The sequence below is a fragment of the Dromiciops gliroides genome, chromosome 3 (assembly GCF_019393635.1).
Source record: "Dromiciops gliroides isolate mDroGli1 chromosome 3, mDroGli1.pri, whole genome shotgun sequence".
In the NCBI taxonomy this organism is placed as follows: Eukaryota; Metazoa; Chordata; class Mammalia; order Microbiotheria; family Microbiotheriidae; genus Dromiciops; species Dromiciops gliroides.
Genome location: NC_057863.1, coordinates 386,120,400 through 386,192,488, shown reverse-complemented (window position 1 = coordinate 386,192,488; position 72,089 = coordinate 386,120,400). Strand labels below are relative to the sequence as shown.

Here is a 72,089-nt window from a genome sequence, read left to right as displayed (position 1 = left end):
GTACAAAGATCAAATCCATTCTCACAAAGCCAAGATTTCCATCCCCAAGGATACTCAAAAGAATGTTCACATGTCTGAAGAAAATTTCCCAAAATGTTCTAAACAATGGAAATATAGTTAAAATAATTTTGTCGCCTCCTGAGGTGGTTACTCTGAAGGGGAAAACATTCATTTGGATGTAAAATTTTTATGGTGATTGTCAAATAATCATCTCATTAACTTAGGGTTCTACCTTATAGGTAAAAGTACCTTTGGAAACATAAGAAGACATAGTGGCACACACCTGAAATCCCTGCTACTTGAGGGAGGCAGAAAGTGATGAATTGCTTGAGTTTGGGGACTTCTGAGCTGTGTAACACTAAAGCAGAATGGCTATCTGGAGACAGGCATAGAGAAAGAGACAAGAGGGAGAGGGAGGAGAGGAGAGGAGAAAAACAAAAGAAACATAAGGGGTTATATATCCACAAGGCATTGTTATCCTCATTCACTCCACTTCCTCATTTCTACAATTGAAATGATACAGAAATCATCTGTGAAGGAAAAAGCTGGCGCCTCCAAACCTAGGTCAGGAAGATTGGCCCAAACCCCAACATCCTCCCCAGAGGTCATCACTCTCTTCTTTCTATTATACTCTGCAATTGTAATAATAACTTACTGGCACCCCCAAAGCTCTTGGGGAATGATCCTTCCACATACTCATTCTTATTGCTACCAAGGCCTCCCTCTCTGGGTTATCACTCCCTCCCTGAGTATACTCTGAATATAACCCTGAGTCCACCCAAACAAGATGTGGGTCTCAGAAAGCATTTGCTACCTATGAAGGAAATATACAAATACATAACTTAATAAACAATTCAGAGTGTTACAGAAAACACCAAAGCTTAAGAAATATTATTTGAGCATTTTTCCCCATCTGATCCATAAATGTTCTTTACAAATACTACTCTGAGTGAGAGTCAGACACTATCTTTGAGTAGACTTGGATGTCTTGGTCTCACAAGCAGGCATGATCTCCCCAATTTGACTGAGGCCTGACTGCCTATTATTCTTTAGAAACACCTATCCCTGGTTATACTAACTTCCATAAAACAACTTCTGGCTTCCATGTGACAACAACACATAAGTATAATTCCTCCAAATCCTCCAGAGTGAAAAATATATCATCACACATATTACCTTCACCCCTAAGAGTAAAATTATAGACTCATAGGATTTCCAGTTTGAAGGAACCTTAAAGACCAATAGTCCAATCCTGTCCCTTGACAGAGGAAGACTTAGGAATGATACACAATGCCTGTACCATAAGCTATTATTCCCTTCTTATCCACCTATTCCTGTCCAAGGTATCTTTGAAGGGTTATTTCTGTACTATTACAATAGCCTCCTAATTGGTCTCCCTGCCTCTGGCCTCTCCATCCTACACAAAGCTGCAAAATGACTTTCCTAAAGGACAGGTCTGACCCCCACACCCATACTTGATAAACTCCAATGGCTCTAAACTACCTGCAGGAACAAATAGAAACTCTTCTGATTGGCTTTCAGGTCCTTTATAACCTGACCCCAATCTACCTTTCCAACCTTATACATTACTTCCTTTAGCCCTCTGTTGTCTAGCCAAACAACCTTCATGACATTCCTCATACCTGACACTCCCATCTCCTGTCTCTGTAATCTTGGCCTTGGCTGTCCCTCATGCCTGAAATGTACTCCCTCCTCACTTTGCCCCTAAAATCCCTGATTTCCTTCCAGATTCTGCTCATGCACCACCTTCTGCATGAAACCTTTCCTGACTCCCCCTGGTTGCTAGTGCCCTCCCATCCCAAGCCCCTAAAAATCACTCCACATTTGTTTTCTATATAGTTTGTGTTTTTTATTCGTGTGCATCTTGTCTCCCCAACAGAATATAAACTCCTTGAAAGCAAGGACTCTTTCACTCTTGTCTTTGTACCTCTGGGCCCGACACTTAGTGGACACTTCATAAATGGTTATTGACTGATTACTTCCTTTTTACTTTTACTTACTACAATGGTTTCTGCATCATCCATTACATGATATCAAAAGAGGGAAAAGGCAACTAACCTACCAGATAATTTATCTGCTGAGCAACAAACTAACATACTTACTTTTATTTATTAAATCAATTGAGGTAGGAGGGTTAGTTTGGGGGATTTTTTTTGCTTTGGTTTGGTTGGTTTTTTTGCTGGCATGACCAAATTGACCAGCTTGGAGGACATCATAGGATGATAGCCATAAACTAATATTCTTGTTTTTACCAAAACCCCAAATTTTACTAAAATCTGATCCCTCGATGTTATGCAGGGGTTTTAGGGAGCATCACTGAAGCAATGGGACATACTTTCTGGTAAAATGTAAGCAATACAATTGGCAAGAAATATACTGCTCACACTGCCATGTGAATTTATGGGCTGGTCATTAGAAGAGGGAGAAACAGAGGTTACAGTATCCTGGAACATTTTCCAAGGTTTCAAGTGGAAGTTTGGGTTTGGACCTTTAAAAAGAAAGTAGATCTTGCCAAAGGAAACTATCTGGCCTCTCCTTTTTCCTAGGGCCCCTCACTCAGAGCCTCAAGGTGGGAGTGGGGCAGCAGTGGAGGCGGAAACCCAGAAAATGGAATGATTTCCTTATGTGAGTTTCATGTTGAAAGGCAATTTCCAGGCCCCAGTTATCAAGTGAGCAAATTAAGATGGTTATGGCAATGGGATATTCGGGAAAGGCACCTAATTGAAACAGTTTGGCAGGTAGTGTAGCAGCCCCCACTGGGATTGATGTGGTTTAAAGAACCCTTGCTCTGCTGGTGCAGATTTTCCAGGCAATCTGGCCCACACATTGTGGACAGATGGAAGTAATGGTGAATAGACTGGTACATCTCCTCAATAATACAGTATCCTGCCCCAGTTTGGCTTTGGACATAGAAAATATAGTCAAGCACCTTTATAATGTGATTTAAAGGACATGAAAGAGCTCCCACCCCACCCTAAAATATCTGCTTCTAACTACCCCCTACCTAAAAGTCAATTCATTCTTTTGTTAAAAGGTAAATGTCCCTGGAAGGCAAGACACCTGCACCTTGAGCAGTTATTACTCATCAGCTACCTTAGCATGAAAGAGCTTATTAGACCCTTTCCAAAGGCCATCACTTCCAAAACCCCAAAGCCTCCAAATTAGAAGCTCCTTCTGATACACTAGCATCATGGAAATCTGGCCCTTGCCGTACTGCATGGAATCTAAGAGAGGAAAGAATCTCAAGCAAGGAGTCAAGAGATCCAGTTGTGTCTATACTTGAATCTAGCTAGCTTTGAGACCTGGATCAAAGCATTTTGTGCTACAGTTTCTCTGTCTGTGAAATGGTAATAACACTAACTTCCCTATCTTGAAGGAAAGAATAAAATAATAGTATCAGCTTTCACTTATGTGGCATATTTGAGGAACAGGGAACTCTAGTGAATAATATAACATTTCCTTTAATATGATAGTTTCAATACACCCTACCATATGTGTATTAGCCATTTTCAAAGAGCAATAAATATACAAGCCTATACTGAACATGAATCAACTCATTTTCTTTGTTTATTCAGAAAGAACTTCAACCAGCTTAATTGAAAAAAACAAACAAACAAACAAACAAAGAACCCTGATGGAGGTAATACATCTAATCCAACCACCACCACCACATCAACTACCACTTTCTCTGAGACACAAACAAATATAATACAAGACTCTGAATTCAAGAGCCGTAAGAAGAGCAATGCCCTCCAGACCACTGGTCTTCCTTTTAGCCCAAGACCCTCAGCCATCACTGAGAGGAGCAAACATTATGGAGAAGGGGCCCTCCTTCCTCACCACCACACAAACCAGCTGCTGAACAAGTGCTAAGAAGCCCAAGAGCCCTACATGTGGCAGCATCCCAGTTCTATTCCCAACTTCCAGTTCTGCTAACCTACTGCCATCTTTTCAGGACCTTGTCAACTGCCTTTCTGGGAGCTCTGGCCATAACTACTAAAGACCTAGAAGAGAAAATTCTCCCTACCAAAGTCCTTGGCACTGTCAAATGTTCCAGAAACCGATTTGATTTTATCAGTGGAAATGACATTAGAGGTCAAATGTTACCTTTCACTTTGCCAGATCACCATGGTACCATTCTGAAAAAATCTGACTTGATGTCGAAGCTGATGACTAGATGGTGTCTCCCCAATTCAACATGAACTTTTGGAGAGTACATACTGTCTTTTCTCTTTTTATCCCCAGTGCTTAGCACAGTGCTCTATATATAATAAGCACTTAATAAATGCCTTTTTAGGGGGGCAGCTAGGTGGTGCAGTGGATAAAGCACTGGACTTGGATTCAGGAGGACCTGAATTCAGATCCAGCCTCAATATACTTGATATTTACTAGCTGTGTGACTCTGGGCAAGTCACTTAACCCTCATTGCCCTGCAAAAAATAAATAAATAAATAAAATTTAAAAGATAAATGTCTTTTTATATTCATCCATTCATTAATTCATTCAGCAATAAATACAAAGTACTTATCACACTTTTGAACCTTAGTTCATATACCTGCTTTTGCTGCTTACTAAACTATGTTACCTTGGATAAGTCATTTAATTTTCCTAAACCTAGATGTCCTCATCTTTAAAATAAGACTTAGATGGTATCCGGGGTCCTTTCTAGCTCTAAATCTATGATTCTGTGGTCCTAAGGCAGCTATGTGGCATAGTGGATCGTGATAAGGTAAAAGGAAACTCTGAATTCAAATCCTGCCTCAGATATTTAATAGCTATGTGACTCTTTGGCCAAATCACTTTAACCTCTCTTATCCTCAGTTTCCTCATTTCTAAAATGGGGATAATAATAGACCACCCAGGGTTCTTGTGAAAACCAAATAGGACAATATATATATAACGTTTTGTAAACTTATGTATTTAATGTTTTTGTTCAGTTATTTTCAGTCATGTCACACCCTTCATGACACCTTTTGGGGTTTTCTTGGCAAAGATACTGGAGTCATTTGTTATTTCCTTCTCCAGCTCATTTTACAGATGAGAAAACTGAGGCAAACAGGGTTAGGTGACTTGCCCAGGATCACACAGCTAGTAAGTGTCTGAGGCAGGATTTGAACTCACTTCTTCCTGACTCTAGAGCTGGCACTCTATTCTCTGCACCACTTAGCTGCCAATTCAAATTTTAATTTTAATAGTGATTAAAAGGGAGGGCATTCTAGGTGAGGAGAACAATACAAGCAAAGATAAAACATCAGAAGGAAGCTCACCATGATTCCAGTTACACCAACATTCCTAGCCAGCTTGGAAAGAGGAGAGCTGCTAATTGAATTGGAGGTTTCATTTGCCAGGGGCCTAATAGCTGAGGAATTCAGTATAGTTCTCCTGAGTGAAAAGTGAGATAAATGATGTGTACATGTCCAGGAGGTGAAGTGTTTGATCACCTATCTTCTCTGTCAACGTTAATCTTTAATCATGTATTTTGTAGTGTTCCACCCAATACAAATACAATGGGGGGAAAAGCCCCAAACCAATCACCTTGTGGGGTATAGAGCAGGAGCAGGTAATTTGTTGACACTAGGGAGGTGGCTCTTTCTCACATACTTAATTTACAGCACCATCTATCAACTGTGCAAAACACTAAAAAGATCCAAAAGCTGAGCCCAGATTAAAACACATTGGCAGAGCCAATTCACTGAAGGAATGAACCTTCCTTTAACACTTCAAGGAACTCAGATTTGAGCTGTATGAGTACTCCCATGATTGGCTCAGATCCCATTACAATCCATCTCCACAAGTTACTGTGAGGAAGACTAAACAACAGTCAGCACCTGAGGCCCCTTCCTCCCACTGATTAGAGAAGGTGAAAAAGGCCAGCCATCTCATTTCTCATCCAGTCCTCTGGACTTCATCAAGCCCCTGAAAGGCACCCTCCTACCTTCCCCATCCCCTTTTCAGCTTTTTACGTCTTCTCTTCCCTCATTACATTGTGAGCTCCTTGAGGTCAGGGACTGTCTTTTGTCTTTCTCTGTATCCCTGGCATTTAGCATGGTGCCCAGCACACACATGAGTTTAATAGATGTTTACTGGCTGACTGCTCTGTCTTTAGTAAATGAGCCTCTCTGAACTTACCTATGCTGCTTTTCAAACAATTGACCCAGTCCATTAAGGAGTTCTTGCTCCAAAGATCTTTCCAGCTTGGCAGCACCTGCAAGAACTTCTTGTTGTTCAGTCATGTCCAATTCTTCTTGATCCCATGCACCATACTGTCCATGGGGGTTTTTCTTGGCACAGATCCTGGAGTGGTTTGCTATTTCCTTCTCCAGTGGATTAAGGCAAACAGAGACTAAATGATTTACCCAGGGTCACACAACTAGTAAGTGTGTGAGGTCAGATTTGAACTCATCTTTCTGGCTCCAGGCCCAGTGCTCTATCCACTGAGCCACATAACTGCCTTGGAAGAACTTGTACTCCACTAGAATGGGGTCCGAGAACCAGAGTCCCTTCCCTGTCAGGCTGAAGAACTACAACTGGACTTGAGTTAATTCAGAGTATTCAAACCTAAAAACTGTGCACCTGGAGCAAAGAAACCATTTCCCTGGAATTGCTAGACATGGCTGCAAACAGATGCATGTAACTGAGGGAATAGGTGGTATGAGTTACAAAGAAGTTCCTAATGTCTACTGTCACCCTAAGTTTTCCAAGAGCAACTAGGTGGCACACTAGGTGGATAGAGTACCAGGCCTGGAATGAGGAAGACTTGAATTCAAATCTGATCTCAGACACTTACTAGCTGTGTGACCTCAGGCAAATCACTTAACCCTATTTGCCTCAGTTTCTTCATCTATACAATGAGCTGGAGAAGGAAATGGCAAACCACTCAAGCACCTCTACCAAGAAAATCCCAGATAGGGATTACAAGAGTCAGACATGACTAAACAACAACAACAAGGTTTTCCAGGGGCTTGTCTCAGATTGTAGGCCCAAGCTGTAAATTCTCGGCAGGCAGGGACTAAATCTATTCTATTTTTTCAGCCCACTCTCGTCCCCCCATCCTTCAGCTCTAGCATATTGATACATATATTGGAGAGTAGAAGACTCGACATATAGCATGGGGCATCCCTATGTTATAAGGCTCACAGTTTAGGAATGCCGGTAGCCACAGGATTATTGTTAAGAAATAAAGCAACAATGCTTTGAACCCATATCAAGGTTGTTGTCTGCGATCACCATCAATAGCTTAGCACCTGCCAAGTGTGACAGCACATGTTGTAATCCCTGCTACCTGGGAGGCTGAGACTGACCGATTTCTTCAGTGTATCAAGTCTAGGGGCTATCTGCACTTAATCAGGCATCAATACTATGAGTCTCCAGGAGTGGGCGGTCACTGGGTTGCCTAAGAAGGGGCAAACTGGCCGAGGTGAGAAGCCAGTAAGCAGTGAGTGGGACCAGATCTGTGAGTAACCCTTGCACTTCCAGCCTAATAGAGATGCAGACTTTAGGTTGGTTTGCTTTTAATGCTATTACTTTTATATCGCTTTACATGCTTTTTCTCATTTGAGCCTCACAATTCTGAGAGATAGATACCATTATTATTCCATTTTACAGATGAGGAACCTGAGTCTGAGAGAGGTTAAATGACTTGATTGAGTCACACAGCCAGTAAATGCCTGAGGAAGGATTTTAATGTCTGCCTTCTTGACTACAGGGGCAACACTACCACTATGCCACTTAGCTGCCTAGAGGTTTGGCAAATAACTCTTTCATAGATGAGAGGTATCAGCAGCAGGTCAGGGGTGGTATATTGAGTGCTCCTTGCTTTTTACCTTGCAAATTGAAATGGGGAAAGGGGCAAGGGTAGACCACTTCTAAGCCACCACTCTGGATTGTCAAGATCACAGAATCTCAGAACAGAATGGTCTTAAGAAACCATCTGATAGACACAATCTCTGAAACATCAATGTGCCTTCAATATTCCCAACAGTCTGTCCCTCTGTTTAATCACTTCCAGCTACACAACCCATTGAAGGATAGGTCTAATTGTTAACAAAGGCTTATTCATATTAATCAAAATCTTTCTCCCTGAAACTACTATATTTTGACCCTAGTTGTACTCCTTGGAAATCCTTAAAGAAGGACATATCTCCCTCAGTAGAGGAATGTCTGGGGACACTTCAGATAGGGCTTCCAGAAGTGGAAGAAATCAGTTGTAGATGTCCAACTGCAAGGGGATGGGGGGTGGGGTTAGATAGGTTGGGAGGAGGTAGCAAATGTGTTTACCTCTGCCCCTAACTTTGGCTACTCTGTCCCACCTGACATGGGGCTTAGGATAAATCAGAAGAAGATTCTCCTATGAGAAGCAAAACCAAAGATAACCAGATAACAGGACAGACACATTGAGGAATTAATGGACTATTAAAGTTAGACTGGCCAACTAGACATAAGTATAGAAATACCGAAGGAGTAAGGGGAGATAAAATTCTACAGCAGAAAAAGTCAATTAGGTGTGGCTACTTCCTGACCAGAGCTAAGAGACAGAGAGAGAGAGAACCCCAAAGGTCAAGACAATCATTTCCAAAAAATTCCCCTCAACTCTCAGGAATATGACAAGCATCCAAGCTTTCCCCACCCCACCCCCAAAAGGGAACTTTCCAATTTTCAAGTGGAAACCCCATCTAACATCTATACAAGCTTATGAGGGGTGAAGTCTTTGACTTCCCACTCAGTCACTTTCTCTAGCACCAAATAAAAGACCATTTTAATTCTAAATGGACTGTGTATGAGAGTGTAATTCTTTAATAAAGAATATCGGGCAGCTAGGTGGCGCAGTGGATAGAGCACTGGCCCTGGAGTCAGGAGGACCTGAGTTCAAATCCGGCCTCAGACACTTAACACTTACTAGCTGTGTGACCCTGGGCAAGTCACTTAACCCCAATTGCCTCACTAAAAAAGAAGAAGAAGAAGAAGAAGAAGAAGAATATCTAAGAACCACTGCTTCCCCACCCCCACCATGACATTGCCCCTTTCCCAAATCATCTCATTCAGTATTTGGCAAGTGTGCTATATAGGTTGCCAATCCTTGGGTGGTAGAAACTTAGCATGGCTCAACATATTGAAGAACCATATAGACAAAGCAAAGAGAACTGAGACAATAAAGGGAAGATGAACAATTAAAAAAACAATTAAAAAGATTTCTCTTCATCACCCCCTTATAACTAAAGACCTTGATGACCTCCCTCCACTAACTGAGAGATTCAATGACTTTGTTTTTTGTTTTTTTGTTTTGTTTTGTTTTGTTTTTTGTGGGGCAATAGGGGTTAAGTGACTTGCCTAGGGTCATACAGCTAGTAAGTGTCAAGTGTCTGAGGCTGGATTTGAACTCAGGTACTCCTGAATCCAGGGCTGGTGCTTTATCCACTGTGCCACCTAGCTGCCCCTTCAATGACTTTTTAAAAATGATCGGTGTAATGATTTTTGAATACTACTTCTAACTAGAGGGAAATTTATCGAGAGAGAAAAAGCCATCAATTCAAAGTTCCCTGGATACCCTTTTACTAATAGACTTGGGACATTCCCCCCTAAAGCCCTCCTAAATTTTAATAAGGTAAGCAAAATCATTGTTACTGAAATATTTAATTAATACTTATTGAATCTACTATGTTCATTTGAGCTTAGTCAAATATGATACTAGATAATTTTATTTTTAGGTGAACTTTATAGTGCATCAGAGACTTCTGTTTCATCAAGGTGCACAGAAATATACTTATACCCACTTTTTATTAGGGAGTCAATGCACTGTAGTGAAGAAGGCATTAGGCTGGAGGACAGGTGCCCTGCTCTGCCCCTTACATCCTAGGTGATATCAGGCAAGTTACTTCAGGGCTCTAAATCTCATCTGTAAAATAAGGAAGTCTGATGAAAATGGGTTTGTTTGATTGAAGGTAAACAAAGAGAACAGGCTGCCTAGGGTTATTATCAGATATCAACCAGGGCACCAAGACCAAGCCAGTTTAAGTATTTTGGCATCTTTCTTTTGTGGCCCACTTCTCCCCAATAGAAACTGGGATCCTGAGACAGACCTCCAGAGACATTGCCTTTCCTGAGGGGATGAGAAAGGTGGAGGTAGATAAAGGGGCAAATCTACCCAACTTTTAGAGCCATTAAAATGAAAGCTCCTTGAGAGCAAGGACTGGGGTTTTTTGCCTTTCTTTGTATCCCTATTCCTTTACCACTGTGTCAGGTACACAGAAAGTGCTTAATAAATGCTCATTGACTTGACTGACTGGGATTGTTACTGTTGTTTGTCCGTGTCCCATTCTTCATGACCCTATTTGGGGCTTTCTTGGCAAAGTTACTGGAGAGGTTTGCCACTTCTTTCACCAGCTCATTTTACAGATGAGGAAAGTGAGGCGAACAGATTGCTCAGGGTCACACAGTTAGCTGCCACCTAGCTGCCCCCATAATTCTCTTCTTCTAGGTAACAATATCCTCATTCTCCTGGCCTATCCATCCTCCAGCTCCCACGTTTTCAAGTTTTACAACTCTATGATTCTATAACTTAGATTCCATTGTAGAATAACTCCTAGTCAACTGTGGGCTCTAGGAGATTGGGGACCATTTCTTTTAGAAACTTGAGATCTTCTGATTGCTACAGTGTTTTGTACAAATTAGGAACTTAATAAATGCCTGTTGAATTGAATTAGGACAATCTAACTTTAAAGTCTTGCACAGGCTTATGATAATTGGATCTTTTATTTTATAGCACAGTGGTTGTGGATATGATTTCAAAGACTCATGGAATGTTAACATTAGAAAAGACCTTGGGGAAGCGAGGTGGTGCAGTGGATAAAGCACGGGCCCTGGATTCAGGAGGACCTGAGTTCAAATCTGATCTCAGACACTTGACACTTACTAGCTGTGTGACCCTGGGCAAGTCACTTAACCCTCATTGCCCTGCCCCCCCCCCCAAAAAAAAGGACCTCAGAGATCATCTGGCCCAGTTCGTTGTTTTATACATGAATAAGCTGAAGCTCAGAGCAGGAAGTGACTTGCCCACTTATTTGATGCCAAATCCCTGGTCAGGAATGCACCCCTTGTACATTGAAGGTACTCAATAAAGGTTTATCACTAAATATGGAAATTCTTTTTTAAAAAGACAATCCAGGGGGCAGCTAGGTGGCACAGTGGATAGAGCACTGGCCCTGGAGTCAGGAGGACCTGAGTTCAAATCTGGCCTCAGACACTTGCCACTTACTAATTGTGTGGCCTTGGGCAAGTCACTTACCCCTCATTGCCCCACCAAAATAAATAAATAAATAAAAAGGTAATCAGGATCAAGTGACTTTCCAGGATCACTCAGCTAGTAAGTGTCTAAAGTCAGATTTGAACTTAGATCCTCCTGACTCCAGGGCCAGTGCTCTATCTACTGTGTCACCTAGCTGACCCAAATATGGGAATTATTACATTTTTCCCTAGGGAAATTTACAAGATAGGATTTAGAGCTGAAGGCTATCTAAGATATCATCAAGTGCAGCTCCCTCAATTTACAGGTCAAGAAACTGAGACACTGACAATGTGAATTGACTTGCCTACACTCACAGAGTTAAAAAGAGCTAAGATATGACCCCAAACCTTCTGAGTCTATGCTTACTGCTCCTTCTGTTATGATGAAAATCAGAGACTATCTATAATTCTCTTATATGCTCGTTGCCCATTAATGATTTGTTGATGGCACTTTCAGAAAATCTTAACAAATTAAAACAGATTCTCCTTTGTGTATGGAGTTAGGTGCTTTTTTGTTTGTTTGTTTGTTTGTGTTTTTGCAGGGCAATGAGGATTAAGTGACTTGTTCTGGGTCCCACAGCCAGTAAGTGTCAAGTGTCTGAGGTCGAATTTGAACTCAGATCCTCCTGACTCTAGGGCCAGTGCTCTAGCCACTGCACCACCTAGCTGTCCCTGGTGCTATTCTTTAGATAGGTGGGGTTTGGGTAGGTAGTCAACAGTGTGAGGTAGGGAGAAAGGAGTAGTCTAGAAGGCAGGACACTCAAGTTCTCTTCCTGGGCTCAACAGTAACTTGCTGTATGACTCTGGGAAGTTTCACAATTTTCTCTGTGCCTCGGTTTCCTCATCTGTAGAATTAAAAGGCTTTTCTACCTCTAACGTACCTTCCAACTCTGCTAATCTATGACTATTCTGTGATTTCTTAAGACTTTGGGGATGTTTGGAAAATTCAAGGCCACCCTGCAATTCATTCACAGTGGTTGAATTCTCAGAATTTGCCACATGTTCAAAATTATGTGGGTTCCAAGATCCATTGCACAGAGTGGGAAATGACTAACTAATCTTTTCTTTTCAGGAAGAAAAGAGAGTCTATTTCAGAGTCTGCTATATAGGCGATAACATAATGATGGCCTTTAGATTTCTCCTGCTGTAAGAGGAATGCTTTGTTTCCAATTGACTACTGTACTTGTCACCTTATAAAACACATGACCCAGAGCCATCTGGCCAGCAGAAATCACAGCAGCATTAGATCCCCATTACATCATACACAGGGACCCAAATAAAACTGTTCGTACTCTGAAGTAAAACTATGTCTCTATCCACGTACATTTCTGTTAGAGGAAATGAAGTGTTCTATTTCTAAGTTAGGGCTAAAGATGAAAATCAATAATGGCCACAGCAGGGAATAGCAATTAGGAAATTCATTAACTGTGCTTCTGTGTATGCTTCAGTTCTGAAGGATGATTGATGTTTGTCATCTACATTTATCAGCTATCTCACCACCTCAAAATATGTGTTAAGCCAGGCCTCCTCCTGGGCCATAACTATGAAATGTGAGACTTTTGACATTCAAATATACTTGTAAAAAACAAACAGCTTTTATTTACTAAAGACCTCTCAGTCAGGGTTCAACTACTTACTTAAATAATTAGAGTTGATGACAGAAATGCAAAGAAATATATAATTCATCAGTTTGGTCATTATTCTCATCTACTATGGCTATTAGCAATTTTATCATTAGCCATGACACGAGTACATATGCCTAAAAACTATCGTTCCCCCTAGATGAAAAGTAAGCAGTGAGCCAGAAAATAAATTGAATAATGTCTGACCTCCTTTTAAATCCTTTTTTCATTATTTTTATTTTGAGGGAAGGTGAGAGGAGAAAGGTAAGAAGAAGGAAGATAAAAAAATCATACTGTCACTTTTTTTTCTATTTGGGGTGGTTAGGTTCTCACCTAGGATCCAATTGATTCAACAAATATTTATTTAGCACCTACTATATACAATGTAATCAATCAACATGCACTTATTGAGTATCTATATATGAAAAAAACTTTGATAAGCACTGGAGATACAAAGATAAAAGTGAGGGGGCAGCTAGATGGCACAGTGGATAAAGCACTGACCCTGGATTCAGGAGGACCTGAGTTCAAATCTGGTCTCAGACACTTGACACTTACTAGTTGTGTGACCTTGGGCAAGTCACTTAACCCTTATTGCCCCACAAAACAAACAAAAAAACAGAGATAAAAGTTAGACAGACTCTGATCTCAAGAATTTCACATTCTAAGGGGAGAGAAAACATATAAATGTATATACATAGTATATACAAAATGAATAAAAAATAACTTTGTGGGCAGTACACAGTAGGTAAGAGGATCAGGAAAGGGTTAGAAGTGGCATGCTCAGGAGCAGCTATGTGGCACAGTGAATAGAGCATTGGCCCTGGAGTCAGGAGGACCTGAATTCAAATATAACTTCAGACACTTGACACATACTAGCTGTGTGACCCTGGGCAAGTCACTTAATCCCAGTTGCCTCAGAAGAAGAAGTAGAAGAAGAAGAAGAAGAAGAAGAAGAAGAAGAAGAAGAAGAAGAAGAAGAGGCATGTTCAGATTGCACTTTAAAAACATTACTTGGAATCTACCAAAGCACACAAAATATATGTATATATTCAATTACAAAGTGGTCTTTAAAGAAATAAAGACCAATTTAAATAGCTTAAGGAATATTCATTGTTCATGGCTAGGCTGTGCCAATACAATAAAAATAATAATATTATCAAAGATATGCCAAACTATCAAATACTTTACAAACCTTGATAAAATAATAAACTTCATTTGCAGAAACAAAAAATCTAAATGTCAAGGGAAATAAAAAAAACCAATAGGGGTGAAGAGGGCATGGAAGTATTTTTTAAATCTTTTTTGTTTTTCCAGCAATATGTGTGTGTGTGTTTCTCCACACTAAAACCCTTTCCAGTGTGTAATTTAAGATTCTAAATGTGGATTCTAATCTGTTCCCCCAGTTTTGGGGGAAACTGACTAAAATCACTGATAAAACGAGTTTAGGTTTTTAAGGGTTTATTGAAAAATAGAAAGAAAAAGATTGAGAACAGAATTCCAACAGCCTAGCATTCCTATCTTTCCTCAAATTTCCTGTGAAGTCCTCTGCCACCACCACCACCATCAAGTCAGGAACCCAAAAGAGAGAGAGCTCTCTGCGCAGGCTCTCTTTCCTCCTTCCTGTCTCCTCCCAGAAAATAGGAGGCTCCTCAAGTTGATTGGCTGGTAGCCTTGATAGCACCCATGAGCAAACGTCATTTCCTGATGCCAAGGAAAAGACACGTGGCCTTGCCCTCTGAGGCATTTTCCTCATGGCGGAGCTTTCCCACAGCAAGTCTCCAGTAGGTGGCATCATTCCAATCATTACACCAGACTTTTCCCTATAGGAAAGTGGAGAAAAATGAAGGCTAAAGACTTCCTTTGAAACAGCATAAGGGTTATAATAAAATTTAATTTCTGTCTAGAAAAGATCATTGACTCCCAATCTAGAAACAAAAAAGATGCTCATTGATTGGAGAATGGCTAAACAAATTGTAGCACATTAATAGAAAATGTGACATTATAATAAAATATCAACATTACTGTGCTATAAGAAATAATGAATATGATGAATACAGAGAAGCATGGAAAGACTAACATTAAGTGACACAACTAAGAAAGCAACATATATAATAACTGCAACAATGTGAAAAAGAACTACCACAAAACAATTAAAAGTGAATGTTGGAAAATTACAAAGAACAAACATGATCCCAAAGGAGAGATATGAGAAGACCTGCCCCTCTTCACCCCAACTCTGTTGCAGAAGTAGAGGTTCCATGGATGTGGAACATATCTATTTAGCCTTTTTATTGCCTATTGATGTGCTGATTTCTTTCCTCTTCTTCATCTTCTTTTCTAAAAATAATATCATTTGTTATATGTAATGGCTTTCTGGAAGTAGGGTAGGGAGGAGGATAGCAGGAGAAATTCTTGTGATATAAAAAAACAAAACATATCAATAAAATTTTATGTTTCAAAAAAATCACTGTGAAAGCTGTATAAATTGGAGTGGTAAGAAGCTTGAAGAAGAGATCAAATAAAGAGGCTAATGCAATAGTTCAGGAGATAAGTGTTAAGGCCTGGACTAGGATGGTGACTGTATAAGTGATGAGAATGCAATGTGTACCAGAGATGCTGTGAAGATAGGAATGACAAGATTTGGCAAATGATTGCATGTATTTTGTGAATGGGAGTGAGAGTGAGGAGTCAAAGGTGACATCACGTTTGCAAACCAGCATGACTTGAAGCATGACCTTGGTAGTAATAGGGAAGTTATGATGTTGGATTTGAGATACACAAAGGAAAATGAGTTTTTAATGTCCAATATGCATTTCATGATAAGGCACTGAAATTCCAGAAAGAGACTAAAACTTGATATATAGATCAGAGAGGTATCTCCATAGAGATGGTGATTGAATCCATTCAATCTGTTGAGATCACCAAGGTAAAGGATAGAGAGAGAAAAGGAAAGGGGGCCCAGTACAGTGTGTTGGGGGACACCCACTGGGTTCAAACTGGCATAACATAGAATTTGAAAAAGCTAAGGAGAATGAGAAAAACATGGAGGAGGAGTATCAAGAGAAAGCAATGTCATGGAAATCCAGAGGAGACTGAATCCAGGAGGCGAGGGTGGTTAATAGTGTCAAACACTGCAAAAACGTCAAGAAGGATTGACAAAAGTCCATTGGATTTGATTATTTTGGAAAGAGCAGTTTCAGTTGAGTGACAAGGTCAGAAACCAGACTGAAAGTTTACAAGAAAGCAAACAGAAGGGCTGAATTGCAGATAGCTTTTTAAGTAGTTTTGCTAAGAAAAGGAGAAAAATAGCACAGTAGCTATCATGGGTGTTTTTTTCATTTTATTATTGTTTTGTTTTGTCTTTTTTTAGGATGGAGAAAACTTAGACATGTGTATAGATGATGGAAGGAATGAGTAGATAGGGAAAAATCGATGATTATTGAGATAGACCAAAGTGGGAACAATCTGCTATAGAAGGTAGTAGGAGATGGAATCAAGGGTATATGTAAAGCAGTTGGTTGGCTTTAGACAAGAGTCACATGGAGGCATTTCTTGGTGTAGTGGAAAAAGTGCTTGATCTGGAGGCATATGACTGGGTTTTGAATCCCAGCTTTACCACTTACAGTAATATCTGCATGATCTTTGGTAAATGACTCAATTTGTACCTCTGTTTCCTCATATGTAAAAGGAGAAGTTTAGAGTAGAAGACATCCAAGGTCCATTCCAACTCTATATCTAGGATGTTGTGATTATTTTCATTAGAAACTGGCTTAAAGGAGAAAAGAGTAAGAGTTTATGGTAAGGGTTGGTGAGGTGAGGAGGAGGGAAGAAGAAAGAGGAGGAGGAAGAGAAGGAGGAGGAGGAAGAGAAGGGAAAGGGGGAGGAGGAGGAGGAAGAAGAAGAAGAAACAAAGAAAATGGCCTTGACTTTTTTTTCAATAAAGTATGAAGCAAAGACCTTAGCTGAGAAGGTGGGGAATGCAATGCTGTGGGAGATTTAAGGAGAACAGAGATTTGAAACAACCATTGTGGAAAATGGCAAAGAGAATTCCTTAGAGAGAAATAAAGTGATTGCCTTATTGCAGTGAAGACCCAGTTGAGTCATATCAATTTTAGTGGACCCAGTCATTGTGGGTCTCAGATACATTCAGCAGCACATGAGTTGGAAGAGAGGTATGAGGTGGTAGGAATCATTTAAGGCTGAGGTTTGGCAAGGTATTCCAGAGTAGAGGATAATGTAGAGTTTAACTGGTTTGTTAAGGGGTCAAGATGGTGGAGGAAGGAGGAGAATATAGCCAGAGCAGAGTTCATGGTCCAAAACAGTACAGAACTGTGGAAGGATTACAGGTCACAGTGAGGAAGAACAAATTTAATAGAAATAAGCATAAGGAGAAGAAGGAATGATAAAGAGATTGTGACCAGATAAAGGATTTTCAGAGTTTTTGATCATGGAATTAGAATACTTATGACCATCACTAAATGTAGTTGAGGTGGAGTGGAAGGATAAATAGGTCACAGGAGTTCAGTAGGTTGGGGTATTTGAGAGGATAGATGTACAATTCAGGAAGTCCCCTACTATGAGGGCAAGAGTTGAACTAGAGAAGAAAAATGTGAGTCATGTACCAAACTCCTTGAGAAAAGATGGAGACTATCATGGGAGGTCAGTAGGTAATGGCCACCAGGAATTGATTTGGTTGAAAAATTTGGATAGAATTTTGTAGAAGATAAAATATATTTTGTAGAAGATAATTTTGTAGAAGATTTATGTGAGAAGGAAGAGGGAGAAAGAAGGGTCATTAAGAGGGGAGGATGACAAGGGTTAATGTCAGTGGACCCAGGGGGCAGGTGAAAATGTCATTCTGTCCACTAAGCCATCTTGTCTATTCAAAGCATGACTATGTGAACATTTTGGCCCCAGCAAACCTTTAAACTGTTGGCTAAGCAGGGCTGGAGTCTGTATCTGTGGGGGGCAGAACCCACATAGATGAAATCATAGACCCTTACAAAACCAACTTGTGTGACTACACTGAAGAATGCTTCATTTATATAAGTTTTGATTTAGTTGGCAGTATACTTTGGCTCATTCTTTCAACACAGATGCTTAGAGTACTTTAGCTCAAAAACATTTAAATGGACTTTAAATTGGGTGGCACATTTCTGAATCACACAATTTAGCATTTGATTATGTAGTCTTATGCTGCTTCTCATTTGTAAGTCTTGTTGCCACTATCAAATTTTGTATTTGATTTGATTTTTTTTTTATTTTATTTTTGTTTTTTTGTTTTTTGGTGGGGCAATGGGGGTTAAGTGACTTGCCCAGGGTCACACAGCTAGTAATTGTCAAGTGTCTGAGGCCGGATTTGAACTCAGGTACTCCTGAATCCAGGGCCGGTGCTTATCCACTGCGCCACCTAGCCGCCCCCCACTATCAAATTTTAACCTCATTAAGAGCAAGAACTGTGTCCATTTTATTTCCCACATCTCCTTAGCACAGAGCTGAGACCATAAGCAGCATGGTATACTTAAAAGAAGAGAGGAGGTCTAGGTCCCAGTTCTGACGTGGTCACTAATTTATATATTCTCTCTGGGCCTCAGTTTCTTCATCCTTAAAAGAGGATAAAATATCTGCTTGGCAGTTGTGTAAGGATCAGATTAAATAAGAGGTATTAGAGTACTTTATGGGTAGCTAGGGGATACAACAGATAGATGGCCAGGCGTGGAGTCAGAAAGACTCCTCTTCCTGAGTTCAAATCTGGCAACAGACACTGGCTGTGTGACCCTGGGCAAGTCACCTAAGTCTATTTGCCAGTTTCTTCATTGGTAAAATGAGCTGGAGAAGGAAACCACTCCAGTATCCATGCCAAGAAAACCTCAAATGGGATCATGAAGAGTTAGACACAACTAAAAACTGTTGAACAGCAACATCATAGTGTTTAGCAAATAAGGAAAATGCTATACAAATATAAATCATTATTTAAGAAATTGCTCAAGAAATCTGGGTTGATTGCACAAATCATACACAGCTGTGTAACGAATAGCATAGCAACTGACCTATTTACTTCACTTTGCCACATTTGTGCCTGGGGGGAGCTCAGTGACTCTCACCCATTCATAGCATTAGGCTGTGTTCCTAACTCCACGGATTTTCTCTACAATGCCACAAAAATGTCCTCACCCTGGAAGTTCACTACATGCCAGACGTTTAAGACTTCTCACACTGGAAATACCCTATGCCTCTTCCTCAAATTGGCTAGTTCTTCTGGAATCTCCATTTTTAAGGAAAAATGCCAGGCTGGTCCTCTCCTGGTTCCACTTCAGACTCTTTGGACTTTCTCCATGCCACAACTCCTCCCCTTCTCTTTTTAACCTCCTCCCCCTTTTCTTTTAGCTTCCTTTATGTTATTTCCCTTCATTAGAATCTAAACTCCTTAAGGGCAGAAACTGTCTTTCAACTTGTACCTCTGTCCTTAACTCTTTGCCCAATATAAACATGCATGTTGACAATGTGACTTGACTTCGATTGACTTGTTTTGATATAGGAATGCCTGGATGAAGAAAGTCCCTCTTGACCACAAGAGGGGTAAGCACCTTCTCTGTAATTGATAGGATTGCCTAGAGCTGTGGTATCAAATAGGAAAGGGGTCATTAATCCATGCATAAGGATCCCAGCAGGCCCACATTGACTTAGTTTTAAAATGCAGTATTTCCTATGTTGTATCATATTTTAATTTATTTTGTTAAATATTTCCCAGTTACTTGGGGGGGGCAGGCAATGAGGGTTAAGTGACTTGCCCAGGGTCACACAGCTAGTAAGTGTCAAGTATCTGAGGTTGGATTTGAACTCGGATCCTCCTGAAACCAGGGCCAGTGCTTTATCCACTGCACCACCTAGCTGCCCCTTCCCAGTTACATCTTAATCTCGTTCAGCCTCACTCAGGAATGTAATGAACAGCACTGTGGCCTAGAGTGATGAATTTAAGTAACTTGCCCAGAGTCACAAAGCCAGTAAGTGTCAGAGATGAAACTTGAGTTCATCTTTCTCTAACAAAATAATTAACAAATACTTATATGTACGAAGCATTTAAAGGTTTGCAAGAAGCTTCACAATAACCCTGTGAACTAGGTACAAGTTACTATTATGCCCACTTTACAAACAGGGAAACTGAGGCTCAGAAAGGTGCAATGACATGGCCATGGTTACATACCTAGTAAGCATCAGAGTCAGAATTTGAACCTATACTTTCCTGTCTCCAAGTCCTGTACCCTATTTCTCACATCATGCTGCCTTTCTAATGTGTTAAGATAGTTTTCTTTAAGTGGCTAAAGAAATAAATTCAGCTCCCAGGAATACGATTTTCATATTTTCCAACATGAAATGGACAAAAACAAAATTGCATAGTCCTAGTCCTTTTTGCTAACTGGAAAGGCAATTGGGGGCCTTACATACCTGGTGTATCTATCATCGGCCCAACTCCATTCTGTTCTTCTTTGGCATTGTATGGCAGCTTTGAAAAGAGGCAGTCACCAGAAAGAAGAATTAGAGAGGGAAAGTAGAAAAGAAGGAGGTCATGGTCATGCCCCATGGGAAGAGGGACTATTTTAAAAGTAGGCTAACATGTGGAATCATAAGTTCTATATACTTATCTAGAAGTCTAGGGCTTAAAGCTATTCTTTGTTGCCCAAAGCTATCAAACACCCAGCCGTGTTCTGTTTCAAATGGGGAGCTTTCTCTCTCCCCTCCACACTAATTAGAAAAAGGAGAAAGGTTTAATTACACTTTTTTAAAAGTCTGACCTTCTGCATCATCTCTGCTAAGAAAGAAGATGCGAGGTATTTGGCAAGATTTCAAAATTGAATTCTGAAATCTAAAGATATTCCCTTTCCAGTAGAATAGTGTGAGAAGCCAAAAATCAAAACTGTTTAGTTGGGCAGGACAGGGTAGGTAGTTCTACAGATAGTTGTCTTCTTACAACAGTATACACAAGTAGGCAGTTCAGAAAACACTGTCGGTTGATAATGAGTTAGATATATGGCATGACATTAGATATTAAACTCTTTCAGGGCAGGCACTATCTTTTGCCTTTTTTTGTATCCCTAGCATCCAGCACAGTGCCTGGCACATAGTATATACTTACTAAATGTTTACTGATTATGATATGGTATGACATTTGGGGGGGGCAGGGCAATGAGGGTTAAGTGACTTGCCCAGGGTCACACAACTAGTGTCAAGTGTCTGAGGCTGGATTTGAACTCAGGTCCTCCTGAATCCAGGGCCAGTGCTTTATCCACTGCCCCACCTAGCTGCCTACATGACATTTTAAAGACAGCAGGACAGAGTGATTATCGATGAAGGCATAATAGCCATATATCTCCTTTCACAGGGAGCTGAAGGGGTATTAATTACTCACATGACTAATATGACCAGGTCCTTTCAATAACTAGGAATTACATCTTTAAACCTACAAGGGTCTAATTTTGTATGGACTTCAGTAATAATTTGACCATAAAAGGCTCCTATAATTTAAAACTCTAGAGGAAGCTTGGTGTAGTCAGTGACAAGAGGGTTGGGCTTGGGGTTGGAAAACATAGGTTCAAATTCAACCTCTGGGTGCCCCTGGGCAAGTCACTTCAGTTATATGCCACTGACAATTTCCTAAAGCTTTCCTATGGAGGGTTGCAATCTACTTTGGTGGGTAGAGTTTTAAAGAGCATACATGCCCCCTCAGACTTACTCTATTATTATGCATAAGGGAATGGATATCCTGGCTTTAAGAATGGGAGTCAGAAGTGCTTTAGATCTAGGCACAGCTTTGCTTAGAGGCAGAGGTGTGACTGGTGATTTCCCAAGGTCTTTATCAAGCCCCATGATTCCAAATATGACATTGAATGTGTTTGGGTTTCATAACACAGAAACCCTTATTAAATTCAGGGCAGTCAGTTCTCTACTAACTTCAAATAGGTTATCTGCACATTATTCTAGCCAAACAAGGTCAAAAGTTGTTGGTAAAGCAGGATTGGAAAGGCCTTGGGATCCAAGAGAGAAAGGGAGAAGGTGTTTGAAGTAAGAAAGTCTGTTTCTATGCAAGTGTGAATTTCAAAGCCAAATATAAACTTATCTTCAATGGCCTATGGGGCTGGAGGAAAGTACTATGCATATTTCTCTTCTTCCAGTATTGATAAGGATTATGAAGAGGCTTCCTGACTACACCTGTGATTTCACTGTGTAAGGGCACTCAGGATAAGGAACTTCCTATCTGCAACTTAGGTCTTAGAGAGTTGCCTGGGGTACTGAGAGGTAAAGTGATGGGGCACTTAGGACCCTGTGACCAGGGTCACACAGCCAGAAGACATTAGATGCAGTACCTGAACCCAAGACATTCTACCCATTTCATCATGCTGCCTCTTATTGAAGAGTTTAACTAGAGAAATTTTTAATTTAAATAATGAGTCTACAACTACTGTATTAAAGAAGGAAAAACAACTAGCAAATTAATTGTGCTTCCCATTTATATCTAGCACTTCTTCATTAATCATTTGTACCCCTTAAAGCTGTTTGGCCCAGATTAAGACCATTAGTGGTAGTGAGTAAATGTTAATATGAATTTATTTTATGTCTTTTATTTTGTGGGAAAGACTCAAATTTGGCCAATATTTTCATGATTTGACAAAAGGAAGTAAGGGAAAAAAAGACTGTCAATCGCTATAGGAAAATAATTCCGGTATTTGCTCTTCTTCCTTAAAGTAAACATATACCTGCAATGAGGTATACATTTTGAATAGCAGAAAAGTAAACCTATGATTTTCACAGTTGAATTCTTGATGCCCATTTAATACAACATAAGGGCAATTTTGCAGTCAGGTAATTAAATTGTAAAGCTCTCCCAAAAGAGGGGAGGGAAGCTACCACTATGGGATAAATACATCTTCTTGGGTAAATATAAATTGATATCGATCAAAAGAGGGGAAAAAAACAACAACCATCACTTCAGAAAGTGACGCTTCTGAACAATTATCACCCTTCAAAGCTTCACATTTCCAGGACATCTCCAGCCATGCAAGTAGACCACAAATCTGCTGCTCTGCCCCCCTCCCCCCTCCCCCCTTCCCCCCCCTTCCCCCCTCCCCCCAAGAGTGAATTTTTCCAGTGGAGCTAGCCTGGGCTTTGTTCTGTTCCAGACTTCCAGAATTTCACCAAACTTCCATGAAATTTCTACCCTCTCCTGTTTTCTACTCCTCAGCTCTCCTCTGCATGTTGTCTTCAGCCTTTAGGATGCAAGTTCCATGAGGGCAGGGACTGTCTTGCTTCCTTTAATGTGTATCCAGAGCAGGGACCTTAGAAACAAAGTTTCCAGTGATTCACTTACTCTGATTTTATGTTTTGAAAAGCCTGCAGAATTTGGAATTATGCCCAAAGGGCGATAAAGTTGTGCATACCCTTTGACCCAGCAATACCACTTTTGGGTCCTGTGCCCAAAAAAATCATGGAAAGGGGAAAGGGACCCACATGTACAAAAATATTTATAGCTGCTCTTTATGTGGTGGCAAGGAATTGGAAGTTGAGGGGATGCCCATCAATTGGAGAATGGCTGGACAAGTTGCGGTATATGAATACAATGGAATACTATTGTGCTGTAAGAAACAATGAGCAGGAGGAGTTCAGAGAAACCTGGAGGGTCTTCTTGCATGGGCTGATGATGAGTGAGATGAGCAGAACCAGAAGAACATCGTACACAGTATCATCAACATTGAGTGTTGATCTACTGTGATGGACTATATTCTTCTCACCAATGCAATGGTACAGAAGAGTTCCAGGGAACTCATGATAGAAGAGGATCTCCAAATCCAGGAAAAAAAAAAACTGTGGAGTATAGATGCTGAATGAACCATACTATTTCTTTTGATTTTGGTGCTGTTGTTTTTTTTTTCTATTTTGAGGTTTTTAATCATTGCTCTGATTTTTCTCTTATAACATGACTAATGCAGAAATATGATTAATGTTATTATGTGTACATATATATATATATAACCTATATCAGAGGAGAGGGGTGGGGAGGGGAGAGAGGGAGAAAAATCTGAAATTGGAAAGCTCGTATAAACAAAAGTTGAGAACTATCTTTACATGTAACGGGAAAAAAATAAAATACTTTATTAATTTTTTAAAAAGCCTGCAGAAATTGCTCTTCTTATTTGGAGTTAGAAAACATACTGCTGTGAAATAAACTCATCCCTAAAGAAACTTGTTCTGAAAAGGCATGAAAGAAGGGGTTACTGTAAACAGTCACAATCTATAACGCTAGCTACAATGCTTCAAAACGGTGTAGACTTCATTATTTGAAATTCTGAGCTAATGGCTAGAACAGAAGTAGTTTCCTCATAAGGCCTTTTTTTTTTTAAACTACCAAACAGACCTGTCCAATTAACCATGCCCTTGATATTTATTTTGACACAAACTGCATGTTTATTTATTGGTCTCATCATGGCAAGAAGCAAGCCAACTTCTATGGAATTCTGTAAAATTCTTGAATTCAGTTCCCTCCCACCTTTTTTGAACACAATTTTTTTTCTTGCCTTCCCCTTCTAATTCTTCCCAAAATGTTGAACATTTTTTTAAAAATGACACCCTGTTAGAAACAGCAACACGCAGGGAATATGTCCTTGGTGCTGAGTCCTATAGGGTAGAGAGGAGGCAAAAATGTAATAAAAAAATTCCTCAGCACAGAAGAAAACGAAGAACGTCAATTAAATGTCTAATGGACACGGCAACATGAGAAAGCACCGTGCGTAAAGGGCCCAAATTCTCTCTGACAGATGGCACACAGTGCATGCTGCTGGTGGGTTAATGCTCAGGGGCTTGTTTCCTCTCAAATACTGAAACAATAAAAATGCTTATTGATTTTAAAGAGCCTGGTAATTAAGTATGACATCCAGACTGATAGAGGCTTACCAAGGCAGAACAGCCAGGATCTGCAGGGTCCTAAAATGCAAAGATATTTAATTGATTCAAATGTCATTTATAGGGGGTAGTACACGTAGGTAGTACTCCAACTTCAAGGAGTTGGTTTGAAGGTTTGGACTGTAATAGCTCCACGTACCATCTACAGAGCAAAAAGCTGCGATCTTGGAGACAAACAATTGAAATCTTTATGTTCGCTTGCCTTGGGCAAGCAAGAAGAAATATCTGTCAAGAACCAGGTCTCCTTGTTAAGGTTGGAGTTGAGAAATGCACTTCAAATGCCTTCAAGTCAACATTAGCTATGACAGAAGCAAGACTATTATTTAACAGTAGTTTCAAACGTCAAAAACAAACTGTGCCTGGCATTTTGACAAGAGACTCTCGAAAGAGAAGCACTTTTTCAGCACTTGTGTAACTGTGGGAGAGAACTATACAATTAATATCCCTGAGGTCTCATAATAGGCTTCCCAGACCACAAGGTAGTTTTCTTCGAAAACACATGTAACACACAGGCACGAGGGCATGAGCAATTTAATTCAACTAGTATGTACTAAGTGCTCACTGTTTTGAGAGAGCACCATGCTAGGCACTAGGAGAGATACAAAGATGAATAAGACTTTGGGCCCAGTCTTCATGATGTTCCCAATCGAGGGAAGGAGTCAGTCAGCTAGTCAACAAACATTCATTTAATGTGCGAAGTGCTGAGAATACAAAGAAAGGGTTGGGGTTTTTTGTTTGCTTTTTTTTTTAAGTGAGGCAATTGGGGTTAAGTGACTTGCCCAGGGTCACACACCTAGTAAGTGTTAAGTATCTGAGGCCGGATTTGAACTCAAGTACTCCTGACTCCAGGGCTGGTGCTCTATCCACTGTGCCACCTAGCTGCCCCAGTTGGGTTTTTTTTAATGGTCTTGCCCTCAAAATGCTCACATTCTAATGGAAGAGACAACATGCAAGTGACTACATACATGGAAGACCCTTGCAGTGAAATTGGAAGGTGGAAACACTAGCGGTAAGAGAAACTGGGAGGCATCCTGCAGAAGACAGAACTGGAAATGAACCTTCAGGGAAGCTGGGAGGCAGATAATGCTTTTTAAAACTTAAAAACCATATAAATGTTACTGACTCATTATGCAGATCATCTCCAGATATGTATTCCTAGCTCTATGTCAATCTCTCCCTGTCCCTTTATTTCCAGCTGCCTTCTAGATATCTATCTGGATGTCCTCCAGTACCTCAAACTCAACACACTTAAAACCAAACTCATCATGTTCTTCCTTCAATCTCCCCCTCCTCGTAACAGCTATATTTCCCCTAATGGTTATACCCTTTTCTTCATCTCTAAGACTTGTAACCTTGGAGTTACCTTTGATACTTTCTTCTTTCTCTCCTCATACATAACATTTGACAACTACTACTGTTTCAGCCTCCAAAGTAGCTTTCAAATCCAGCCCATCTTCTCAAGGTAGACCCAAACTTCCCTAATTTCAGCCCTTTCCAAGTCCATTACCATGGCTATTGTAATAGTCCTTTTGTTCCAGTCTGTCATCTCTCCAATCCATCCTCCAGATGCTTGTTGAACCTCCTGATGGATGGTTATGATCACTAAATATGGATATGTGAATATAGACACACATATATACATATATGTATGTAAATGTTTATATATATACATACATACACATGCATGTTTGTATACACATGTATTCATTGGGGATTGCTTCACAAATAAACACCTGACGATGCCTTTCAAGGCTCTCCCAATCCAGTTCCAACTGCCATTATGTTGTACTATAGCTTTTTGGTTTTGGTTTTGGTTTTTAGTGAGGCAATTGGGGTTAAGTGACTTGTCCAGGGTCACACATCTAGTAAGTGTTAAGTGTCTGAGGCCAGATTTGAACTCAGGTACTCCTGACTCTAGGGCCAGTGCTCTATCCATTGCGCCACCTAGCTGCCCCTGTACTATAGCTTTTAATACGTGCTCCATTCCAGTGCTCCATAAACAGGAGTGTGCTGGTAAATAACAACTAGCTTATTGGGAAAAAATGTATACACAACACACTTTTAAGTTTAATCATCATTAGTATTAAGTCTAGACAACCAACGCAACAATAAACCAAGTCCTGATCTGTGGCATTTACCAACTCTTGAAGTACAAAAATCAGTGTCAAAATGCTCACAATCAGCTCTCATAAGCTAGTTCTAGCTAGTGCCAGCACACCCCTATTGATAAACCTAAAGTATTATATAAATGCTAGCTATTATTGTTGTTATTATTATTAATTATCATTATGGACAGGGAGAGACAGTGAGGAGCTGAAGATGCCACTGAGGTTGCAAATTTGAGTTTGTGGAAGGATAGAGATACCCTACAGAGAAATAGAGATGTCCAGAAGAAGGCTGTATTTGGGGGAAAAGATGAGTTCTTTGGTGGACAGATTGACTTTGAGATGTCTCCAAAACATCCATCTTAAGATACCTGGGGGTGGTTAGTGTTATAAAACTGGAGTTCCAGAGAAAGACTAGGGCTAGATATTTAGTGCTGGAAATTATCTACTCAGGGTCAATAATTAAAACCAGATCAGAAACTTGGGAAAGAACGACCTTAAAAGGACAAGAAGAGGGTGAAGAGCCAGTGATGGAGGCAGTAAGGTAAGCAGGAGATGAACCAGGAGAGTATGGTATCTCTGAAATTGTGGGGAAAGAGAATATAAATATAATAATATAGGCAGGATAAATATAAAAGAGGAGGAGGAGGTAAAAATGACAAGAGAGAATGAGGAGAAGGATGACTGAAAACCAATCATCGGGTTTGGCAATCAGGATATCAGTGGCAGCAACATTTGAAAGTAATTTCTATAGTGTGGACAAGCAGAAATATGTTTTTAGGCAAGAGAGAAGGAATTTTAAGAGATGTAGAGATTGAAGATGAATATGATAAATCCATAAGAGGCACAAAGTGCAATATGAAGTCCAAGGAAGGGAAGACAATTTCCTACTGGAGAAATCAGTGGGGCAGCTAGGTGGCACAGTGGATAAAGCACTGGCCCTGGATTCAGGAGGACCTGAGTTCAAATCTGACCTTAGACACTTGACACTTACTAGCTGTGTGACTCAGGGCCAGTCACTTAACCCTCATTGTCCTGAAAAAAAAAAAAAAAGAGAAATCAGTGAACCTCCATGAGAAAGATAACATTTAAATTGGGTCTTGAAAGATGAGTAGGATTCAAACTGCTGAAGATGGGTATCAGGGAGACAGGAGTGAGGAAGCAAACATCCCGGCTATAGGCAATAAAGAGCATGCGAGTTGGGAAAGTCTGGGATTGGTATAGAATGGTGCCAAGAACTTGTCTCACAAATTTAAAAGTTAATTTTTTAAAATCAAAGATTTTCAAGTTGTAAGGAATCTCATACAAAAGGAATCCCGCTAGGCTGACAGATGTTTATCTCCAGCCCCTGCTTGTAGACTCAAGGAGAAGAAAACCACAGCTTCTTGGGGCAGCCCATTGTACCTTGGGAGAACTCTAATTGTTAGAAGTGTTTCCTGACACTGAGCGTAAATTTGCTTCTTGCAATTTCCACTCATTACTCCAGGAGCTGCCCTCTGGGGATAAATGGAACAAGTCAAATCCCTCTTCCACATAATTCAGAAAAATGTATTTCTTCTTTGAGAAATAGCACTTGAAAATTGGTCACAGTAACTAGCTATCTGATTATCTGATGTTTCCTCATCTATAAAATGAGAGTTGAGAATTCAAGGATTCTTAACCTGGGGTCCATAGATCCCCAAGGTGTCATGGATAGAATTCTGGAGGTCTATGAACTCATTTGGGGGAAAAGGAATTACATCTTTATTTTCTTGATACTTACTAGTTGTGTGACCCTGGGCAAGTCACTTAACCCTCATTGCCCTGCCAAAAAAAAAAAGAAAAAATCTTTATTTTCACCAGCCTCCGACCAGTAGGTCCTGCTCTCTGCCAGATGAGTGACAACTAATAAATGAACCTGTGTTATCATGTTCAATGGGTGCTGGTTGAGTCATGTGTTTCCCATTTCAAGATCACAGGTTTAGAGCTAAATGAATTATACCTTTTCCCTTTTTACAGATGAGGACACTGAAGTAGGCAGAAGTTAAGTTACTTGTCCAAGGTCACACAGCTATGAAGTTTCTGAGGCAGGATTTGAACCCATATCTTTCTGACTCCAAGCCCAGCACTGGACTCATAATTCAATCTAAAAAAACAAAACAAAACAAAACAAAACCCTACATTTTAGCCAGAGCATTCTCACTTACACCAAAGCAAACACTCAAATAGAATTTAGATATCTTTCCCCAAAGGGGAAGACTGGAGAAGGCTAAGGCCAATTCTCCAGAGAATGCAAAGGCCACTTCTTGAGATTTAAATCCCGTTCTTCCTAAAAGAGGAGGAAAACCAGAGAAAGACAATGCCTGTAAAATTTAAGAAAGGTTTTTATTACCAGGGAAGAAAATCTAGCATGATCACAGGTACTATTCAGCCTAGTGCAGAATCGGACACCATGCAATAGATTGTGAGGGTTTATATACAGTTTAAACAAAGACAAACGAAAAATCTCAGGAAAGGTGGGCTTAGAAAGGCCCACTACCAAAGGGAAGGTATGTGTGAGGAATTCCAGGGGTGGAGGTTGTGGCCTTTGGTACACAATCAGGTGTTCAATTCAAAGCATTATGCAGATTTCTACCAAAAGAAAAAGGATTGTTCCAAAGTTAGAGAGTAGCTGAAGACAAGGTCTATATCCATAATCTTTGATTGGCTTCAGGGTTATTGATTCCCAGCATGTCCAGCTGGGTTCTCTCTGGGTCACGGAAAGGATTGTTGGTGTATTAGCCAATGAAGTCAGTGGTTACACAGCTGTTCTGCTTACCCAGATGTTATGGGGTTGGGACATATCTAGGAATTTGCCAACACAATTTAAGAGTAGAAGGCTAATCCCAATAAATGTTGGTTAATGATATTTATGATGGTCATAAATTTCAGTGACCAAAGCAGATCAGTGATGGGGAAGGGGGGAAGGCGGGACTGGACATTTAGGTCATAAGAGACATTCAGCACCCCCTTATCTGACCATCTATTCTGCCTACATATAGAGTTGTCAAAGGGGATCTGGGTGGAATAGAGCATGGAATATTGGACTTGAAGCTAGAAAAACCTCAGTTCAGATCCTGACTCAGATACTCACTGGCTATTTAACTCTAGGCAAATCACTTAAACCCTGTGACTTATCTTCCTCATCTATAAAATGAAAATATTAGATAAGATGGTATCTAAGGTTCCTTTCAGTTCTAAATCTATGATATTATGTAGGTTTTGTAGGAGATTTACCCCACCCCAAGGATGAAGAAGTCCCCTATAGAACTTTATTTTTTAACTCCTACTTTTCAAATATAAAAGTTGTCTGTTCCAGCCAGAGGAACAGTCACTGGCCAAAGCCTATGGGTAAAGTCTGTATTCGTGCATTTGTTCAAGTTGCTCCCTTTGCCAGGAAACTCCTTCCTCTGAACCCTTTCCTTTCTTCACGGTCTTAAGTGCCCCCCACTCCATTCAATCTTCCACACCATCCCAACCTTCAGTATTCTCTTTCCTTTGAATGCTGATAGCACTTCTAGTTTGCACAACTCTTTTGGAACTTATAAACTGCCTTATCCTGTGATATTTTTATAGACATAGTTTATGTCAATTCGCTTCAACATTTGATCAGTACCTACGAGGAACAGGGCATTGAAGTAGTCCCCTTTCTAGATGATAACCTCTGTTAAGGCAGGCACCATGTCTAGGTCCTTTTTATACTCCCCTATAGCACAGAGAACAATGTTCTGCTATAGACTCCTGCTTCAGCTTCCCACTCACCTAGAAACTTCCCTCAGTGTCTGGGGCCTTCTCACCCTGGAATATCCTTGACCTGGCTAGTCCACTTCTCCCATCAGTGAGTTCCTCGCAAGGTCTCCATATTGAAGATGATTTCATGTATTATTCCTCTCCCTGCAGTGCTTCTATTCAGATTTTCCTCCACCCCTTGCAGGTAACTTCTTCCTTCCCTACCACCAACCCCTGCTTTTCAATTCTTTTTTGTGTTTTGTCTTCCTCAATTAGAACCTAAGGTCCTTGAGGTCTGGGTCTGTCTTTTTTTGTTGTTGTTTGTATTTGTATCTCCAGAGCTTGGCACAGTGCATGGTGCATGGCAAACAGCAAACAACACTTTGATGCCATGAGAAGTTCAGTGGCAAACAAGATCAGCAATAATAATAAATAGCTGGCATTTATATAGCACTTTAAAGTTTACAAAGAGCTTTACAAATGTTATATCATTTCAGAATTGTATTTAAAATGTTAGACTAAGCCTAAAAAACTTCAAAAGGATAAAGCCAGTAAGAATCTCAAGAAGTGTTGTCTCTCTTGTCTATTTCAGATTTCTACTTGAGACTATGCTTGAGGAGGTTGTGGGAACGGACTTCATCACACAGAACTCCACTTCCAAACTAAAACTAAGTTAGGAAAGATGTTTAAAGGCCAAACACAGAAGTTTATATTTGACCCTAGAAGTAAGGGAAAGCTGCTGGTAATGGAGGGGGATTGGAGGGGGTCCTTAACCTTGCTTCAAGTCCTGAAATAAATCAAAGGCATGAGTTGAGATAACAGGGTAGCAGATCTACCACCTCGGAGGATGTCCAGTGAATTTCCCAACAAAAGATACCCATGAAAAAGTTTTTATAGTTTTAGGAGGAAGGGGGAAGAGATAGGTAAGGTAGCAAGGCCTGGTCCTAAGATCCCAGTAACCCTTAGCAATCCAGGAGACAAAAGCCCCTTCATTTTGGCTGTTTTGCCCTTCATGTCATGAATCCCAACGCTCCCCAAAAGGGGAATGCCCTGAGTTTGTGTGTGGGGAGGGGAGGTGAAGGAGAGAACCTAGGGTGTGGTTCAGCTCCACCTAATCAAGAATTAATACCTTAAGAATAGGAATGTAAGGACATTACTGAAATTCTGACATTACAAGGATCCGTTAAGGGAGTAGCGGTCCATATTACATTTGGTATTAACAACCGTCATATTAACAATTCTAGTAACAATTTTGTCATAATATTAAAATTCTTTTACTCTGAAATTCTCTTCTCTGATCACAATTCTATCCTTGTACCTCTCTCATTTCCTTACTTTGGTCTTGGGCTCATTACTGGTCTCTTGCCCATACCTATTGTTCTCCAAGTACATCCCCACTTTTCTGGCTTCTTTATAGTTTTAAAATCATGGCTAACTATGCTGGCAATCCCTCCATCTTTGAATCTCTTCTTCCTTCAACTGTGTCATTTTTCAACCCTGGGTGATTCCCATTGCCTTTTGCAAGCCTACTGAAAAAAGTCACATAACTATAATGGTTGAGTCCCCTACAATTTCATTCTAACCTCTGCTAGACTTAGTTGCTACTTTTTTTTAAATCTCCTATCAACTCTATATCACATTCCATGCTTTTTCTGTTCCCCACAATCCTCTTGTGGTTAGAGTGCTTGGCTTGGATTCAAAAGACTTGAGTTCAAATCCTGCCTCCAACATTATAAGCTGTGTAACTATGATCAAGCCACTTAACCTCTTTCAGCCTGAATTTATGTGTAAGACAAAAGGGTTTGAAAGGTCCCTTCCAGCTGTAAATCCATGATTCCATGATCCAATGTTCTCTCCTCCTCAACCCCGAACTGCATCATACACACCCTTTTAGATGAACTCACTTCCTACTGTATTGACATTTCAAATGCTCAAGAACACCAATTTTCTTTCACCACCTCAAAAATGTCTCTATCTTCATCTACATTTTTGCCAAAGTAGCCTTCTCACCAAGACTACTCCTCTTGTTTGTACCCTTGATCCTTGACACTGGTCTATGGTCATCTATTTTCATATTTTCTTTCTAAAGGTTTAGATATAACTTCCTCCAAAGTTGTTATTCAGTTTTGTGAGGATGTCAAAAATATGCTAATATATGTGCTCACAGGCCCTAACAAAATAGCTTAGTACATATTTCATGGTGATGTCAAAAGGAAAAGCAGAATGAAAATGAAAATGATTTAAAATACCATTTTACATGGCAATTTTTCAATAATATCATTAAAAAAATTAAAATTAAAATTATTTGGAGTAACTTTGCCAAATTTCATTCCATTTAATTTCTATCATCTGGTGGCTTTCACAGAACAAAGTCATAGTTGCTTCAGCTATAAGGAAGCTTATTTTATCCTTTAGCAAAGTGTGTAGAAGGTCAAAGGAAATACAAAACAAAACAAAACTAAAGCCTTGGGGAAATGGATTGAGTGGTAACCAAACTCCAAACAAACAAAAAAAAATATTGCTTTTCTATTCAAGATTATTATTTTTCCCATTCTGGTATGTTTCTGGTATTGCTCACAGGGAGACAGAACACTTCAGAGAGGTGGTCAAGGAAGGAACTGACTAGTTACTAAGTAACTATTACTATTATTATTACTACAAACAAGTTTATTCTATTTGAGGGAATAAAATGTTAACCCCAAACCATATTTTAACATACCATAACCTTTTCCTTTCCAGGACTCCTATATATCTTACCTTAAATTTATTTGTCTTAGATTAGGGAGATTCTGAGGCCATGTATTGGTCTGGACATTTCTTTTTCCAAGATAGAGATGTTTGGATTTACAATGTTAAATTAATAAAAATCATTTCCAGTGAATTTGTTTCTAAGACAGAGTAAAGTATTAATATTTTTTTCAACAGACTAAACAGCTTCAGTTACTAAACTCAATTCCCCAAAACCTTTAGAAGCAAGGAACCTTCCAAAATTAGTTGATTTTCAAGCACTAAATTCTAATTTTGGAAAGGTACATCTTTTAAAGAAGGGCCACTTTAAGGTTTCTTGATATCTTCTTTGTCTTATTTCTCCTTAATCTCTGTGCAGCTTTTGCCACTATTGATCAATTCTTATATTCTTCCTTGACTTCTAGAAAATTGCATCTTCGTGATTTTCTTCTAATTTCTACAGACTAGTCTTTCTCTTTCTCTGGCTTCTCTTTGTTCTGCCCTCAAATATATAGGCATAGCCTAGCTCTGTCCTTGGCCCTCATCTGTCTATATTCTTTCTTGGAAACCTACTGCAGCTAATTTAACAGTACCTTTTATGTCATACCCAAATCTGTGTCACTTGTCCTAATCTTTTTTTCCCCTAAATTTCAAATCAAAAAACTTCAACAGTTACTAGACATCTCCACTGGGCTCGCCCCAAACTAGATATATCCAAAACCAAACACTTCATCTTTTCACCAACCTGAACCTCCTTTAACATTTCTGTTGAAGGCACCTCCATTTTGTTACCAAGGCTTGAAATTTGAAATAATTTGTCCATTATTCATCTCTCTCACCCTCCCACATCAGACCAGTTGTCCCTTCTCTTACCTAACAATAGTTATTGCTTTCCACTCCAATTATAACTACCCTAATCTCATTACCTTCAACCTGGACTATTATACAAACCACACCTCCTTGCTTCTAGTCAATTGTGAACATGATAGTCAATTTTCTTTTCCTAATGCAGAGGTTCAATTTAAAAAAAAACACTCACTTGTTCAATTAATCAATAATAATTTATTAAGTGATTACTATATGACAAGCATTGTGTTAGGTGCTGAGGAAAGAAATACAATAAATGAAACATTTTATTCTCAAAGAGTTTACATTCTAAAGGAGAGGACAAGAACATAGAGAATAGATAATAGAGAGAACTTTATATATGTATTATGTATATTATGTATGTATTTTACAAATGTATATGTATGTGTGTATATATTTTATTATATATATATATATGTATATTTAAATGCAAGATAGTTTGAGAGGAAGGGCACCTAATGCTACCTCTTTTTTTTTCCCCACACACTATCCCATGACACCTAAAAATGGAATATGGATTAATTCAGGATCACTGGTTATCCAAATAATCACATTTCTTTCTTTTTATTTTTTCCAATTACATATAAAATCAATTTGTTCATTCATATTTAAAAATTGTAAAGTCCCAATTCCCTCCCTTCCTGAGAAGGCAAGCAATTTGATATGCGTTGTACATATGCAATAATGCAAAATATATTTACATATCTGTCATGTTGTGTAAAAAAAAAAAGCAAAAAAAAAACCCAAGAAAAATAAAGTTTGCTTTTTTTTTTTAAAGTACATTTCAATTGTATTCACCTTGTACCCATTTTGACTTTACTTTGGTGTACGGTATAAGATGTTGGTCTATACCTAGTTTCTGCCATACTATTTTCCAGTTTTCCCAGCAGTTTTTCTCAAATAGAGAATTCTTATCCTACAGGCCAGAGTCTTTGGGTTTATCAGACAGCTTCAATTGTATTCAGACTTCATCAGTTCTTTCTCTGGAGTTGGATAGCATTTTTCATCATAATTTCTTCGGAATCATCTTGCATCCTTATATTGCTAAGAATAGCTAAGTATTTCACAGTTGACCATCATACAATATTGTTCTTACTGTGTATAGTATTCTCCTGGTTCTGCTCATTTCACTTTGCATCAGTCCATGTGATCTTTCCAGGTTTTTCTGAAACCATCCTGCTTGTCATTTCTTATAGCACAAATATTCCATCACAATCATCTACAACAACTTCTTTAGCCATCCCACAATTGATGGGCATCTCCTCTATTTCCAATTCTTTGTCACCACAAAGAACTGCTGCTATATTTTTGCACACATAGGCCATTTTCCTTTCTTGGGAAGGAGAGGAGATCTCTTTGGAATATGGACCTAGTAGTGGGATTGCTGGGTCAAAGGGTATGCACAGTTTTATAACCCTTAGGGCAGAGTTCTAAATTGTTCTCCAAATTTCACAACTCCATCAAACAGTGCTTTAGTGTCCCAATTATCCCACATCCCTCCAACATTTGTCAATTTACCTTTCTGTTATATTAGCCAGTCTGATAGGTATGAGGTGGTACCTCAGTTACCGTATGACCATTTCTCTAATCAATAGAAATTTAGAGCATTTTTTACGACTATAGCTAGCTCTGATTTCTTCATCTGAAAACTGCCTGTTCGCATCCTTTGACCACTTATCAACTGGAGGACAAGTTGTATTCATATAAATTTGACTCAGTTCTCTATCTATGTGAGAAATGAGGCTTTTATCAGAGAAACTTGACATAAAATTTTTTCTCCAGTTTTTGGATTTCCTTCTAATCTTGGCCACATTGTTTTTCAAACAATCATACTTCTTATGTTCTTATGTTGTGTAGTAGTTATCAGTACCACACCTCTCACCCCACCCATCATCTGTACCTGTTGTAACCCTTTTCACCAAGATTAGGACTTGCGTTTGGTGCTCCTTTTAGAGGTTATCTAGCCATACCCCCTCAATTTCTCTATTACTTAGTAGACAATCTTGAAGAATGGTCTAAAAATGCATGATCCTGTGGTCAAACTCTCTGAATAATAAGTGAGGCTGGTGCTCAGGCATCAGATATGTAATTTGTCATTGGGTCCATTAAAAAAAAAATTAAAAAAAAAAGTTTTGATCAATGGGCCCATATTTGATGAAAATTTCTTTCCAGCTTAGTAGAACCTAGCAGAAGTTAGTAAGACTTGCCCTCAGTTGTCCTGCTCTTCAAAAACCCAGGATCACCTCCATGACATGATAAGGCATCAAGATAGGCCTTTAGTGGAGGTACTTTCCAGGAATTCTTATATTAAGATAGTCTTAGAAACCTAGAAAAGAAAGTGGAATAACAAAAGCATTAAAATACCCATAAAAGTCTTGATGTTCCCCTAATTTTATTTGTTAAAAAAATAATACAAGTCTGAGAAAAACATCCACTCTAGTAATTCCTTTAAAAATCAAAAGTCATGGTTAGGTATTCATTCAGAATAATCACTGCACATACGATAAAAATGTCACAAACATTTTGAACACTTTACGAATATTTTCCAAAGGCCAAATCCTTCTCTTTTACCCTATCACCAAAAAAGAATATATGATTAAAGCATCATATTGCATTTTAAACAATACAATTTTAATTGTACAGCAATTTAGAGGGTAGTGTGACAAAGGTGACCAGTTACACCTTACAGAGACCAGCAGAAGTAGCTCAGAGATTTTAGTAAAGAGCAATAGACCCCAGCAGAGATCAGCCCAACAATGGGTTCCAGCTCAACAGAGAAAGGAACCCTCAGGCCAAAGACGTTACTAGAGGACAGAGTTGGTTCACAAAGGAAGCAAATGATAGTGTTGAAGGCAGAGAGGTAATCCAGCTGGGAAGCCAGTCAGAAATGAGTATCATGGGTACTATGTGTTCCCTTTCCCACCGGTAGGGCCACAAACTCTGAGTAACCCATATGCAAAAGGGAAGTCTTTTATTTTCACTTATTTTGCTGCTTTTTGCTTTGAAATCAAGTGTCAGGTCAGCCTAATAAAAGAAACCCATGGAGTTTCTTTGATGGAGGCTTCTTTAAGCCATGGTTTTGAGCAGATGCTGACCTATGCTTCCAATCTGGTACAGCTTCTTGGGGACCCATGTGTAAAGAGCAGCGCACGAATATACTACCAATCTTCTTATACTTTTACTCCCTTCTATGAAGTTTATCATCCATTGCTGTTCTTTGCACACAACATACCATCTCAGTTCTACATCTTAGAATACCTAGCTTCCTTAAAGATTATGGTCAGAAATCACTTTTTATTAGAGACTCTTCCCCTAAGGTTACTTTCCATCTACTGTGTATGTGTCTTGTACACATCTCGTTGTTTCTGTAATGAGGTATTAGTCATTTAAGCCCAATCCTTATGAGTATGGACAGGGTACATCTAATGCAATTCTGTACATTGAAGAGGCTGGGGAGACTGCTTCCAGGACTGTGGGGATGACATGTAATTCAAGTGCTTTGAAGAGGGTTGAGGCATGTTCTGGGTGCCAGGCTGTTAGTCACATAGTGAACAGTAGGTTCTTTGATTGTCTATGCCTGCATAACTGGAACTAGAGGGGCATTCTAAAGTTACTAGTTGGCCTCATCTCTTTGGTTTGACTTCTGCCAGCTTGAAGAGACAATGCTGTAAAGGGAGAGGCCTCGGGTCCTTGTTGTGTTAAGTAGACATGTGGCTTATGAACATGGGCTTCAGTTCTTAGCCTCTAAGTTTGTTCTTCCCTTTTAAGCAAAGGAGAGTGATGGTTACAATCTTGTAAATTTAAAAAGGTCCTAAAGTCAAGTCTATGCCAAGTTTTGCAGCTAGCCAGTCTTGCTTTGAGGCCCCAAAGAGTGACTTTCAAGATAAAAGCCCCATAGCTTTGAAGATGAAGGGTCATTCAGTAGCTATGCCATGTTTGGACATGAATCTGGTGAGACTAATGCTACGTAGAAACAGGAAGTCGTAACCCACTCTCCCCAAGCAGGGGTAGTATATAGGAGAGTGTGCCCTCAAAAAAGGGTTGGAAGGAGGGAACATGGGTACTTTAGTTCTCACCATCTCTTGGAAATAAATCTCTCTTTGAAAAAGTGAATGAATGTTAACCTAAGTGGAACTGGTGGCTAACAGTGGGAGGAACACACCTAGAACGGAAGCTCAAGCTGATATAATTAAAAGAGATCCCAAACCATCAAAGGTATCCCTAGAAACTGAAGAGGCCAGAGAAAATACTCAAAACTTTACATACTTCCCACAGGAAAAACATCCCTTAAGGGCAAGGATTGTTTTTGCCTTTTTGTAACCCCAGAACTGAGCAGTGCTCATAGCAGTAAATGCTTGATTGACTAAAAATTAAACAATAGCTCTTGTTTCCATAGCATTTTACCATTTACAAAGCACTTTCCTCAATGCAGTCCTGTGAAGTAGGCAGGGAATCATCAACGTTGGACCTTGACAGACTTCCCATCTTTACAAAATTCAATAACGATTTCTTAAAATGTCCTGTGTGTACTCTACCTTCCAGCCAAATTGAATTATCAGTTCTCCAATCACTTCTCATGCTTGGAATGCCCTTCCTCATCTCAGCTTCTCAGAAGCTTCAATGCTGTCCCTGAACCCTACCCCTACTCTCACTACTTGTTAATGATCTCTCCTTCCTCAAATGACCTTTTATTTATTTCTCTGTTCATCTGTTATATAATTCTATAAAAGAGAAGAACCATTTCCATGTTGTTTGTTTGCAGTCCCAGGTTACATACAGTGACTTGAATGCAGTAGGTACTTAAAGCAATACTTTACTGAGACTCAGAAGTTAAATCACTTGCTCATAGTCACATAGATGGTAAGCGGCTGACCTAGGATTCACACTCAAGTCACCTGTCTAACAAATCTAGTGTCCTTACATTATGCCACAATATTGCTTCCCTAAATCTAAAGTAACTATAAAAATAACTGAAATATCCCCTGTTTTTTCTATTATTTGGTGGATTTTTTTGTTACTATTAAATAAATGGAAAGCAATTAAGAATGGGATGTTTTAAATTAACTGACAAAAGAGTATGCAGTCATTTGCATTTTGGACAAGGTGCTATACTTGATTCTAAAAACTGATTTCTCTGAAGCAAAAAATTAGTTTGGTTATAATCAATAATACATACATTCCAGGGAGATTTATGTCAATATATATTCTCCCAGTTTCACTGTTGAAGAACACAATTGGAACACAGGATCCAAGATAGGGACATGTTGATAATCCTACTAATAGTTGTTTTATAAATATTTTTGAGTTATACCTTAAACCTGAATTTTTTAATTTCACAAGTCAAATCTACACAGGAAATATACTTCCAGTTACATCCAGAGCAAAGCTAAGGTGATAGTGTGTCACTTATTATCTCTCTAACATCTTCCTTTGTTGATTTCCAGGTTTGTACAAAGCAAAAAGGATTGTTTCAAGAGAGTATATTGTTACACTATAGCGGGATAGTCATTCCAAGAAGCTCTTAAAGTGACATGTGAAGACTATAAAGGGAATAAAAATGAGCTTCATTCTGTAGAACCAAATTTCTAAGGAATAGTTTTTAAAGCTTTCTTTCTAAAATAAATAGTTTCACTACCTACATTGTTCTTCCCCCGCTTTGTGTACCCAATTGCACATAACCATGAATCAGTCTATGATCACATTCTTTCTGCACAAGTTGCATGGGAAAATCCTTTACCAAGAGACAGAGATGACTCTTGTGAGCAAATCAGCCTCCCAGGACAACAGTGGCACAATGTGAATCTACTACTTTCAGATAAAAAAAAAAAAAACTGTTTTAAAATGGCAACACCACTTATCATGTGAACATTCCCTTTAAAGCCTCCAGACCTTTGGGAAGGACACTGAGCACTGAAAATATCTCTGGGAAGGCAAGGCCAGAAAGAAAGAGATCATAATTGGTCTAAGTTTGGATTTCCTGTTTAGAATGAAAACAAAGCCTTCACCACGAACTCTTTACTAAACGTTCAACCAGTGAAACACTGAAAGCGAAAAATTGCACACACATAGCAATCAGTTTTGACAAGAGGCCCATCAATAGCTAAGTCTTTTATAGCCACATCATTATCAATCTGATCTGCCATCTCGGAGGCTTGACAACATAGTCTTCACAACTGTTGACATACCTTGGAAAAGTCTATCTTGTAAATCACAAAGAAAGATGATGGGTTTCACAGGCTTCACAAGTGCTGATGGGAAGAGAGGCAGAAAAGTATAGATATTTTCTCTTGAATGTGTTGCAGAAGCAAATGTGCCATTTGTACACAGTGAAAAGGTTTATGGCAATCTCTCACATGAATACAGTACTTTACAGGAAGGAAACAAGAATTTATTAAATGCCTACTACATGCTAGGTATGGTTCTAAGCGCTTTACAAATATTCTCTCACTTGATTCTCACAACCACTATGGAAGGTGGGTGGTATCATTATTCTCATTTTGCAGTTGAAGAAACTGAGGCAGGCAGCAGTTAAGTGACTTGTCCAGGGTCCCACAGCTAGTGTCTGAGACTGGATTTGAACTCGTCTTCCTGACTGCAGGCTCAGTACTCTATCCAGGATACCCCCAAGCTACCTCTATATTAACAAATTCGATTCCTACAACCATCCTATGAGACCTAAGTAATGCAAAGATGTCCTCTTTTACTGATAAGAGAACTGAAGCTAAGATAGGTTTCCATCTCCCCAAGGTAACACAGTAATATAGATAATAATATCCTCAACAGGATGACCAAATTCTTGCCACAGTAGAGGTCTGAGTTGCTTTAGAAAAGCTGAAGCCTAGCTATTTTGTAATGAAGTACCCCACAGTGCTGCAAATGTGTCCCATTGGAAAGGGCTCTAGACCTGGAGCCAGAAGATGTGAATCTGAATCCTAGCTCTGCCAATTAGCACCTCTGTAACCCTGGACAAGCCGGTTCTCTGGGTCTCTGTTCCCTCATCTGCAAAATGAAGGGGTTGAATTAGACGGCTTTTGAAGTTCCTTTCAGCTCTAAATCTTCCAGCTCAGTTCTATGATCTTGGGACAATGACAGTTACCAGTTACGACAATTTATGAAATGCTATTAAGCAGCTAGTATTCTGCTAGGACTACAGGGGGAAAGAAAGTGATTGCAAAGGAAGCATAAAGAGATAACCTTCTGATAATAATTTCTTGAACAAAGAAAAAAAAAAATCAAAACTTCCCCCTCCCCCTATGTAGTGCAAATACAGGGTGCTGCGAAAGCCTCAGCTATTAAAGATGAACACTGTACTAAGACTTTGGAACATTCCAGAGTACTCCATCAAAGCTGTTGTGGTTATTGAAAGTGAAAGATTACTATATAGGGGCAGGAGTACTGAATTATATATTGCAAGGAACTATTTGTAACTAGATCAACAAAACAAAGATGCACAACGGAAAGTTCCCTGATAGAGAACCATTCTTGTGAAGGTATCCCCTTTCAAAGGGATTTTACCTGAAGTCAGAAGGTCATCTCAAATGCCTGCCTATCAAGGTAACAGACTTATGACCTCCTTGAAAGATGAAGGAACTCTCTACATGTGTGAGGTGGAAATTGGAGGGAAACTGTAAAACTTAGCAGATTGAAAGAATCTTGGGATAGAGGTGGGGTGAGAGAAAGGAAGAAAAGACCATTTATGTTCTTCTTATTAAGGAAGAGTAAACAAACTCAATGGTAGAAGTCTCTCAGTATAGCCACAGTATGAATGGGTGAATTCTGCCCCACCACAGGATTTAATAGCTCCGTCTACTGGGAGCTAAGATGATATGAGTCCTTCCCCACTTTCTTTTGTTTCCCTCACCTCAAGGTTACCCCTTCTCAACTCTTGGAGTTTCATCTAGTATTGCTTGCTAGGATGAAGGAATGTAGCATGCTATAAAGGTAAAAACATGAAAGACATCTTCTTACTTAGGAATGATAAAGTAGACAAAGAAGAGAACCACATGACAATAAAACCCATTCATTCATTTATCCATCATCTAAATGTCTGCTATGATCAAGGCACCTGGCAAGGTACTAGGTTAGATGCAAAGATGAAGAAGACACAGTCCCTGTCCCTTTATTCTAACATAATAAAACATGACAAACATTTCTTGTAATTTAATTTATATCTTCTAAAAAAATTAAGGATGTAAAAAAATATAAAAGATAACAAGATATATATTATTGAAACCAATCATTTCTCAGATATAATTAACATGTTTTGAGTTTTTTCTTAGTCCAACATAAAAAATTTTAAAATACGATCCTTAAATAAATGTACATTGTCACAAGATTTCACTGTATCATGAAGTTATCCGTGTTCTTACATTTCCATGTTTACTGTCTTCTTTTCAATATTCTATCAACCACACTTACTGTTGGCTTTCTTGACAAGTAGATATCATACACATTCTGAGTAAAAAAATAAAATCCATAGGAAAACTACAGGGAAATGATTTAAAATGCTCAAGAGACTAATTTATGAGAAATGAGAAAGAACTAGTGTTGGCATTTAGCTGAGAGCACTGACACCGACAAAGTAATCACCCACAAAGAGCTGAAGATTACAAAAATGCTAAAGGCTTTGGAATTAGAAATAATAAAACATATCACTAAAGTAGAATAAAATATTTAAAGGCTATTGGGAATCTTTGCCAAATTGAAGTGATGGTTCTGAAAATGATCCAACCTAAAAGTCAAGCCACCTGTGTGATGAAGAAAGCATGAAATTTCTCAACTGGACCTATAGGCTTATTTTTCCAAACACCAGGCTACCTACTGTATATGGCACATACTTAATAAACACTTAACATAATCTTCCAGGACTAATATATAATTATTAACTATGCCTATACAAGATCTTAATGCCAAATTTTCGTTATATTTTCATTTTCTAGATAATCTGCAAAACATTTTAAAAGCCTAAATACAATAATAAACCTGCATATAATAATAATAATCTCTTTCTATTAATATATTTATTCCCTTCATTATTTCTTTACAAGTTAAAACTGTATAGGTTATTTGGTCCATCAGGCTGATTCACAGTATGATCATTTACTATTTACTAAGACAAAAAAAAGACAAAAATCTTGATTATATATTTAATATGCATTTTGCTTTTAAAAGCAAGTTTTAAAGTAAGTACATCAGAGATCTTACAAGTTGTTAATAAAGATTTTATAGTGCTTACAACATTGTATCTAAAATATATACTTATTTATTCTAAATTAACAGCTTCTTGAAGATAGAATAATAATTTAGAGTAGCCTACACATACTACTGTAGCAAAGGCTGGGTCTACATGTTCAGTATGAATTTTATTTTTAAGATTTCATAATTACGAGCCTTAAAACATGAAAGCAGATTAAATTTGGCATAAAAGGTCTGAGTCTGGTAACAAGTTCTTTAAACTAAAATTTATTTTTAAAAATCTATTTAATATCATAGGAGAATGTGGGCATATGGGTACCTATATATATGTATACACACATATATACATATATCTATATATATACACATATACATACACTGACTATTTTGAAGTAATTTTCCCCCATCTAGCAAAAAATTATTATCAATTTCAAATATGAAATTTGGAAATAAATTAACTGATAATATGCTCTAAAACTATTTTTAAGTGACTATAATCTTAAAAAGCAGAAAAAAATGCAGAAAACTTTTAAACAAGACCTTTAATATGCATAAAACTCTCAATACATATTTAAACAATAGACTGGAACTCTTCACTATTGGGTATGTTAATACATAAAAAAATTACATGCCCCCAAGTTGCATATAATGAAGTGGTAAATCCAAGGGTTCCAATAACAAGTCAACCAAGCCAAAGCAGTTTGTTAACATTACCAGAACCACCCAAATAGCATTAGAACCTTCATTTCTACAGATTTGGGGCTTGTTATATGTGCAAAAGAATTAAGAGGTGCTAAATTCCTTGTGACTATTAAAAAGCCACTTTAAACATTGCGTAGTTGCAGAAAGCCTTTTTTTTTCTTTTTTTCAAAATTCACATTCATTCTAGTTTTGCTCTTTCATGACCCTTATTTTTACCTAAACTCAGAGTGAAACACAGTAAAGTAATGCTGATAATCTCTCACGGGCTTCACATACAATACTAGTAATATTTGCCTAAACAGGTGTTTATTCTTTGGATTCTCTCCAGTATTGCAGGTAGATATGTATTTTAAAACATTTCACAAAAAAGTTCATTTTTATCACAAAAGACAAAAAATTCAAATACTCTAGGGTTTTGTTTATACATTAAGATATAATCCCAACCACAAAGTAGGGTAACCCATTAACTCACACTGCTGTTCATAGAAAAATAAAAGGCAAGAAAATAAAAAATAAAAGAGAAAATATCAGCTGTTCAATTGAATTCTTGGCTTTCCTCTTCATATTATGCCATTTCAATAATTTTTTAAAATGTTCATAACATACTCAATTTCTGTATGACAATAATAGAATGTTTTGGCACATTAACATTGTGATACAATATATGTTAAAAAAATTTTAAACTCATCTATTAACCAATATTCGTTTGTGGTGAATCGTCATTTTTTACAGTTACTTAAATCAAATACACAAAGGTTTGTAACTGATTTACAGAAGTAGCAATCACAGATTGCAGAAATATATACCACTGAAGGGAAAAACTGCATCTTAGCAATTTTACAGTCCAATGTTTTCTTGGTATCTCTATCATTTACATGCTTCTTTAAATCTTGTTATTTTCTGTACAAAAACATATTTTTGCTTTCTTCATTCCTGATGAGATTTTTCTGCAGTGACTTTACATTCATACTGCAAAAAATTAAAAAGTTAACAAATGAAGCTTTCTTTTACAAAACAGCTTCCAAATATCTATGAAGCTAAAATGCTTTGCAGAATCATTAGAAAATGACAAAAGAATATGGAGAAAGAAACATCTACAGATAATTAGAGAGCTTAGTTAAAGGTTTAAAAGGCAGGAGTAAAGTACCTGTCTGCATAAATAAGTATCACAAGATCAGAATTACTAATATGAAACAAAAAGAGTACATAAGTCTTTTTGTATGATCATAAAGTAAAAAACGTTAAATAAGAGCAAGTAAATTTAAGGACTAGACTGCTTATTTATTTTGAGTACACATAGACATTTTGCAGTTTGAAAAAAAATAAGATCACCAGGCACTAGTAAATTAGGAATTATTCTGTAAACTAAAAGCTTATATAAAGAGAATACCCTTAAAATTTAAGCATAGGTTTTGCATAATTGATTGAAGACATGAGAAAGTATTAGATATGATAATTAGATGTCATGATTAGTAAAGACAGTGGATTAATCTAACTTGCTCAAAAGCAAATGAAGATGGTCTCAATGGAAGAGCTTTATAAAAATTACTAATATCCTAAATTCAACAAAATGGCAGATAATGTCGCAAAATTTACCAATCAGTTAACTCAGTAACATTATGAGTATGCCATTACCTCACTGTACACTGCAAACTCAAATTGAAAGTGATGTGTAGGTCACAGAAATTCATTTCCATTTCTCATTTAATGACATTTATCTTTTTAATATAATTTTGATTCAAAAGCTGCTCCAAATTGTTCATTTCAAAGTATTCCCAAAGTAGACAGGTCTTTAAGAATTTTATCTTCACAAACCAGATTTCTTTCAATATGTGACCATGAAATAAAACATGCCACTAAGAAAAACACTATACAAAAAAGATTCAACTTACCATAGCCAGTTGTCGACCAATGTTTCCCATTGTTATGCCACCAGCAAAAAATATACATGGTAACCAAGAACGAACATAAAGAAAATCTGGAGATGTATATCTAGAGTGAAAGAAATAATTTTTAATGGCACACAGAAAAAGGAAAACCAACTACACCAAGAAAAAATTTGACTTAGCAAGAAAATTATCATGAAAGTAATAAATTAGTTGTATTCAATTTTTAAATGTTTAAATTTAGAATCTATTTTTCTTTTCATTCATCATAAACCTCCACCAAAAACACAAATACTTACTGATAAACCCCATTATAGACTAGTAGTTGAGTGACCAAGGTTGCCAAGAAAGCAATTCCTACTCCAAGGCCAAAACCACTTCGTGATCTATCAAAAGTCCACCATAGACCAATGGATAGTGCAGCTAGTGTGAGAGACAACTGTATATTGTTGTCAAAATCTACTTTCTGGGATTACTGTTAAGGATTCATTTTAAAATTTCCAACCAAAGCAAAGCAATGGCATTTTTAGAAACCAACAGAAACATTGAATTGGATGCTACGGGTAAGAAAGAAATATTAACTGTTCACTTTCAAACATACTGTTTTTCAGTTCAGTAGAGAACATTTTACTTCATGAGAACAATTACTGTCACTAAAATTTACTGAGGAAATATTGGGCATGGACAATTTAATAAACAGAATATGGTATTTTTTTTTAACACCTCCCAAAAGTAAATAGTGTATTCTTTCTTTAATTACAAGATCAGGTCTCATCATATGATATTTGATTACTTCTACTAAAAATATATCTGAAAGCTTTTCAGCACAGGTCTAAAAATTAATATACAGCTTTAGGGTTTTATTTAGGGGCTTTTTTTTGGCTTAAAAAAAAAAGTCCTCATGAGATTATTTCTGAAACTGGTTTAGAATTACTTGAGAATCACATGGAATTTGAAAACAGGAGAGCTGACAGCTATTTAACAGGGTACCACATTTTCTATGTGATTTACTGACAGACACATTTTATAATAATGCAGTTCAGAAACAAGAGTACCAAGGACACAGCATGCCTTTCTATTATGTCAACTGTTCTAGTTTTAATTTGTTGTGGATAAAGCCTTGAAATAGGCATTATCTTGCAACCTGTCACGTTCTTTTGGTGTCTGAGACTTTTGGGTACAGGACAGTTTGCTCAAGTGATATTTTATTTCAAGCACCTACTTAAGCATCTATTCACAAATGTGTAGCTCTTTTCTTCCCCAAATCTCTTTTTACAAAATAGAGCTTTGCAAATTCCATTTTCTCATTTCTTTGCTAAAGGATTATACTAAAGGTATTAATTTCAGATGTCATTAAAAGGGCATTATCTATGTCCCACAAGGCCACACTATGGCTCTTCAGACATATGAAGCTCTCTGGGGTTGGGGGGGGGGGTGTGTCCAGTGTTTCTCTTGAGACCATCTAGTTCTGTCTTCACTGCACAGAAAGACAAGCACAGTAGACAGCATTAAAAATATCCCACAAGGAGCTCTTTTTCCTTTCAACATATCCTATTGCTTCTCTTCTCCTCCCAGCAACCAGCACTTCTTCTACCTCACTTAACCTGAAGTGTTCTGTAACAAAGGATTAGTCAGATGCAACTCTCCAAGGTTACTAAATGTGGCCATTCACTGTCTAGGTTTAGACTGTACTATAACTTTGTTTATAGCTGTACTTGTTGGGAAAGCTTTTCTTATCCTTCAGCTGGCAATAAAAAACTTAACAGTCCAAAATAAAGCTCATAGTGTTCTCTGATTTCTAGTAAGCAGTAAACATACTGCTAGAGTATGAAATCTGGCACTGGATGGATCCATTTTAGATCTCATTTAAGGAGTTTGTCTGGGATATCATTTTAGGTCAGTATTACACCAGACCTGAAAAAGAGCAATAGAAGGACACGTCCCAGTATGTCTCAAAATGTAATATGCCTCTAGAAAGTCCAACTGATTAAATACCACATTCCCACATCATAAGCAATAGCTATAGACTTTGGGATAAAAGCAATAAGGAAAAAAAGGACAGAAACTTACAAATAAAAGGAAAATCATTAGAAAGGAGGGAGCCTCTGGTAATCTCCTCCCTAAAGAAGGGTAGTGAAAAATTAGTTTAAAATAAAGCAGGATCATTTAGATTCAAAATAGGCCTTTTCTCATCAGTAAAAAAAATGAGGAAACTGGACCTAAATATACATGTAAAATAAGCTCCTTTAAGGTGGAGATTATTTCCCTTTTTGTCTTTCTATCACTAGCGCAGTGCTTTGCACACAATGGCTATTTACTAAATTGCTAACTCTAAGGTCTCTTCAGGGCAGTGAGGAGGCGCAGTGGATAGAATTCCGGGCCTAGAATCAGGAAGACCTGAGTTCAAATATGACCTCAGACACTTACTGTGTAAGCCTGAGGAACTCAGTTGACCCTGTTTGCCTCAGTTTCCTCATCTGTAAAATGAGCTGAAGAAAATGGCAAATCATTCTAGTATCTTTGCCAAGAAAACCTCACATGATGTCACAAAAAGTTGGACACAACTGAAATGACTGAACAACAACAAAGGTCTTAGGGCTCTAAAATTCTACTAAGTCCTTCCTAAGTCTATATGGTTTATTTTCCACATGACCACAAAATTCAGAGGATTGAATACAATTAACATCTTGAGACTGTTCAAAACAAAAAGAATAAATTATCAATGTAGAATCAGAATAGTAATAGCCCACAATGTTGTCTCAAAGATTTTCATTCATTTGTTCTATGTGCAAGGGATATATTTGCACATATTTATTAGACCCAAACATTAACATTTCACCTTAACGTAAAAACTCTAATTTCTTTAAATTGGAGGGAACAGAAAAGATTATTTCCTAGCCTCCCTCTAGTTATTCTTCACAGATGACCTCTTCTTAAAACTGTAATAAGTCACAACATAGGCCACTTTTCTCAGTGTTCCCATACCAAGGTTCTTGTGATTGCTACTCTCAAGCATTACAGCTTACTTACAATGTTTGAAACAGAAAAAGATCAAGGGCATCTCTTAATATTTCTCCTAGAGCAGAATCCAGAACAATACATCTAGGTTTAATCCTGAGAGGGAAAGAGTTTTTATGAAGTTGTTTAGTTTGTTTGTCTCTGGGGTAGGAAACAGAGAGCCAGGAAAACAAAGGCTCATAGAATTACAGCTGGAAGGGACCTCAGAAGCTATCTTGTCCAAACCTTTCATTTTGCTGGGGGGGGGGCCCCCCCGCAGGCGCAATGAGGTTTAAGTGACTTGCCCAGGGTCACACAGCCAGTACATGTCAAGTTACTGAAGCTGGATTTGAACTCAGGTCCTCCTGAATCCAGGGCCCATGCTTTATCCACTTCGCTATCTATCTGCTCCCTGAACCCCTCATTTTAATGATGAGTAAAACAATACCAAAGAGGCTGTGACTTGTGACTTACACAAGGGTCACACAAGTTATTAAGTGACAGAAGAAGTATCTAAACTCAGGACAAAATTTTTCCCATAGCTCCTGAACTCCTCCAAGTTGGCTCCCAGGAGGCCAACAATGGCTTCGATAAGGAAAAGGATTATCCACAAGGTAAATGAGAGGAGGAAGGGAAGAATGGGGAAATTTATATGGGTAAAAAGGTGGGGAGATTTGAACAATAAAAAACAGAGAAACTGAAAAATGGCCCATGATAAAAGCACAGGATAGGAGGGAGACTAGGTAGATCAAGATTATCCCAACTCTCATCTACATTACACTAATTAATGAAAACATACTGCCTCTAGTTCTGGGATGCAAGTCAACTAGTAGTTCAAAGCATGGGTGACAGGCCTGACATAACCTATTAGAAGTTAATATGAGGGGGGCAGCTAGGTGGTGCAGTGGATAGAGCACTGACCCTGGAGTCAGGAGGACCTGAGTTCAAATCCGGCCTCAGACACTTAACACTTACTAGCTGTGTGACCCTCGGCAAGTCACTTAACCCCAATTGCCTCACTAAGAAAAACCCAAAAAAACAAAAAACAAAAAGAAGTTAATATGAAAAGGAAAGAAAAATCTAAGAGTACAGTAGCCTTTGCTCATTATGCTGCCACATCACTCTTCAGTTTCCACTTCCTAGAAAGGTCAAGAACAAAAATTTTGATTAAAAACAATTACTTTAAAACCCCTAAACTTCTATTTATATTAGTTATTTTGTATGGAAACGGCACCTGAAGTTAATGAAAATGACTAGACTACAGATCCCAAAGAGCTAAGATTGTATGTAAAAGGATTTTACCTGCCAATTCCTAGATTCACTGTTTCTACTTATTCTTGTGTGGGGGGCATTATTCTTTTGGCACATTGTTGTCATTCATTAAGACAAACAAATATCAGTCTAACTTTCAAATACTTTATAACGTTTCAAAATTTTGATGAGGGAGGAAAAGATAGAATTTAAAAGATAAGTGCCCAAACTCTATGCATTTCTCAAGGATAAAATATAAAAGAAATACCATTATTTTAAAAAGAAAATAAATTCTTAAGAACATGGTTTTACAAAAAAAAAAAAAACATGCTTTTTATTCCTGAAGTTAACAAACGAAATGGACTAAACTTATGCCAAAAAACTAAATACTAAAACTGTGAAGAGTTTTAAAAGATTCATCTGAAAAATCCCTATTTTAAGGTAAGACTTCACCTACATGACTATATAACTACTTCTGTGATGTTCTAACAATACATTTCAAATTCTCTTTATGAGGAAGTAGGTATATCAAATTTTGACAACGGTTACACTGAAAGGGGCTGTTTAACCTTTGCTTCATAGGAAGCTGCTTTGTTATTATGCATTTCATTATAGTGAAAAGGATACAGCACTGGCATGATTTATACCAACAAAGACTGCTACACATCGCATTACACTGGACCACTCTCTTTTAAATTTATGTGGTTCTCCCAGATGCCTGTCAATGCAGGGGTATAATAACCCAATCACAGCTGTGGAAAAAGGAGAGAGAAAATTAAGCCATCTTCAATGTAGCACTGGGAGATACCTAAGCTAAAAAGAGTTACTAAAGCCAACACAAGCATTTAAAAGTTCCTTTTAAAAAGCTTTTCATCAAATTAACATCAAACACTAAAATTTTAAACTTGACTACAAGGCTAAAATGAGCACAATACTTTGAAGGGAACATTATTAATTACTATAGAATATTAAATTATAAATAGCAAAACATTAACAATTTTTCAAGCTATGATGCACAGTTTAACGAACTGGACTAGATTCATTTGATTTTCCTGTTATTAGTTACCATGATGCCAAAATAGCTTTAAAAAGATAAATCACTTTGTACAATGGCCTCTAAGCAATGAACCTGTACCATCAAATACTACATATCTGAGATAAAGCAGGGTGATACACATTATATTCATATGATGTGCTGACGACTTATTTCTTGTTTCTGGTGATCATCTTTAGTCTGACTTTTTAGGCACCATCCCACTGAAACTGGTCTGATGGTACTTGCTCCATTTCAACAATAAGGAAACAAAAATATGCATATAAAATTCATTACACACATAGATTTAAAAAAAAACCCAATGGTTTTAAAAATAGAATCTATGTCTCAAATTTTAAAAGTACTTTTTTATCTAGGATATAATTAATAAATATTTACTGATGGATTAAAGTTGACTATGAAAAGACAAAATATATAATCATAACAACATTTCTTAGTCTAGAAAAGCCAAACTGCAATGCTAAGATGGCAATAATAAAGCAAATATTACAAACAAGCAGACAAACCAACCACAAGGCAATTTGACGTAGCAGAAAGAGCACTAAATCTGGAATGAGAAACTTGGCTATCCTGCTGACTAGCCAATGAACTTTTAGGCAAGTCCCTTAGCCTCTCTGTGTCAGCTTCCTTGCCTACAAAGTGGGGATAGGTAATATTTTCAATTCCCTTCCTCACAGGGCCTTTGTAAACTTTAAAGTGCCATTGCACTTAAAAATGGAAAATATTGCTTGAGAACTGGAACTTACTTGCCCTAATCGCAATACAAAACACTTGTCAAACCCACAGTATTTATCAAATGGTAGAAAAATTTTCACATTTCTGAAGGAAAAAAAAATCCTAATGAACTAAAATTTTTTCAACAAGTTCTAAGAAGCAAATATATTTTCATGAACCAAATTCATCTGGAAATAGATGAGCATTTTCAATCTACTGATCTTCCTAAAAAGGGTCATTATACTTCCTTTCTAGTAATGAAGACACAACTGTCACTAAAAAAACATGATCACAATTTAAATACAACCCATGGTTTCTCATTAAAACACTGCACCAAAATCTAAAAATTGGAGGTTTAGAAGCTCTTCCCTTGCCTGGCTGGATATGTTTCACAGGTAATGCATCCAATTCTAAAGGGGGAAAAAAAAATGGATCCATTAATAACCAAAATCACCTGCTAGCTGACCAGTGAAGCAGCATTAGAAACAAGATGGTGTGACCACCCTCCCATCTGGAGATAAGATGCTACAGTAATGTAAGGGTTTTGTTTTTTGTTTTTTAACAGAGAAGTGATAGCTGTGACTTCAGCTGGGTGTCTATTGAGTACAAAGATGATATATAAGCTCCACACCTAGGCTTCAAACAGTGGGAGAATTTCGACATCTAATAGTAAATTTTAAAGTTAAACATTATGTTACTAAAAGTAAATTTAAAATCCTTAGAGACTGAATATTTCAGAAGTCTTATACAATAAATTTGACAACAAAGCATGGATTGATCCATCCTATCCAGTAGTTCAACTACAACTGATAGGACACTGACTCTTCTTTCTTAGGAATTTATGAAATAAACTATTTTGCCTGTCTTCTTTTTGGTTTCTTCTTGTTCCTGAGTGAAATTGACTAAGATCAGGCATTCCAAGTCAATTTTCCTCAGCAGCTGATGCCATAAGTAAAGAATTATTGCATGGAGAGTCCTGACATGTCTGCGCAAAGGTAAAAATGACTATATTTTTAACACGTGGTACAAGACTCCCAAGCGAGAGAAAACTGAGAGAGAGGAAAAACACAAAAAGGAATTTAGACTGCCACTCTGACAACCTTGGGATTTGCCAATAAAAATCAAATCCATTGAGTATGCAAGGCTCTCAGTTGTTCACCGAGAGAAGGAGAATTCTAGGAAACTTGTCACTTCTCATTACATGTCTTCTTTCTTTTAAATAAAGGTATGGCAGAGTTGGATAGCAGATATTTACAAAACTGTTGAGTTGCCACTATTAAACTGTTTGAGCACTCGGTAGGAGTGTCTATGCTTCTCTTGCTCTTATACCACTTTAATTCCTATCTTAATAAGAAGCATGTTAGTATCTTTTGTTCATCACCAAATAAAATTAAAGTCAAGCTAGTTGTTGCTCCAGCAGCTATTTCTCCTATCTGGAAAAAAAAACAGTTTCACTCCATCTGTATGGAATTCACTAGTAGTCACTCATATTCTGTCAATGTATTAAAATAGAAGTTCATAACATTATTAGGCCTTTGTTTCTCCACAACCACATATCTGAGCCATAGAAGTCTACAGTTCTTTAATGAAGGAAAACAGCCAATTCAAATACATTTCCGTGTTCAAAATCAAGGTTGAAAAGCCAAAGCAATTCGTGGGAAATAGGACTTGGTTGAAAAAGCTCAGGACTAAATGCTGGGAAACCTGACTTTAAATTATGACTGATTAGATGATTAAGGGCAAATCATTTAGTCCATTTATGCCTCAGTTTTCTCAACTGCAGAATTGGGATAGTCCTTCTACTATCTACCTCTCAAGGTTCTCCCAAGAAAGAACTTAGTAAATTTTAAAGTGATATGTAAATATGAGTTTTCCTTAAGATAAAAAGACACTGGCCCAAGAAATCCAACCTACTAGGCACAGAAAAGCAGCTGAGTTTCCCTCTCACTAGGGTGGGAAACTTGGCAAACTGTAGAACCTATGGCTATTTATCATAGAGCTCTACCACCCTCTGAAGATTTTCCTTATCACTGCCTAATAGATAAGAGGTCAAAGAAATGAACAAACAGTTCTCAAAAGAAGAGATAGCCATATCATAATTATCATAAGAACACTCTAAATCACTAAAAATAAGAAATACAAATCAAACTAAGCCTAAGGCTTCACCACACATCCAGCAGACTGGCAAAAATGACAAAGGATGGGAATAGTCATTGTTGAAAGGGCTGTGGGAAGAAGGGCACACCAGTGCATTGTTGGTACAGCTGTTAATCAGTATAGTCATTTTGGAAAGCAATTTAAAATTATGCAAATAAATTGACTAATCCATACCCTCTGATTTAGAGATTCCACTACTGGGCATATATCTCCTCCAAGGAAGTCATTCATTGATAAGAAAGCCCAAATATACGTTAAAATATTTATAGTCGCACTTTAGAAGCAGCTAAGTGACACAGTTGCTAGAACACTGGGCCTAGAATCAGGAAGACCTGAGTTCAAATCCAGCCTCAGACTGTGTTAGTTTGTTACCTTGGGCAAAGAGTTTCCCAACAGAACCTACCTCTCAGAGTTGTTATGAGTATTAAATGAAATAATATCTGTAAAATGCTAAGCACAGTGCCTGGTACACACAAAGTACTGAATTAGTGTTTATTTTCTTCCCTTTTTTTCTCCTTCCTTCTTTCATTCTTCCTTCATTTTTCCCTTCCTTCCATTCTTTCCTTCCAGAGAAGCAAAGAATTGTAAACAAAGTCAATATTCACTAATTTAGGAATGCCTAAGAAAATTGTGATATATGAATGTAATATAATATTACTGTACTGTAAGAAATGTTGAATCTGATGAATACAGAAAGGAAAAAATGACCTGAAGAGACACAAAATGAAGCAAGCAGAGCAAGAAAAAAAATATACACCATGACTACAATGAATGGAGTATATTTTGGAGAATGGAAAGAACTATTACCAAATAATCAAGTGAATTAAAATAATCCAGTGAATGCTACAAAATTATAGAGAATAACTATGAGCCTAAAGAAGAGAGATGAAAAGACACCTCCCCCATTCCTTTGAAGAGGTGGAAGTTCTATAGGTATGGAACATTGCATATATTTTCAGACTTTCTAGATGTGTTGATCCATTGTGCTGATTTTTTCTCTTCTTTTTTCTTTTTTTCCCCCTTTAAAAAGCAAAGATTTCAATAAAAATTTATTTTAAAAAAGATTTTCCTCATCATCATGTTTGCCCTATCTTTTCTTCCTCACTACCTCTAGTAATGACATTCAGCAAATGACAGTCAATTTATTTCAACAAAACTTTATTAAACACTTACTATGTGCATATTGTACTAAAACCTAGTGTTTCCAAGACACAAAGGAAATAATCTGTACTCAAGTAGCTTATGTTCTAGTGAAAGGTATCACATATACAGATGAGTAAAATCAAAAAGGATGAAAATGTCAAGAACTTGGAGAAAGAAGACAGGTGTTAGAGAGAATGTGACACCAAATTAAGCCTTGAATGAACACAAGTTTTTATAAAACAAAAATAAGGAAGGAACACATTATAGGTATGCAGGACAGCTTTTGCAAATGTAGGTGATGTCACGTCAAGTTTAGGAAACTACTCATAGCCAATCTGGTTAGAACGTACCATCAGTAAAGACGTACTAGTTCAGCTGTGGCCCTTGTCTACTGAATAACCTTCCAGTGGCTCCCTATTGACAACACTAGGTCTAAATGTTATTTCATCTTTATCTCTCATTCTTTAATTTCTAGCTTTTGTGTAATAAGTTCAGTAGTACATGCATATAACTTGCAAATAAGAATAGATATATACATGCGAGGTGTGCTCAAATGTTTTACTGATAGAAGTGTGCAATTCAAAGATATTTAGAAACCCCTGTTCAGGACAATGGGAAGCCAATGAGATTTTTAAACATGGTTGGGACACCAGAAGATCATTCTGAAAATAAAGGTGCCCTATTCTAGGAATTTCTTCCTAAGAGCTTATGCTACCATATTCAAATTGACAAATTTGGAATGATTGACATTAAAAAGCAGAAAACAGGGAGAAAGGAAAAGAAGCGGGTGAAAAGAAAAGAAGCCAAAGCAGTCCCATACTATAGTTGGCTTCTATTCTTCATCTCTGAAATTTTCATTTAATTTTTCAAAAGACTAACCCAAAATAACTTGTGATAGTTAACTAGAGGGAAGTGGAGCAAAGATGGTAGAGTAGCAAGAAACTGTGCAGTTGAGCTCTTCCCACTTAAACTCCTCCAAAGAGGCCTAGAAAAAACACCAGATATAATCCTGAAGGGAATATTCAAGAAAAAGCCACAGTGGGCCATTTTCCCAGGGAGACAGAGAAGTCTGGAGACATTGGGGACTGGGTTCAGGCAGGAGTACTAGGCCACTGTAGTACGTAGAGGCTGAGCACCAGGGGCAAGAGGAGGTCCACACCCACACTTAGGTACCATGATAGAAACAGATGCCACCTGGCAATTTTGTTGTTTACTACTCAGTTCCAGATCATAGATCTAGGGCAGAATAAGCAAGAGACTGGGGTCAAAGGGTAGCATTCCAGGGAAGAGAGCAGGAAAAGGCACTGGGCAGTATCCTGAGAAAGAACAATTTCAAAGGTAAGCAACAGTGCTTGTCCAGAAGACCCCAGGAGCAGAGTGGTATTCAATTCGATCTTCTAACCAACTTTGAAGGCTGAAGGAATAACTAAGGAAGGAATCTCAGATCAAAGCCTGCAGTTCTGTCACTCTGAACCAGAAAAGGTTCTCATGTGACTGATAGGAGGAGCTAAACTCAGCAGTATTCTACTGTTGCTCAAACCCAAACCTGGGTCAGGTTCATGCAGAGTCTATACCAGGGAGTGAGCAATCAGACTTTGCCCTAAATCAAAACCCTGTGTGAGCACTGGATCAAAAAAGAACCAGTACAATGACACCACCATGAAAATTTGTAGGTTTTCCAGCCTGACCTGCTCCTAAATGCCTGGAATAACACAACAACTCGGTGCCCCAAGAAAGCATCAGCAGGACCAGGACTTCCTTTTAGAAGTATACAGAACCTGGCCTTACCATCAAGCCTAAAATCAGGAAGTAGGCTGGAAGAATAAGCAAACAAACAAACAGAACTGCACCATAAAAAACTATTATGGTTACAGGGATGCTCAAGACACAAAAGAATCACTCCAAAACACCTACAAGCAAAGCATCAGGGAAAAATACATATTGTGCAAAAATTCAACTAGAATTCCTGGAAGAAATGAAGCAAGAGTTTAAAAATATATGTATTGATGAAATGAGATTGCTAGAGGAAAAAACTGGAAAAGAGATGAGAGCTATAGAAGAAAGAATTAGAAAGGGAATTAACAGCTTAGCACAAGAGGTACTAAATTTTAGCAAAGTATACCCCATGAAAATTAGAATGGACCATATCCAAGTCAATGACTCCAGGTGACAACAAGAAATACTAAAACTAAAATCAAAAGACTGAAAAAATAGAAAAAAAAAATCTAAGGTATCTCATAAGCAAAAACAGCAACAGATGACAGGACTATTTTAGGAAAGAAATTTAACTCACTGAACTACCTGAATTACATAATTTAAAAAGAAAGAGAGCATAGACATATTTAAAGAAATCCTAAAACTACCCAGATCACTTAAATCCATGTCACCTCCTAAAAGAAATACAAAATAAAAATTCCCAGAAACTTTATATAGCCCAAATTCAGAGCTTCTACATTAAAGAAAAAATACTGCAAGCAGCCAGAAAATAAGAATTTGAGTACTGAGAAGCCACAGTCAGGATCACAAACAATTTAACAGCTTTCACTCAAGAAGCAAAGAGCTTGGAAAATGATATTCCAGAAGACAAAGGATACTGGCTTTCAGAGTCAAGAATAATGTATCAAACTAAACTGAGCATAATGCTAAAGGGGCAAAAATGGATCTTTAATGAAATAGAGAACTTCCAAGCATTCCTAATTAAAAGACCAGAGTTGTAGAGAAGCTGTGAAATTCAAACACTGAAGTTTAAAGATCATAAAAGGTAAATATAACAACAACTTTAAGAGACTAAACATGGATAAACTGATTCCATCCATAATATGGGAAGTTGATATGTGTTCCTTTGAACCCTATAATCATCAGGGGTCACAGAGGGAATCTAATTAAATAAGGCCTGACAATAATTCTGTTATATCTTGATCTTAAGAGAATGGAAAGAGAGGAGGAAAGGAATATACTAAGGGGGAAAGGAAGGTTAGAGAAAATTACCTCACATAATCAGAATATGCAAAAAGAGATATATACAAGCAAGGGGATAGAAAGGGCAGATGACACTTCAATCTGACTCTTATCTGAACTGGTCAAAGGAAGGAAGAATATATCACACACATAGTTTGGATACAGAAATTCATTTCACTCAATAGGGAAATAGGAGAGAAATGGAAGAAGGGAGGTAAATAAAGGCAGGGTAGGGTAATTCTAAGCAAAATGAAACTCTAAGAGCATACGAAAATACTTATACTTCTTTTCTGAGGTCACAAAGGAGAATGTGAGAAAGTATCCATAAACTGGAAAATGGATGAACAAGTTATGTTATACAAATGTGATGGAATAGGATTGTGCTTTTAGGAATGATAAAGAGCATGGTTTCACAAAATCTTAGAAAGACTTGTATGAACTGATACAGAGTGAAGTTAACAGAATCAGAAAAGAACTAGTACAACGACAACACCATGGTAAAGACGATCAATTCTGAAAGACTTTAGGAATTGTGATCAGTATTATGACAAACTATGACTCCAGAGGACTAAAGATGAAACATGGTATTCACCTCCTCAGAGAGAGGTGAAGGACTCAGAATGCTGAATGAGATATATATTTTCTGGATATTGCCAATGCAGAAATTTGTTTTGCTTGACTACAAGTGTTTATAACAGGGATTGTTTTTTCTTTTGTTCTTAACAGGGTGAGAAAGGATGAGGCAGGAGAGAAAGTAGACTTTTTTACTGATTGGGGGGAAATAGATATATGTGTATATATACACACATGTGTATATATGTGTGTATAAATATATGTATTACATATAACATGTGTGTGCACACATATATAAAAAGCATTAACTGTAATCTAGATTTCTTAACTCTACTCCCCTTTGTCCCAGATACTTCCTGGAATTGCAATACCTTTCCCAGTGTAAAGTTGTCATAGGATATGTACATCAACTGGTCTGTAAGAGCATAACAAAAGGGGGGTGGGGGGAGGAAAGATTGCAAAATGAATGAAAGGAAATGTTTACATTTAAGGTTTTACTTTCAGGATTTATATGAATAGATATATAGTGAAGTAATAGTTAATACTAATGCTAGCTACATTTATACAGCATTTTAAGGGTACAAAGTTCTTCACATACATTATCTCATTTGACTATCATACAACCCTGTGATATAGATGCTATTATATTCTTAATTTTATACACAAAGAAACTGAGGCTTAGAAAGGTTAAGGGACCTGCTAAGGGTCACACAGCTTGTGTCGGAGACAGTGCTTCCAAACTCCAAATCCAGCAATCTACACTTGCCACTATACCACAATACTCCTTTAGTAAGCAGAACCTATATAACAATATACACAATGACAATAATGTAAATTGAAGGAACTTTAAAGATTGCTGAATGCTGTGCAATTAAAATGATCAAACTTAGCCCCAGAGAAGACAAGAAAAAGTATACCTCCCTACCTTCTCTGCAGAAGCAGGGGTGTATGGGTATAGAATATTGCATAGACTATTGAATATGTTTGATCTTCTGGTTACTTTGCTGTACTATTTTTTTTCCTCTTTTTTTCCTTCTACTCTTACTCTATGACAAGGAATTAGATCTCTCTCTCATAAACACGCACATATATAATATACACACAAATATACATATTATATATATACACATATATGTATGTGTGTGTGTGTGCGTGTGTACATATATGTATGAATGAGAGAAAGATTTTGAAATCGAGGTGATTTTTAAAATAAGTTTTTGTTTTTCAGGTTTAGGACAAGTACCTTTGCTACAGGGAAAAAGGACCAAAAAGCCAGTGCTATCTCAGCTCACTGGTCTAACATTTCTTCATAGGGTACACTGGAAACTGAATGTTACATACCTTATCAGACATGGTTGATAAGTCAGTTTGTTTGGCTTGGCTGTTTATCTTTGTTAGAGGGAAATGTTCCATTTGAGGATGGGAAGAAATATTAGGAAATGACAGATGTAAACAAGGTGGAAAAAAAGCACCAATAATTTTGGTTTTTAAAGTTACACTAGACAAATGTTCCTTTGCTTAGCTTAGAGGCACAGACCACAGTCCACACTACTGGTCAAGCTTGGCCCCAGATTTGTGTAGAAGAGAAGCAGTGAATACTTACTCACTTTTCCCCTACCAAACCACAGGCAGAAGCAAGCAGCTGACTACTCCTTTAATTTAAACCTTGATCTATCCTGGAAAGAACAAAGCAACCATGGCTGCCAGCAAATGCTTCTCTGGGCCTAAGCAGAACATTCTTTGTTCTTTCTAGTTACTACTAGAAAACAGAAACAAGTAGGTTGGAACTCAATCTGTTCTCTTGGTGAGTTAGGGCCAAAAATGTAGAACTCTAAATTTAAGAAACGTCTAAGTAAGAATCAGATACATGGAAATATAAGCAGGGGCAGCACACAGCACCATAGCATTCAAAGCTACTGAACCTACAGAGAGGAAAAACAGATATTAGGCAGCTTAGAGATAAAATAGGCTTATAAATACATCGAACACTTGCTCACACAGCCTCGGTTCTTCAGCAACTATACCCTTTAGAACAGCGTTCAAGAAAACTTCACTTTACAGTAATTTTTGTAATGCACTAGAATTTTGCAAGAACATTATTCCTCAGATCTATGCAATAACTCTGACACAGTTGATCCCATTTTATAATGAGATACTTCTGGTACTTTTAATAACTTGGTTCCCTTGAATGAAATACTAGTTTCCATACTGTGTTGAAAGATTTCAGGTTTTTTAAAAATGTACCAGGAGAATTTAAACAGACATATTTAAATAGTCTGACAATTTTCTCCTAAATTCTCTCCTACCAGATTTATAGAAGGTATGATTCAGTAAGAATCTTCAATAATTCAAAAAGGTTAAATTAATAGACCAAAACCTATTCTTTATAAAATCTCAACACCAAATAACCTGATGTTAAAGAAGGCAGTTAGTAAAGATAGTCATCTAATAAAAAGACAGGATTTACTTTCCTTACTTATTCAAGTATTTATTACTTTTAAGCTATAATAATTCTAACATTATTAGAAACAATATACCAGTGGCAGGTGGAAGGAGGGGAACACTTTCATGCACAAACTTCAATTATAATATAATTATGTTTCAAATGTGAATAAAACTTTTCAATTTATTTTTTTATTTATTTTCAATTTATTTTTAAAGTCTCAATACAGTGTTTTACTTTAAAAGCAAGACCAGATTAGCATATGCACAAAGCCAAACAAAAAATTAAAGTGACAAGCATCTTCAAAATAAACTTAACCCTCAACAAGCTAGATGTCCAAATATCCACTTTAAAAGGAAAAGTGAAATTGAAAGTTTAAGTTACTCAGGACACTAGAATCAAAGGGAAAATATTATTTGTTCAGAACACATCTTTCTCATTTATTTTAATCCCATACTAAGCATTAAAGATAACATCTACACCTACCTGAAGCTGTGCCACAGCATGGTGGTACCCACCATGCTGAAGAAAAGATGCTTGCAATCACATCAGGTGGAAAGAGTGTGACATTTCTCTGAATCTGAAGTAGATTTAATACTAATGCAAGAAATACTCCAATCAAAAACAGAACTACTCCACGAATCATCAAGTTCATACTCCGACTAGTGACAGAAGAGATGTATGGCCCACACTTTGGAGGCACAGATGAAGCCGTCTCTCTCTCTGCCATAGTTTCATAAGTTCAATAACTTCTAATAATCACAGTAGATAATAGACTTTTCATCAGTACTTCATCTTGTCCTAAATTAGAATCTACCAAAAATCCTGCCAAAAAAAATAAATAAAGGTGAAGAATCAGCATGGATAATTGTTCAACTTTTTACTGAATTCAAAATTACTTATTGAAGAGATTAAATTATGAAATAACTGGATCCTAACTCACATAAATAGTAGCATTATCTACTGAAGAAAGTTAATTTTAAAAGATACAATGTAAACAATGATGAAAAATTATTGTTCAGTTGTTTTAGTAGTGTCCAACCCTTCGTGACCCCATTTGGGGCTTTCTTTTCAGAGCAACTAGAGTAGTTAGCTATTTCCTTCTCCAACTCCTTTTCTAGATGAGGAACTGAGGCAAATAGGGTTAAATGACCTGTCTGGAGGTCACACAGCTGTCTCTGGCCAGATTAGAACTCAGAAAGATGAGTCTTCCTGATCCAGGCCTAGCATTCTTTCTACTGCACCACACTATTGCCTGAAATTAAATTAAATTTTTAAAAATTTTTCATTTTTAGAACAGTTTTCTATTTGGAAAAAACAGTGAGAAAATTATAACATTGGAAAATTTTATAAACAGCTCAGGTAAACAATGGAGAGAAATTAATATGTTGAACTTCTACTAAAGTACAAATTCCTTGGGCCAAAGTTAAACCATTTCTAATTCTTTTGTTTCTCCTTAGTTATATAGGTAGTTGGTTGTAAGAAGTTAGTTCATTCTAAGAATGAGACTTACATTTAGTTCCTTTTTTATAACACAAGTTGATCTGCACAGGCATAACAACCTTTTTAGGTATAATTTTTTTTTTCTGTCAAAAGAAAAAGCTTTGTCTTCAAATTACACAGTCTGATTTTTTGTAGTAGCTAATATGACCTGGAGAACAAAAGTGAATTCTGTAAAGTGCAGGCTGACCTTAGTTACTGATACATACACAGGAGGACCTCACTAAATATATGTATATATGTCCAAGAACATACTAGAGGGTCTTTAGAATAAGGGTGTTAGTTTTTCCATTTTTTTTTTTTGTGAGGCAATTGGGGTTAAGTGACTTGCCCAAGGTCACATAGCCAGTAAGTGTTAAGTGTCTGAGGCCGGATTTGAACTCAGGTACTCCTGAATCCAGGGCCAGTGCTCTATCCACTACGCCACCTAGCTGCCCCAGTTTTTCCATTTATAAAAGAACAAAACCTTTTCATTCAGTCATTTTCTCTTTTAGGAGTCAGTGTTTAAATAACTAAGCTACATAAGCAAATGACATTTGGAGTTATGGCAAACTAGAAATGCTTAATTTTATCCTCTTCAGACACTAACTGAAGAAATCCTCAGATTGGCCAGATTTCAATTCCTATTACAAAATACAAATTCAAATGAAAATAAAAGTCTATGTCTAAATTATCTAAAAAAGCAAAAGCAAAAAAGGAAATGCCTAAATCAAATCATAAAGTGTTTTCCCCAATTCTCTTCATTCAAGTTTAACAATTACTACAGGTGATTTTGTGGGACAGTTGAAGCATGTGCAACATGTTCTAGAGTTGTCTCAATAAAAGAAAATCATCATGTTATAGATTAAACTGTCATAAAGGCCTTTTCAACAGTATTAGGTAACAAGCTGTTTGGTTTTTTTTCACCAATTATCTGGAATAAACCTAATGGACTAAATTTCAAATAAGACCCAAAAAGTTGTTTGAGAAGCTTCTGTAGAACTTAAATGGCATTTTCCTAAAGGAGAACAATGTAATTACCTTTTAAAGACCAATATTAATATAGCTACATGAAGCATTTCAAGTTATAATACTGTCTTTTTGCTTTTGGGAAAAAATATAGTACATGAGTTTTACAAAGAGTAAAGGAATGCATGAAAGACAATACCCAGTCCCAACTTATGAACAGAAGTGTTCTAAATATTAATATTTAAGTGAGCAGTTTGGAAGTTTGATTGCCTTTACCTACAGAAATGGTACATACTATACCATATATAATATATTATATGTATGTGTATGTGTGTGTATATATATATATATATATATATATATATATATATATATACATATATGTGTGTGGTTAGATAGTTCTACCAGCTAGTTAAGTCATACTGTTCTATAGCTCAAACTAGATTATAAACCATATAATGACAGGTCGTTTGCTAGAGAGTAGAGGATGATGGGTTTAGAGGCAGGAGAACTGAATTCCAATCCTGCTCTGCCACTTATTAGTAAGCAAAGTGACCAGGACAAGTCACTTCATTTCTCAGAGCCTCTCTTTCTTGGTCATAAAATGGGAAATGAGGATGTGGAATAAAAAGCATTTTGTGAACCTTACAGCACTACATAAATGTCATTATCATCATTTAGAAGACCGATTTCATGGTGAAATGTGCTTTCCCCTAACTGGAGATACCAGGGATGAATCCTCAGCTGGACCAGCACTGAGATGGTATGAGAGCTAGAGCCACTCTCTGGAAGAGGAAGCAGGGGGAGTTCCATAGATGAAACTCTAGGACTGACTGAACAAGTGCTAAAACATATGTATTTATGATATGCAAAATAATCATTAAGGTAGGGACTGTCTCTATAGAGCAGAATTAATTTTAACAGTTTTGTCTTGTAGGCTGCTCCAAATGAGTTAGTTACCAAAAGCACCAGAATGAAACAACTTCAGCTATATATTCCCACAGCAGGACCCCCAAAATCCATACTAATCTGAATAGTCTGTACTGAATACTGTACTCCTAAAATGAAATATTTTTGAAAAGAAAAAATAAATATGTATACTGAAAAATAATACTAATCATAAAAATTCCATTCAGGTTTTATCCTCTCCAGATTTAAGGAGGAAACGTATGATCTATGTTTAAATGCATAAAGTAAAGCCAATTATATTGAAATATAGTCATTATTAGGGCAGCTACATGACGAAGTGGATAGAGCACCAGCCCTGGAGTCAGGAGTACCTGAGTTCAAATCCGGTCTCAGACACTTAACACTTACTAGCTGTGTAACCCTGGGCAAGTCACTTAACCCCAACTGCCTCACTAAATATATGTATATATAGTTATTACAAGTTCATGAATCCCATATTAAGAACTCTTTTAGAGTCTTTTAATCTCTTAGCAACTTCCTAAAATTTTTACTTATACTAGTCTACTTATACTAACTACTGCTACTCTTTACATAAGCCTAACCTACTGCATTCATATAATTCTAGTTCATCTATATATAACCTTTATAACTGAAAGAATCCATGTTTCATGTAATAGCTTGAAAAAGATCTCAGAAAGTACGAGACCACCTCTCTGAGTAGCAAAATAAAGGTTCCATAAAATTAATCATAAGGTCAGAATAATTTTAAAGATGTAAGGGACATTTTAGGGACCCAACCCCAACCCTCTCATTTTAGAGATAAAGAAACAAACCCACAGGCCAAACTTTGTAAAGAGAAAACAAAATAGAAAGTCTGCTAGACAGCCAAAGAATTCACCACCAAGCCTGGCCAGCAGCCTCAAAAATAAACCCTGCTGGTCACTAAGAAAATTCAGTAAAAGAGTTGATTTAGGTGGATCAAATGCTGATCCTTCAATAGTATTTTTATGGGAAAAAAAGATTCAAAGTGCATGTGTAGTTGCTGATTGTGGATTAAGAGTATGATTTCATATACAAAGATATAACATAAAATGTTATATAAAATGTGATATAAAATGTGGCTAGTCTAACACCCTGAATATATAGAAGAAGAATGTAAGGTTTAGAGGTTAAGCAACCTGCCAAATATCACACAGGTAGTAACTCTTCATGTTCAAGGGTCTGGGTTCTATTTGCAAAGCAACCACTATAAATTGTAATTAATTTTGAAATACATAGGATTGTATATCTAGAGCTTTTCCCTCACGAGTAAGAAAACTGAGGACTAGGGAAATGAAGTGACAGTCCCAAGGTCACCAAGGTAATTATAAGGATCACTGGTAGAATTTGAACCCAGATCCTTTGACTTCAGATTCAATATTCTTTCCACTGTACCATGTTGCCTACTCAGGGTCCTTAGCAAGTCATTTAAACAAGATGAAAAGCAAAATCTTATCTACTCTATAACAAGGAAACAGGATTCTCAGGGAATAAAGTTAACAAAGGATAGAATAGATATGATAGAGAAATGTTTATTCATAATAGATATAACTTCAAGGTTAAATTTTGCTATTTAACCACCTTTCTTTTCGGGTTAACTTTTCCTAAATAGTTGTAATGACATGCACCTTGGAGGGGGGAAAAAACCCAAACAAATGAACTAAAGTCAGGTGATATAAGGTGATATAGGTGATAAGGTGATATAACTACAGTACTCTCCATGTTCAAATGATTACTGAAGACCCTATACTATGTGTATTTCCTAAGATAACCTGTATTCAGGATCTTCTGACAGAGAAGCTATAAAAATAATGAAGTCAAATTACTACCTCACTCCTCTTTCATACAGTTAATCACTGCAATGCTTTCTTAATTAGGACTGTATTCCTAAAATAGTAGTAACATTATCATTAAACTAATTCAGCAAGTCTGGTAAACCAAGCAGCTTAACTCTTCTTAAATTAAAACAAATTCAATTCAGAAGGTAACTAAGCAGGGTTAAATATTTTAACTTAAACACACTAAGGAAAAAAGATATGCACCATAAAACTAGAAAAATAACTTAATGTTGTCCACTTCACATTAAAATCTACTAAGAGCCTCCCAGATGCAAATATACTCCCTAGGAAACAGTCAGAAACTCAGTAACTAAAAGACTTTCCCATTCCACTACTGTTTTTCAATGACAAATGCCATCAACATTTGGAATTTGTTTTCAGATGACATTTAAGTTTTCCTTTTCAAATAAAAATATTTTACCCTTTATGTTCAATGAAGATATCTACAAAAGCTGCAGCTATCATATTTTGGAAATCTCCTTCTTTCCAAATAAACATCAGTCATGATCCAAACACTTTACTTCAGAAGTGCTCTATAAACAACTTTGACAGAAAATGCTACTGAAAAAAAAAATGTACAAGTAAAGAACAGATGGAGGAAAAACTGAAGGGAGAAGAAATGAGTTAATCTGATTTTTCTCCTCTCTGATCCCTACCAATCTCTTCTCCACTCTTTTGTGCCCAATGGTTTATCAGCCAAACCAAAAAACCTGAAATAATAATCAATTACAACTTGACCTACTTCTCTCAAAAATTAAAAAGTACATTTTCCTTTGTAATTCTGAATTCATCTTTTTCCTAAACAAACTTCAGTATCTAAAAGAATCCCTACTCCTTCACCACCCTCCTTTCTAGCAATGTGTGAGATACAGCTCAGAAACAGTTCTTTAAATAACAACCACCACCTTGATCGTTTTACTATTTCTTAAAAGCTTCTTTGGGGGAAAAAAAAAACAAAAAAACAAACAAACAACTGTTTCCCAGAACTAAGTTTCAACACTTCCTGGACAGTTGCAACCAATATAGTATCTAGCAAAGCATGTCAATTCCCATGGCTCATAACCCCCCCACTCCTCCGTTACCAACATTCAACTTAGAGGACACAAGCGAGTGTTACCCTTAGTCTCTCTCTATGCACACGGGGTTATTCACCCACTTCCCAACCATTCGTATCCAGGTCGCACCCCCCACTTCCCCACAGACTCCCCGAGCCTGCAGTATCCCCATGCCCATCCCAGGACAGAAGCTACCTGCGCATCCATCTCGGCAGCCTGACACCCAAGCGCCTACTGACCTCCTTCCCCTGCCCGCAGACTCAGCTCCCGCAGAGACCTAAGCCAGCATCCCGGGGCTCGCAGCCTCCCGGATCCCTGCGATCCCCGCCCCCACCCCCACCACCTCGCAGACGCGGGCCCCCACCTTCCTCCTCCCAGCCAGGATCCCCCAGCCCCACGCTGCGCCTCCCCGCTCCTCTCCAGCCCCCCGCGACCCGGCCTCCATCCCCGGCCGTCACGGCTCGGGGCTCCCCGCCAATGCCAAGCCCCCTGGAACCGCCGGGGCCTCCAGCAAGCCGACGCATCACCGAGGGGGGGGGGTGGGGGGGGTCCTGTGGCAAGGGCCGCCTCTCTCAGGCCGGACCCTTCAGCGCCCGGTGCCGCCGCCGGAGCCTCCCCCCGCCCCTCCCCGCCCCCAATAACTCACCCCAGCTTCCGCCATCTTCCCCGGCCGGGCCCCCCCCCCACCATCACCACCACCGGCCGCCACTCCCCCCCGCCGGGTTCCCCTGAACTCCGCCCCCCCTTCTCTCTTGTGCGCCTGCGCAGCCGCGGAGACTCCGGGCAGGGCGACTTCCGGCGGGCGCGCGTTCTGACTTCTGAGCTGGAGGCCCGCGAGTCCTGGCACTGTAACTTCCGGTCTCCGCGGAGGTGGCGCTGGCTGGGCCCGATGAGTTGGCTCCGTCAGGGCTCCTGTGACTGGGCAGGGAATGGGATGAGAAAACGGCCCACTCGCCGTGGGCGGGGGTAAGGGAGACGTGCACACGCACACGCACACACTCGCGGGGCTGCCGTGAGCCTGACCTGCCCGGAGGCCCGACGTGGGGGTGGAGGCGTAGGTTGCCCAGGCCGAGTTGACAGCCGCTGCCGTCAGGCTCACGGCAGTCTCCGGGCTGTGTCTGCAAAAGTCACGTGCTCCTAGGTCCGGAGTGGGAAATCATGGAGCCCAACCCCCTCCCTTCATAAATTTAGAAACTTAGGCCCAAAGAGGGTAATGACTTTCCCAAGGTCACACAGGCAGCCTGGCCTGACTTGAATCGGGTTGATGTGACGCTGAAGTCTAGCTCTCAGTCAATCAAATAAGCAGTTGTAAAACGCCTACTATTTGCTAACGGGGCAACTAGGTGGTGCAGTTTGATCCCTACTGGCTTCAGTTCTTCATGTGTAAAAATGGGGATACACTGAAGAAGGAAATGGCAAACCACTCCAGTATCTTTGCCAAGAACAGCCCTTAGCCAGCCCATGAGGTCACGTAGAATAATAGGACAGGACTGAACAGCTACGGGCGCTCAAGCTAAACCGTCTGGATGCAAATAAAACGGGACCCAAGAGCTGCCCTGACTTGGAACCTAAACAGGCTCTGAGATGTTGGAACAGGAGCTTCTGCTGGGAGCCCCTTGAATGGACAAAAGAATGTTTATCAAATGAGATAACTTGCGAATTCCTTTGCAAACCTTGAAGTTCTACTACATGCCAATTTTTTTTTAAAGGTTGCCTTTTGAAAGGTGGGAAATTAGGCACGTTATTCATTTTATACCATCTTAGGACCATAAAAGTTACCAGGAAGAAACGCCTCGAATCATTAGAATATTAGAGTCTGAAGTCGTCCTTGAGGTCAGTTTACGTCACACCTCGTTTACCAGTGGGATTATAGAGAGATTAAGTGATTTGCCAAAGGTCATTCAACCTGTTAAGTGACACAGCCTTGAGAGACTTGGTTTCCTGATTCAGTCTTCTTTCCATGCTGCCTCACTTTATTTTGCCTTTAGCAGTATGTTTGAAAATATTCTCCAGTTGTTTAAGTGTGTTTTGTTTTTCTTAACAAGACTGTCTTCTCCTTGAGGGCAAGGATTATAGTCTAGTATTTCATAATTCCCCACAGTGCAGAGCACTGGATTTGTATTAAGATGACCTGGGTTGGGGACAGCTAGGTGGTGAAGTAGATAGAGCACCAGCCCTGGAGTCAGGAGGACCTGACTTTAAATCAGGCCTCAGACACTTGACACTTACTAGCTGTGTGACCCTGAGTAAGTCACTTAACCCCAATCACCTTACCAAAAAAAAAAAAAATGACCTGGGTTGGAATTCTGACTTTACTCTTTACTTCATGAGCAATTCTCTTTAATCATTTGTAAAAATGAAGCAGTTCAACTAGATATCCGAAAGACCTTTAAGTTCTAAATCTATGATGCTATGATTGTAGCTATTGAGTAGTTCAGAACCCCAGACTTCCCAGAATCTAATTTTTAAGTTATTTTATGACATCAACACTTAAATCCCTTGATATTCAGAAGTTCAAGCTCCTGGTGTGTCTAAAGTGTGTTTTGTGACATCATCATTAAACAGTTATGGTGAATGACTAAAGAGTGTCCTGAGGAACTCTTAACCTCTTAAAAAAATACAAGAGAAGCCTCTTTTATGGAATTTATAGAATACCTAGCAAATTGGCATATTATCTTTTAATTGTGACTACCTTTAGAATGTACCTGAACGATGTAATCTGTGCTGGGCACAGGAGAGTTCCATTGTTGCTAGAAGTTTGTACAGTTTATGATCAGTTGATTAGGAGGGGTAGGGGAAGAGAGAGGGGACAGTAAGATAGTTTTTCAAATTTTTAAGCTTAATCAGGGCAATCTTTCCTGAAAGATAAGGGGAAAACGAAGTCAGTATTCAACAAATTGACTTAACAGATATTTATGTTGGCCCTTGTTTTCTCTTTTAGTCTTATGTATTATCTCCTTTATATTATATGCTCCTAGTGAATGGGAATTGTATGAATATATTAGGCCAGATATGGTAATCCTAAGAAAATAAAATATTCAAAAATAGTCTCATTAAGAATACATAAATAATATGTATACAAAACAACTGTTCTTTCCTCTCCTTCCCTACTCCCATTGCCTTAGCCAAGGCTTTCATACATCTTAATAGGGCCTTCAGGAAATCTTAAAGAAAACCAGTAGACAATATAACTTCTCCATGTTCCTGATGCCCTGTTTCATTTATCGCATTCTATGGTGATTGGGCATAGAAATGAGAAAATCCCAAGTGAGCTAATTTCCAAAATGTTATGGGGAAATAGGTGGGGGTTTGGGAAAGGGGTAGGGGTTTAGGGGCTTGGGGTCCTTAGGAATTCCTCTTTAAAGAATTACACCCTCATGAACACAAATCCAATTAGAATAAAATAATAGTTTATTTAGGTGCTAGGGAAAGGAAACCAAGAGAGAAATCCTTGGACTTGTTCTCATGAAGAGAAGGCATGGCACTGAGATACCTATCTCCTCAAGCAGGAGACAGGTCCTTTTTGGGGAGGAGAAGGGGGAATTTGTGGGGCAGTGGGGGTTAGGTGACTTGCCCTGGGTCACACAGCTAGTAAATGTCAAGTGTCTGAGGCCGTATTTGAACTCAGGTCCTCCTGAATCCAGGGCCAGTGCTTTATCCACTGTGCTACCCAGCTGCCCCAAGATAGGTCCTTTTATAGAGGTCCATGGTGGTCCGATGAGGTAATTGTCTGACTGGAAAGTTCCTCTATTGAGGGAGGACCATCCCCCACTGATGGTGGCTGGGGGAGTTAAGTTGTCGTCTCACTCCTCCTCCTACCACATAGGCAGCAGCCACACCTAATCTTATCTCCCCAGGGGTGGGGGAAACTAGAATGAAGGGTGGTGGTCCTGGAGCTGGCTCAGTCCCGATTCAGCGCCACTTATCATCTCTTTAGGTGTGTCTATCCTTTGGTTTAGTTTCTCAAGAAGGTTCTTTTGATTTACCCCAGTAAATTTCTGGGGTACCCAGGGCCATTCAAATGAGATACCCAGGCCATAACACAAAACCAAATTAACTCTTTTGGAAATAGGACTATTCTAAGTAATCTATGACATATTTTAGTAGGACAAACCCTGGATTAAGTGTTAGGAAGACTAGATTTTAATCCTGGCTCTCACTGACAAGCTGTATGATCCTGGGCAGTCATATAACTTCATTGGGCCTCAGTTTCCTCATCTGTAAAATGAAGGAATTGGATTAAATGATCATTATCTTTCCCCTACAATTTAGTGGGTCCAAAACAATTTATCTCCCCCCCCCCTTACCAACTCTCTTCCCAATGTCCTTGTTATGGACAAGGATACCACCATCCTCCCAGTCACCTCTTCCTTCTCACTCTCCCCAAGTACACAATCTGTTGC

General features: G+C 38.2%; 1 protein-coding gene across 7 annotated transcripts; it reads right to left on the bottom strand.

The window, feature by feature from the left end:
* Positions 1-35,966: 35,966 nt before the first annotated feature.
* On the bottom strand, positions 35,967-68,733 carry INSIG2 (insulin induced gene 2). Of its 7 annotated transcripts, none has more exons than XM_043992262.1 (6): positions 62,911-64,120; positions 61,884-62,222; positions 50,983-51,107; positions 46,407-46,573; positions 46,114-46,213; positions 35,967-36,650 (listed from the first exon to the last, which is right to left on the bottom strand). In XM_043992262.1, exons 2-6 carry the CDS (start codon positions 62,125-62,127, stop codon positions 36,627-36,629), a joined length of 660 nt encoding a protein of 219 aa, XP_043848197.1. In that variant the 5' UTR covers positions 62,128-62,222; positions 62,911-64,120; the 3' UTR covers positions 35,967-36,626. The 7 variants fall into 7 exon arrangements, with proteins under 7 accessions (XP_043848197.1, XP_043848195.1, XP_043848192.1 ...); XM_043992260.1 differs by lacking the exons at positions 35,967-36,650; positions 62,911-64,120 and adding exons at positions 44,044-45,190; positions 68,710-68,733; XM_043992257.1 differs by lacking the exons at positions 35,967-36,650; positions 62,911-64,120 and adding exons at positions 44,044-45,190; positions 68,333-68,392.
* Positions 68,734-72,089: the final 3,356 nt, after the last annotated feature.

What these genes read in the sequence shown, in the direction of transcription:
- INSIG2 (XM_043992260.1), bottom strand. Translation starts at nt 62,127, where the DNA reads ATGGCAGAGAGAGAGACGGCTTCATCTGTGCCTCCAAAGTGTGGGCCA. An exon ending in ATGCTGTGGCACAGCTTCAG is followed by an intron (nt 51,108 to 61,883) that starts GTAGGTGTAGAT and finishes CTTTTTCCACAG; the next exon opens with CTGTGATTGGGTTATTATAC. An exon ending in TTGGTCGACAACTGGCTATG is followed by an intron (nt 45,191 to 46,113) that starts GTAAGTTGAATC and finishes AATTTTTTGCAG; the next exon opens with TATGAATGTAAAGTCACTGC.